Source organism: Chlamydotis macqueenii, chromosome 3, assembly GCF_036417535.1.
Source record: "Chlamydotis macqueenii isolate bChlMac1 chromosome 3, bChlMac1.mat, whole genome shotgun sequence".
NCBI lineage: Eukaryota > Metazoa > Chordata > Aves > Otidiformes > Otididae > Chlamydotis > Chlamydotis macqueenii.
In genome coordinates this window covers 11,781,390-11,853,478 of record NC_141558.1, presented here as the reverse complement: position 1 = coordinate 11,853,478, position 72,089 = coordinate 11,781,390, and positions in this window count along the sequence as shown.

Sequence of the window (72,089 nt, the reverse complement as noted above, 5' to 3'; positions counted from 1 at the left end):
CTGTAAGTATGGCTGGTAGTCTAAAAGCCTTTGCCAGTTTGAATCTGAATTAAATAATTATTTACTCCAGAAACTTCATGACTAATGTTACGAAGATGAATTAAAACACACTCAAACTGCAAAGGCATCTCAATGGCATGTCCCTGTGATGTTTTGGTTTGGATTTTTTTCTCTTTTGGAAAGAAAAGGAAAAGCTAGGTTTACTGTCACATCATTGCATAAGCATATGTGTCCCTTCAGTCCTTTAACTTAAGCTTAGCTAAGACTTAATCAGTAGCTGAAAGACCATACTATTCTGCAAAGTATTAATTCCATCTGTGATGAGTCAGATCTTTACAGAAGAGGAATATTTTTCCTCTCTTCTTATCTATGATGAATAGAATGCACCATTCCCATCACTTTGGTATCACGTGAGGCAAATATTTGATTATCTGAGTTGATTATTTGATATTTACTTTAGTAAAATGTGATAGTTCAATGTAGTACTGCTGTAGCATGAATAAGGAGAGATTCTTTTTGATTTCACAACTCAGGGATAATTAATAGAAGATACAAAAACAGGGGCTTATTTTTTTGAGTCATGAAAATAGTTTATTCATCAGTCATTGGAAGTTCATTCTAATGTTCAGCATTCCTGAAATGTCTCCAGACATACAAAAGGTATGGAGTCCAAATCTTCAGATTATTTTTTTCACATATAGTTACAGTTACAGCTTTGTTATACAGATTTCACCTATAAAGGGAACAATGGCACAGTTAACTGAAAGAATCAAAGACAGATGACATAACTCTAGAGCTGCTTACACATATGAGCAAGTGCCACCACTCAGGAAGTGGCCATGCATCATCTGACCTTTGGTAACTGTTAATGGACATGACCTTAACCTGAGGGTATACAGGCTAGTAGATTTTTATCAAAACCTCTTCAATTGTACACTAAGCTAAGCCTTGCAGATGTGAAGAATTAAGAATACATACATGAAAAGTTGCTACATGTCAGCTGGCATGACATAACTTATCAGAGTCATCTGTTAGGGTGTCTGGGCTGTTGGGTTTGTGAACTAATGGCTGCAAAGTCTTGGTATCCTAAGAAAAAATAATTATCTAAAGCAAAACTAAGATTGTGGACCAATTCCAGCTTCCAATTACATCACCCTACCAGAGATAAAAGCTGGAGTTATTTTGGCTTCTCAGAGTTTGATGAGTTCAAGAATTAGTCCTTACATGACTAGAATTTGTATTCTTGCTGAATAAATACATTAAAAGAAATGAGAACTGAGTGATTTAGACTCTTTTCAATTTACGTTTCTCAGCTGTCTTCATATATTCACACATGCTTCTTTCTTAATGCAGCTGCTCTTCTGACGATTGCAACTGTAAAATTTATAGTCTTTCCAGATATTATTGCAGTGGAATGGAAATTAAATTTTTCCCCTGTGCTCACACAAGAGTTTCATTTATGATGGAAATGAGTGAATCTTAAATTGCTAAAAGTGTTCTAAATAACTGACATATCTGATTCTACATCCAACTCATTAAACACAAGACTAACACAGCTACAGTATCGTTGCAGTAGTTTGGCAACGGGAAGTGAGATTTTTGATTTCAAGTTGCCTGGTGGAAATCCACATGTTCTTTAAATGCAACATTGAAATCGGCAGTAGTGCCATTAACAATTCATCAATGTTTCCCTCTTGTAGTATTACTGTGGGTTTCAGTGGGACTGTTCATGCAGTCACCTAATTTTTATTATGAATGGAGGGAAGAATCTAGATGTCAAATTAATTATCAGTTTGATTAAGTTTTTCATATCCTAACCTTGGGGGACTGTCAGCATCTTAGCAAAAAATAATCGTAACTAGGAAATTGCACAGGTTTTAAAAAGTAAAATGATAATTTGGAGGTTGTGGTTCAGCTTTGGAAATAAACTCAATTAATTTAGTCCCCCATCATCCCTAGCTGGTGATTCATGCCAGTTCCTTTGCATTTGAACAAGGAATGCATGGATTCAAGTTCAATAAAATTTCATTTAGCAAAATGTGTGATTCACAGTCAGAAACTGTCATGGCAAACTTAACTGAGCTATACCTGTTTCATCACCAGTGACTATGGCTTTCAATTTAATTTTAAATTCTCTCCCTTAATGTACGAAGCACTAGATGCCTGGAACTGAGAAAAAAGTTCATATTAAAAAAAGCAGGTGTAATGATAATTATATCTAAGAAAAAAATGCATGATAATAACAATAATAACAATATAAAAATAATGACTGGAAAAACTATTTGGTTTTTTTTTATGTGATGCAGTGCCAAAAACTCCATTCTGAACATGGGCTTGGGGATGGTCCTGGATACAGTTTGATTTCACTTGCTTATGTTCTTTGTTACAGTGAATCACATTAAAACTGCACGGTTCCCTTTGACAGTAGCAGTCAGAACTGCAACAGGAACAGCATCTGAATCTGCTGGAGCCGAGCAGATAAACATCAGCAGTCTTGCTCTGGCAGGAGCAGGAATTAACAGGAGATAGGCCCATCATCTGAGCAAAATTGCTCTCATTGACTGTCTAAGGGCCAGCGAGCGAGTACTTGCACATCTTAGAAGTAATGTTTACTCCGTATAATTGAGAGGAAGTTGCAAGAAAATTGCTCAACAAGAGAGTTAATCAGGGATCGGATTCTGCAGCAGTTAGATAGTTAAACAATTAATTGTTTATCAGGCTAAAGTCAGTAGGGATGAGAGAGAACAAGGCTCCAATTTAAAATGACTTGGTTTTCACGATACCGTAAGGGTTAATTTCATATATATGTTTATTTTTGTGGACCAATCTAGGCAATAAGCCATACTTTTTATAACAACAGGATAACATTTTCTGCACAATAATCAATCTGTAATTTTCAATGTAAGCAAGAAGACCTGGCCAGCTAAAATGTTACAATATCATATTCCAAGAGAAGACTAAAAGACCAGAAGTTTTAAAATTGCCTTAACTCTATGTTTTTCAGTGTTGATATAACTTTGAGAATGCAGCTACTGCTCTGTAAACGTTTAGTCTCCTGTATAACAAACATCCTTGCGCACACAGAGCTTCAATTTAAGGATTCTCAAAACAAGCAATTGTGATTTATGACAGGGTTTAGGCTGTCTCTAAAACTAAATTCTGCTCAGTACCAGAAGATCACATGGATTCCTGCACCACTTAAGCCCAATTTGTCCTTTCCTCTAAACTAGCCCTTAAAGTGGAGAAATATTCTGAAATAGAGCTGGGTATTATTTTTTGTTTGCATGCACGAGAAGTGCAGACAGGCAAAAGTATCTGGGAGTACTAACTTGGGTTAGTACTATGTCCCCAGCTCTAAATTGGCAACAGTTACAGATTCTACTTTAACATTCCTGAAACAGAACATTTTAATCTTTTGTTAGATTTATGTCCCAGTTTCGGCTGGGATGGAGGTAATTTTCTTCCCAGAAGCTGCTGTATTTTGGGTTTAGTACAGGATTTGCTAGATGAAAAATGTTGATAATACACTGATGTCATTAGTTGTTGCTAAGAGATCAAGGACTTTTTGCAGCTTCCCAGGTATGCTAACGTGCAGGTGCAAGAAGCTGGGAGGGATACAGCCACTTTCTTCCTGGTTCTCTCCCTCATCCCCTGGGGAAGGGGAGGATGAGTGAGCGACTGTGTGGTACTTGATTACTGACCGGGGTTAAACTGTGACAATTTATTAGGAGTTATAGGTGTTGTTCAGGGAAAAGAGATGATCAAATAGTGTCTTTTTTCCTCTAACACAATGACTAAGGAACATAATTTGCAAATTGCAAATTATCTAGTAAGAGCTACAAATCTTTTGAGAATTTAACTTTTCTGAATGTCAATATTTCCTCTACTCCAGTGAATAAAATAAATCCAACACTGCATCCTCCTTCTGTCAGAAATACGTTAATGAGCACTACAATTAAGCTAGGCCTAAGTTACGGATTTTCAACATGATGTTGATTATCAGTGTGATATTTTTATACTTTACTGGTTTTGACTGAAGTTAAATTTCTTCATAGTAGCCAGTATGGACTTATGTTTTGGATATGTGATGAAAACAGTGATGATAACATGGAGATTTTTTTTTTTTTTTAATTTATTGCTGAGCAGTGCTTAAGCAGCTCTTTGCTACTCTCCACACTGTCTCATCAGCGAGTATGCTGGAGATGCACAAGAAATTGGAAGGGGACACAGCTGGGACAACTGACCAAAAGGATATTCCATACCATAATGACATTGTGCTCAGCAATAAAAGCTGGAGGAAGAGGGTGACAATTGGAGTGATGGTGTTTGTCTTCCTAAGTAACCAATAGATGTGACGGAGCCCTGCTTTCCTGGAAACTGCTGAACACTTTCCTGTTGTGGAAAGCAGTGAATCAATTCATTATCTTATTTTGCTTGCACATGCAGCTTTTACCTTAGCTATTAAACTATCTTTATCTCAACGCAAAAGTTTTCTCACTTTTACCCTTCTTATTCTCTTCCCCATCCCACCGAGGGGGAGTGAGCCAGTGGCTGTGTGGGGCTGAGCTGCCTACTGGTGTTAAGTCATGCCAGACATCAAAGTAGATATTACAGTCGCTCAACTAGTCAAGAAATACATGGGGTCTTTATCATCTAGCCTTGCGTAGCAGAATTTTCTTAACTTTGACATATCTTTTTTAACTATTTTGTTCAAACTGTCTGCTGGATTCAAGAGCTCTAAGGGGATTAAAAGGCAAACAGGTGAATACAGATAACACACATACAAAAAAAAGAACTTACAAAAATCAGATTTAAGCAACTCAAATTATGGGACGTCAAGGTATGTGCTATTGCAGACGTCAGTTGAAAAGAAATAAATATTTTGGTTATATTTAATGCATTCCTACTTTAACTATAAGGGAACATGAAACCCTTCAGTTTCATCTCCCACCTCTTATATTAGAAAGTTTCCTTTTCTTTTTCTCCATAGTTTCTCACTTGCTTTAGTCTGACACTGACAGCGATATTTTTACTGAAGACCAAAAATGCTCCGGTGTAGTCCTGTTGGGCTTTGCAGAACTGCACTACAATCAGACCAAAGCGCACATTTTACTACTGTTCTGTGATCCTGCTGTACGTCTGGCCGAACAAAAAATTCTTAATTACTTTTGAGTGAACATGATCATAAAGGCAGATGCAAAATTGTAATTTTATTGTTTCATTTATGTAGCTTAGAAGAATTACTCATGAAGGTTAACTTTCTTTATGGCATCAAACTTTCTTTATGGCATCAGTTAAAGAAAATGTTCAGAAAGAGTTAAGCTAACAGAATGTAAGTATTTTTAAAATGGACCAGTCTTTTAAGAAAGTAATATAGCTTTCAGTATTCCTACGAGTACCAGCCACAACCATTTCATTTTTTCTTCAAAATTCCTGAAGAAATGTGAGTTTAAATACTCAGGATGGATACTTCTATTTCCTTCTATTCTATATCGTGAATATGATACTCAGAGTTTGATTATATCTTTATGGAAGAGGTATACAATCTGAGTGCTACTTGGTGATGTAAAGCAAACATTTTACAAAAGTTTATGGCTGATATACACTTGGATAAAAAACAAAATCCATTTGAACTTTCCTCAGAGGAAAACATGGAAGTACAGAAAATTATTCTTGCCTCCTGATAATCAAAAATACCAAAAAGAGTCCTAGGAAACCTATATAAATGTTTAGCATAATCCTGACAATATCCAGTAGTTCTATTTTTCAGTAATGCATTATACAGTATTGTTCTGGAGTTACCTTTTTTTTTGTCCAGATTTTGTGTTCAAAATGTTCTCTAATGCTCGTTTGAACAGTGTATCATAATGAAATCCTAAGGTAAACGCAATATTCGCAGTTCCAGTATTTTGTAACATTCCAAGTGAAAGTCAGTGATCTGTTCATCAAATCCTCCCTGAAATACTTGGAAAAGCAAAACCTCTAATGACAACACCCTTTTGCCCCTTTATACAGAAATGTCGAATTACTGGAGATCTTCTAGTCATTATCCCACACGTCATTCAAGAAAAAAAAGAAGACAACTGGATAAAACTAAGTATTTCAATGCCATTGTCTGTACTTACCTTTGTTTGTCATGCCATCATAATGTTAGCTTTTATAGCACACTTGTCCTCCACACAGTACTTTACATAAGAGGTGAATAGTATTACTCCACTTTTGCAGTAAGATGAGGGAAAGGACACAGAAGTGATTTGCTCAAGGACAGTTCTCACGTCACAAGAAGTGAAGAGATGTGCCCCTTTGCCTTCCAAATGCTAAACTTCAGCCAGTATTTTCCCACTGTAACACATGACTCACTGCACTGTTCTACTCCATCGTTCAGTTGTTCCCAGTGAAGTCAAATGTGAAACTCCTATTGCCTACAGGGAAAAACAAAAAAATCGCAAACAAAACCCCAGATTCTTTATCTTTAAGACATTTTCAAAGAGGATCCATCTGTCTTGCTTAGGTTGTTACTTTGCTCCATCTTTGAAATTTCTGAGTTGATGAGACTTTTTAAAAGAAATAAACTTTTTCTTCACACTTTACTGAGATAAAGTGCTGTAGCATAATTTTACAATGAAGAGCATTTCCTACAGAATTCAGTTGATTTGCTTATGATCTAAAAGGAAGGATTAGTAAGACTGAGAACTAGAGTAGAACTCACCAGTCCAAATCACTGAAACATTCTTTCTAATAAATTTTTCTTCATTTAGCAGAGCTCTTCACTTTTTTTTTTAAATGGAAGTTCAAACTTTGCATGGTGGGTCAAAGACTACTGGATTTAGTATTAGTATTTTAAAATGCCTGGAAGACATCCAAGAACTGTCAGAAATCTTGGGATTACAGGTTGAAACCACCGGCCTCACTTCATGACATTCTTGAACCATGACCTTCTCCAAAAGAAAAGTATTTTTTTCCCATGATGCAGATGGTTATAGATGGCATTGAAAAAAATGCAACTGGTAAATTGTATAGATATTGGTGAAAAAAAAATACTCTTCTTGGTAGTGGCCAATGTTATGACAAGTGCGAATGGCTCCAAACTGCAGTTAGGGACACTCAGGTTTGATATTAGGAAAAGCTTTTCCACTGGGAGAATTGTGCAGTCCTGGGACAGATTGGACTGTGTGGTCTTTATCTTTGGAAATTTTTCCAGATTTGTGTAAGCAAAGCCACAGCTGACCTGATCTAGTGTTAGCAATGGTCCTGCCTCAAGTGGAAGGCTGCTGTATATGACCTCTATTTCTATGGTTCCATGAAGATCAAGACAAATTTTTTATTTTTATATCATACTTGTCTTTGATTTCCTTTAAAATGTCTGAATGAATTTGTTCTATAAAGAGGCAATAATTGGGCACTTGCAGTTCAGCACGTTACAGTATATGCTAAATTAGTGTTCCAGAAAAAATGTGAGAAATTGATTCAGCATTCTTAAAAAAACAATGAGGAATATCAATGAAAATACGAACCATAAATATTCAATATTAACAGACTTTAATTTGGGAAGTAAGTCTACTCTCATTAAAGTCTACATTTTAGTTCTTACTTCGCTTCTGGCACTCAGTGTAACAACTGAAGACTTGCGCAGCCACCCTAGACGGCCACGCAGGTCATGGGATTTGCCCTCTGCGCATACTGAGGAAGCATATTTAATGATTTGCTGAGGATGCAGCTGCACTGTATGGTCAATGACTGACTGTGGGACATATGCAACAAAAGCCTTCCATGAAGCAGTGCTTCCAGAAGTGAGAGACTTACCTATGTGAGTGGCACTCAACGAGCAAGCCAGGGTAGACTGCAGCTTTGCTTGTGCCAAAAGCATAAAAATACTCATCCATTTGTTTTAAGAGGGTGTAATTGTATTTTTTTTTATCTTTGCATATGTTGAAACTCTAATTTTGGTAATGGGGAAATATCATGTAATTATATTAATTTTTTTTTTTTTGCATTTTATCAAATCCCACTGATGGCCCAATCGTACACTTCCAGATTCTATCAGCTACGTCTCTAAATTAACTCAGTTTACGTCCAGTTCCCATAAAGCTTTATCAGGATGGGTTTATTTATGGATACATGGCTAAATGGTAATATTTGCTGGTCAGTGGCACTGCAATAACTTTTCAAAATGTATTTGAAGCCGGTTTGGTTGATATTGGCCTGCACTTGCTAGGCCATTCTTCTTCAGCAGACACATAAACAGGGGTTTAACTTAACATTCTTAAGTAGCACTGCATAACATTTAAAAAGAAAAAAACAACAACCCTTTTGGTCCAGGCCAAATGATGATTTTACGTATTGCAGCATCTAACTTTAACTCCATGGCTTGCAGTTAAATGAATTGCAGAATTGCCTGCAGAACAGTGTTGAATCGCAGTTCAGCTCCTCACACAAGATGAAAATTGAGAGTCTGGAAGTCTCTCCTACAAAAAGGTAGGAATCATCTACTAGCTGTAGGTGGACACTGAGAACAAGGATGTACGTTCCTGTCTATCCTCAGGCCTAGGTGTCTGACATAAGCCCTAAGGTAATAAAAATGACAGAGTGTTATCAACATTATGGCAAAATAAATTCTCAGCTATTTCCTATTCGGAGAAAGCTTATTACCTCGGTTGCATAGATTATTTTGGCATGAAGCTCTCAATTAATTGTGCTATGTCCTCTTGGCAGCAGCACTGACATCAAAGAATTCAAATTTGTTTTCTTTGAAAACAAGTCACTGAAGTCGGAAACACAGCAGATAGATGGAGGTGTTCATGAGCAGAAACCCCTTGTTCATGTTCTCCAACAGATGACTGAGTTTTGGGGCTGCATGAAATCAATTGAACTTCATATTACAATACATTTAATCCTGATGTTTCTACTTCTATTATATGTTTAATATCAAGCAATCCCCCTCTCCTTTAACTAAATAACAGAAGGCAAAAATCTTCTGTACTGAGACTGATGGTGTTTGCTGAAAGATAGAAATTTCAGTGAGATTATGGTTGTGTAGTTTCATCAGTCTTGTCCATTGAGTTCAGGCAAAATATTAAAGAGGCTTTTCCAAGCCTCTTGCATCCTTTCAGGTCTCTGGTGCATCTCTTGGGCTGCCTGTAAACTTTGATTTTGTCATCTTTTTCTGCCAATTGAATGCCTTTATTGAAGGAAGAGCTTGAACTAATTATATGTAGGAACAGCTTAGGCGGTGATATCCTGACACTCATTTTCCATAGTACACTTATATAGCTGATCATGCTTACCTAGGTATTGAGTACCTCATCACTAAATAGTAACGGAATAAAAAGGAGGATCCTGGGAATATGGATAGGAAACCAGAACTCCCCGGGTCTCAACTGAGAAACCTAAGCACTGGTCCTGGACATTGATTTGATTTTCCTATTTCTCTTCCCACTCTTTGACATTTTGGGAAGATATGATGGAAGTTACTCTCCTGTCAGCTGCATGAGGTCTGGATTTCCTTCTCTCTCTGTTTCTCTTGCTAGGGAAATCTAGACTATTATGTAAACAACATATTACAAAAGACTTTTATAGACAAGACTTCTCCCTTTCATCTCTATCTTCTTTATTTCTATCTCTATATCTTTATAATATGTTTGTAGCTAATTATTGTAGTATGTTAGCTGTGGTAAAACCAGTGGTTCACAAAACTACTTTGAAAAGTTAAGGTCAGCTGTGGTAGTGATGAAAGTTTTTTTTTTTCTTTTTTTAATTTACTTCTAAATTTAGGCAACTTCTTTAGAAGATATGTTTTAGAGTACAGTTTTGGACTTGAGGTCCCTAAGCAATTCTTCAGACACTGAAATTGCTTTTATCTCTGAACCAAAGTGACCTATTCAAGGTGGTGCAAGAAAGCCCAGAGGAACAGCCACTGTGTACGCAGTACTGGTGCTGCAGAGCTGGTGGGTGAGTCGTGGCAGTGCAGGTAAAGCACAGATGCTCAGTGTGAGGCTGGTGTCTGACACTCGACAGGGTTCAGCAGCCTCCAAATACCGTTCATGATTGTGGTGGTTTAGCCTGGATCACCATACAGTTTCTCGCTCAACCTCCCCCTACCCAGTGGGATAGGGGAGAGAAATTGGGAAAAAAGGAAAACTTGCTGGTTGAGATAAAAACAGTTTACTAAAATAGCAAAGGAAAACTACAATAATAACAGAATATAAGGATATTAATTTATACAAAATATACAAAATGAACAATGTACAATTTCTCACCACCTGCTGTCCGAATGATTGACACAGTCTGTCCCGAGCATCACGAACATGACACCAAGCAGCAAGCAAAGAGGGGCAGAGAGTGAGCCAGCAAGGTAGAGGGAACCATGCCAGCAAGCAAGAGAAAAGAAGGTGGAATATGGATGCCAAGGATGCCCGAATGGAATGCCCCCTCCCATGGGCAGCCCCCACTTATATACTGAGCATGACGTTTATGGCATAGAATACTCTCTTTGGCCAGTTTGGGTCAATTATTCTGTCTGTCTTTTGCCCAGCTTCCTGCATCTGCATGTTAACGAGACTTTAACAAGACTTGGAAAGCCAGACAGTGTCCTTGGTCTCATTAACAGCAACTCGTATCATCAGAGTGTTTTTATCAACGTTCTTCACACAGGAAATCCAAAACACGCCAGCTACTGAGAGAAGAATTTACTCCATCCCTACTGAAACAAGGACAATTATTCAACTCTGAATAATTTTGGTTTTCTTAAAAAAAACAAAAGCTTTTATACCTTGTAGAGGCAATGCCAACTGCTCAATCACCTGGGCTGAGTCTCTTTTTCTATATCTTTAGATTAATCAACACTTTGTATGACAGATTATCTAGTGTTTCTTGTGGTAATGGAAAGCTGAAAGAAAGCAGGTAAATAAATAGTGAATCAATTGCACAGCTATGTCTGGAAATAATGAGGTTTTTTGCTATTAGCAAAGAGTTGCACCTAAGGGGTCCTGTTCAACTGTTTTCACTCACATTTGATATCTTTTTCTTATTCCAGCACTGGAATTCACAAAAGAATTTCCAGGACAAATTCAGGCATAAAGGTCTATCAAAAAGCATATCATAGAATCATAGAATCATAGAATGGTTAGGGTTGGAAGGGACCTTCAAAGGTCATCTAGTCCAACCCCCCTGCAAGGAGCAGGGACATCCCCAACTAGATCAGGTTGCTCAGAGCCTCATCCAGCCTGGCCTTGAACGTTTCCAGGGATGGGGCCTCCACCACCTTTCTGGGCAACCTCTTCCAGTGTTCTATAACTCACATCGTAAAAAAATTTTTTCCTAATTTCCAATCTAAATCTACCCCCTACTATTTTAAAACCATTACCCCTCGTCCTATCATAACAGGCCCTACTAAACAGCCTATCCCCATCTTTCTTGTAGGCCCCCTTGAGGTACTGGAAGACCGCTATCAGGTCTCCCCGGAGCCTCCTCTTCTCCAGGCTGAACAGCCCCAACTCTCTCAGCCTGTCCTCATAAGAGAGGTGCTCCAGCCCTCTTAGCATCTTTGTGGCCCTCCTCTGGACCTTCTCCAACTGGTCCATGTCCTTCTTGTGCTGGGGGCTCCAGAACTGGACACAGTACTCCAGGTGGGGTCTCACCAGGGCAGAGTAGAGGGGGAGAATCACCTCCCTCGACCTGCTGGCCACGCTTCTCTTGATGCAGCCCAGGATGCGGTTGGCCTTCTGGGCTGCAAGGGTGCATTGCCTGCTCATGTTGAGCTTCTCATCCACCAGCACTCCCAAGTCCTTCTCCTCAGGGCTGCTCTCAATCCATTCCCCGCCCAGCCTGTATTTGTGCCCGGGATTGCCATGACCCAGGTGCAGGACCTTGCACTTGGCCTGGTTGAACTTCATGAGGTTGGCATGGGCCCACCTCTCCAGCCTGTCAAGGTCCCTCTGGATGGCATCCCTCCCTTCCAGCGTGTCAATGGCACCACACAACTTGGTGTCATCGGCAAACTTGCTGAGGGTGCACTCTATCCCACTGTCCACGTCGCTGACAAAGATGTTGAACAGGGCTTGGCCCAGCATGGACCCCTGAGGGACGCCACATGGACATTGAGCCGTTGACCACCACTGTCTGAGTGCGGCCATCCAGCCAACTCCTTATCCACCGAGTGGTCCGTCCATCAAACCCATGTCTCTCTAGTTTAGAGAGAAGGATGTCGTGCGGGACAGTGTCAAAAGCTTTGCACAAGTCCAGGTAGATGATGTCAATTGCTCGTCCCTTGTCCACCGATGCCGTCACCCCATCATAGAAGGCCACCAAATTGGTCAGGCATGATCTGCCCTTGGTGAAGTCATGTTGGCTGTCACCAACCACCTCCTTGCTCTCCATGTGCCTTAGCATGCTTTCCAGGAGAATCTGCTCCATGACCTTGCCAGGCACAGAGGTGAGGCTGATCGGCCTGTAGTTACCTGCGTCTTCCTTATTCCCCTTTTTAAAAATTGGGGTTATGTTCCCTCTCTTCCAGTCATCGGGGACCTCACCAGACCGCCACGACTTCTCAAATACGATAGCCAGTGACTTGGCAACTTCATCCGCCAGTTCCCTCAGGACCCGCGGATGGATCTCATCAGGACCCATGGAGTTGTGCACCTTCAGGTTCCTCAGATGATCCCGAACCTGCTCTTCGAGTACAATGGGCAGTTCTTCATTCTCGCAGTCCCTGCTTCCACCTTCTACAGCTCGCGTGGTGGGACAGGAACTCTTGTCGGTGAAGACTGAGGCAAAAAAGTCATTGAGAACCTCAGCCTTCTCCATGTCCTGGGTAACCAGGACACCAGTTCCCTTCTGGAGGGAGCCTACATTTACCCTGGACTTTCTTTTGTCCCCTACGTACCTATAAAAGCTCTTCTTGTTGTATTTTGTATCCCTGGCCAGATTCAGTTCTGCCAGGGCTTTGGCCTTCCTTACCTTATCCCTGGCCACTTGTGCAGCCTCTTTGTAGTCCTCCCAGGCTACCTGTCCCCACTTCCACCCTCAATAGGCTTCCTTTTTCACTTTCAGTTGGTCCAGGAGCTCCTTGCTCATCCACGCCGGCCTCCTGGCCTTTTTGCCCGATTTGTTTTTCATTGGGATGCACCTCTGCTGAGCTTGGAGGAGGTGCTCCTTGAATATGGACCAACTTTCCTGGGCCCCTCTTCCCTCCAGGGCCTCCTCCCATGGCACTTGGCGCATCAGGTCCCTGAAGAGGCCGAAGTCCGCCTTCCTGAAGTTTAGGGCAGAGAGCTTGCCATGTATTTTCCTTGCTGCCCCGTGGATCTTGAACTCCACTATGTCATGGTCGCTGCAGCCAAGGCTGTCCTTTAGTTTCACAGGACAGGATGTTGAGGAGGCAAGATTTTGCTTTAACAAACTCATAAAGTAAATATGTAAGTAAACTTTCGTAATAAAGAACTATTTTTAAAGTGCCTAATAGCATCGTAAAAGTGGCTTAATAAAACTGCTCAGACAAACTTGACATTTATAGGGCTTTTCTGTGGAGTGATATATAAATAACTGTCTTATCTAAGATCATCAACAAGATACATTTGCACTTCTTTGCACCTGCAAGCTAGCCGTGTGAAAGAACATATAAAATTAGATGATCTCTTTCAATTTATTAAAAAAACAATCAGATACTCATTTTTTTTTTTCCCACAAACCTAGTGCTTAAATCCACACCAGGAAAACAAATAAGGATATTAATCTTTAACATACATCTTTAAATGTTGTCAGTATTCATCACATTTATATTGTAAAATGTGAGAAGTGCAAGGTTTATGGTGCTGAACTGGTATCTGGACATCCAGACTGTCTGGGTGCTCTTCAGCATCATTTCATGGGACTTTCCATCTGCAAAGACAGTAGAGCGCTTTCTAGAATGTGAAGCTGATGCAACTCCCATCCCGACACTCGTTCACCCCAACTTGACAGAGTGCGTAAGTGTGCAACATTACTGAACCTCAGCCATCTCTGAGGGTTTCAAGGAGGTAGCATTAACACGTTGGACATGATGGACATTTGGGAAGGGAAAAGGGCCAAGGACATAAAGACAGCACTTGCACTGCTAAAAGATCTCAAATCTCTTAGCAGACCATAACAAGCCTTGGTATGCTGAAGCCTTTTTGGGTAGCACCAGCCACTAAACCCAGTCAGGTATCCCATATATCTGCAAGATAAACCTGCCAGAAAGAGATCACTAATTTATTTGTCCCTATGCAAAAGACTCCAATCTTCCCGTGACATGAAGCGAGAACTGCACCAGGGTGTATCAATCAGTAAAGTACTTAAGTATACGCTTAATTCTGTATCATAGTGAAACTGCCTACAAAACCCCCATGTAATGTGCTGAATGGAAATGAACCATCCTAACCTCTTAAAGAGGTTGCTTTTAACCTTCTGTCCACAATATAAATTATCAGATAAGATATTTTATGCAGTTCCTAACTAGGTCAGCTATTTCTGGTTTTCAGTCTGTGTGGCTGGATCTATATTTTCCTTTGGCTTTATTCAAGTTGGTCACAAATTTTAGTAATGGAACTGCCTTTTTTCATTGAAACTGTCATAAGACAGTTATGGTCACATATCCTAGAGTCCCATGACCCAGAACATGGTCTGCTTTATATTAAATAATATGCAACTGTCCTAATTAAAAAAAAAATATGTTGGCTATTTTAAACCTATATTGTAATTTCTTAGCTGAGGAATTTGCTTATTTGGACCAAATACTACTTCAGGTTTTTTTTGTTTCGTCATTGTCCTTACACATTTAGAAAACCAGTAGATTGTAGAATTGTGAGCAAGTTCTTTATCTTTCTCTTTGGAGTTTGAAGTAGCATGCCATCAGGATTTGAGAACAATCTGTTAAGATTTGGTAATAGATGCTATATTCATGCACTTATACATTAAAGAGAGAGCAGTCACAAGGAAGTAAAGACATGGAAGCAGAAGCAGAGCTCAAGCTCCAGTATATATTTATTTATTCATTTATTGATAATCAAAGGTAATTGATAATAAAAGACATTTTTTCAGTATAGAGATAAATTAAGTACCTGATAACACGACCAGAGGAATTATTCTTCAAATGTTGCATTTAGCATGGGATTAAACATTGTAGAAGAATGTAAGTAGCATGACGTTGATGTGAGCCGAACTATATACTACTTGAAGTTCTTTGATTATTTATTGTTATTTAGTAGTTAGAATCAATGTTTTCCGGACAACAAGATTTATTACTCACTGTTTATAACTGTAATTTACAGTGACCTTTATTTATTGCAGACAACTTTAGTAGGATTATTATTGTTACTAGAGAAGATAACTGAGTTCACAAGGCTCATTGGTCCAGTTTCCTGGCTTTTGCAGTGATTTACTATGGGGAGATATGTGTGTATGCCACATATGGAAGCTGTGGAGCTCACAAGGCTTTTTTGACAGATAACAGCATAGGTCTTTTTGAACTCAAAAGGGAACAGCAAGAAAAGCCAAGGTCAGATTTTAAACTGTTACTGAATGTGACATGAACTCCTTAATAAATTCACTGAAGGTAGAGAAAGGAATTAAACAATTGTAATTTAGTGTTGCCATTCATATACAGATGATTTTATTACTGTGTGTCAGCTTTTTCAGAAAAAAATTGGTGAGGTTCTTGTATTGAAGGATAAAGGGCTGAAATTGATGTATAAAGGCTGGCTTTTACTTCCAACCTCAATTTTACACCAGGGTAATTCGCTTGGATGTAGATCCCCGTCCCTGTGAACAAAGCTGGAGTTTCCAGGCTTTGATGAAAGCTTCCTGTGCAAAGACTAGCAAGTTACCTTAAGTGTGAAACTCATCACATTGTAGGAGTGCAGACAGTTAAGCTCCTTATGTGTCATTGAAGTGTGGCTTAATTCTTATTTTGAGTAACCATTTTTTATGTTTTTAATTTCCAATATTAATTTGTTCTACAGAGCGGAATTTTTTTTTTTGTTTGGTTTGGGGGTTTGAAGGGGGCTTGGGCATTTTGTTTTAGGGATTTTTTGCCTTTAAAAAAAAAATGTGTCAATTCTGTTTTTATTTGTTCACTTACCTTCACCTGTTTCCAAAATAGCTCCATCTTTTTTCAGTGTTTCTCTTTCATATTCCTGCAGGAGTCATCAAAATACCATAGTTGTGTTACTGCTCAAGTCACACAGGTGGAAACATATTAAGTTTTTGGAAATCTACTAGTTCCTTCTAAGTGAGTTTTCATAGAATCGTAGAATGGTTTGGGTTGGAAGGGACCTTTAAAGTCCATCTAGTCCAACTCTCATGCAAGGAGCAGTGACATCTCCAACCTGATCAGGTTGCTCAGAGCCCCATCCAACCTGGCCTAAAAAGTTTCCAGGGATGGGGCACCTGCCACTTCTCCAGGCAACCTGCTCCAGTGTTCTACCACCTTCATTAGAAAAAGTTTCTCCCTTATATCTAGTCAAATCTGCCCTCATCATGCTTTACTGTCTGTTCAGAAGTCTAAAAAACATAAGATTCAAAGTCAGTCCTGATCTTTCATCAATATATGGCGATATTCTTTGTCCTGTATAATTTATTTTCTTGCCCTATACATTTACCTTTTTTATCCATTTAGATTTATGGTTCCTGTTTTACTAGTTAAATTAATATATTATTTAAATTGCTAAGTTTTTAGCTTACTATAAAACAGATGGGATGAAATTAAAGCATGTCTCTGACTGCCTATATAATATGTCCCTTATGCTAGATTTGAATAATACTATATTTCTACCAGTTGTTAATCTTTTTCAATAGCGGACAAGAAATTCTGCAAGTGACTGTTGATCTGCTTTATGGCATGCAATATGCGTTTGAAATCTATGTTCAGCTTTTTCTAATTTGAAACATGTCAAAGGAAAGATGCCATGATGTATGAAGGTGGTAATACAAGTTTCCCAATACACCTTATGCAACTTGTCCCCTCTTTGAAATTAATTTTTTTTTTTTTTTTTTTTTGCCAGAGTATAGATAGCCAGTGCAATACTGTTTTCAGGTAGACTTAATTTCCTTATATACTTTTCTGAAAGGAAACACAAAGTCTCCACAATTCAAATAAGTGCCTGGACAGAAAATGTGTCATGTGGACCCTCATCATGTGGTCTTAGAAACAAGTCAATAACCTGTCTGTGAGAAAACAGGACTGGGCTACATTTGCTTCATGGCATTTTTCTCCAGAAGCCTCCTTTTCCCACCTTCGCCACTTGCCAGCTTTACCCTCTCCATCCAGTCCTGAATGCCTGCTGACTTCTTTACATGCTGTAGGTCTTCCCGATCAGTTCTTTAGTTTGTAAGGTCTTTGGACCCAGGATGAGGTGGCAGCCTGTGTTCGCACAGCGCCTAGTGCATTTCTTAGTTGGGGCTTGTATTATTTTGTGATTTTAGGATTACATTACCAATAGTCACTGGGCAGCACAAAGAGCCTGTAGGAAAAAGGCAGGTGGCTGGAGAGGATGTATTGCATGTAATAATTATTTTCAACTGTAGAGGCGTATAATTCTTTATGTTCAAAGAACTGTCATAAGTGTGGTGAGAATCAGGCAGAAATGTACTGTGTATCTACGTGATCTTTATTTTCTGTTTTGTCATCACTAGTTACTGTTTTGGAAAATGTTGACGATAGGCACAGGAGGTGGTAAAAATAAAAATAAAAAAGAGGATGCGTTGTAAATGTAGTTGAAATTCAAAGCTTACATTTAAAGAGAATTAGGTTTTTCACAAATAATAGGAGCGGTTTTGCTAATATCTTGACATAAATAGCCCGTCTTCTTGTTTTGACGCCTTTCTGAGCTCTGTTAGGAAGAAAAAGTATGAAACTGAATTATTTATGATACTTCCTAGGTGTCTTTACTGAATTGTTTGTTTTTCTAAAATTTATCTTCAACCTTTGAAGAGCAATTGGGCTTGGGTAGGGGAAGAGCTTTAAGGATTTGGACAGCCCCGAGTAGTAGTATTAAAAGATTTTTTTTTCTTTTCCCCTGACACCAGTGTTCAGCAGTACAAAATACAAAATACATGAAAACAGACTTTCAAGAGTGTCAAAAAATACTTTTGCAAATAAAACCTATGAAAACCTTTGATATAACCCTGGTAAGCTAAAAGACACACAGTTATTTTCTTAAACATTGAAATATTACTTTGTATTTAGGTGATTAAGAGTGACACCAGGAAAACATGCTTTCATAGGCAATGACTGGACAGTAGAATTTCCTTCTGTCTCAAGTTAACGCAAGATAATTAGTGCTAATTAAATTGCACCTGACCCATTAGTTGCTATGAACTTGATCTACTGCAGATGTCTGAACATTTGGGATATCAAAATCAATATCTTGTTTAAAATGAGAATAAGGAGTAAGGGAAAAAAATTACATGAGTTTGAAATATTTTTGCACAACATTATTTTTGAAAAATCAACTAGCAAACACCATAGGGAGAAATCTTTTAATTAATGCTCTGCTGGAGATAATTAGTTATGATAAAGACACAGGGATGAGATCAGGTAATACATGTTTTTAATGTTATAATTGAATTTTCCATAGATTTCATTCCTAAAATGTTTATCTGTTTTGGTTATCATCCATGAGAAAGACTTATTTTGATTTAAAGTTCCTTCATCCTATTTCCTCAATAGTAGCAAGAAGATGAAAATTTTTTCTAGAGATATCAAGATATGTTAAAAAGATTTCACAAACTTTTAACTTCCCGGTTTTAGTCCATTACTCAGCCAGTGTGTCATGCTTTCATGTAAAATATAATGTAGCAGAAAATAAAAGGCAGCTTGAATTTTGCATCAATAGTGAGAAGCAAGCAAATTTATCAGGCAATTGCAATCCTTTAATCACCAAATGATTGTTATTTCACTGAAAAGTAGATGAGAGACTTTTCTTCAAGTTGCATGCAGTGTTTGTGAATTTCATAAGACATAGAAATGCATAGGGCTACAAATACACTGCTTTTACATGATTTACAGCCCTCTGTTATTTTTTTATTAATTAATATGGCTAAATTATGCTATTTACTTTTTGGTTCAATTAAAAAATAGTAATTATTACTATTGTTACTAAAAAAAAAATTTAAAAAATTGAGTTTGTCTGAACTATTCAAAAACTATGACTAGTTTCAACTAAAAAAAAAAAAAGAAAATAAAAGAAACATTGACCATTAATATTTTTTAAACAATTATTTTTTTGCTTTTAATTTTAGAAGGTGATTTTTTTCCCTTTAAAAGGATTTTTTTTTTTTTTATTAACAAGGAGAGTTGTATTTCAACTGAAATAAAATTAATGACTTTCACTTATGTGTTGACGTTGTTTGAACCTGAGTTTATCTCGACAACTTCTTTTTTCTTTTGATTCGGTCATTTTATTGCAAAAGCTGTTGTTCACTTCTCTCTTCTTTTTTTTTTTTAAACCCTGAATAAAAATTGTATTTACTGACTACTCTGAACTCTTCCTACAAGCATTCATGTTGTATCTTCAACTGCCGTGAAAAGTCCTGTAATGGTTAAGATAGATCACGGTGCACAAAACCTAAGCAGTCAGTCTCTGGATTGAAAGGAATGAACCTCATCTGCATGAGGTAAACCATGAGCTCTGTTAGGACAAAGGCATAATTCTTTGTGGAAGACCTAGCCCATAAAAGGTATCAAAGAGCCCCACTCGATTAGCTTACCTTAAAGTACACAGTAATTTATCTTAGCTCTGCAGTGACATGAGATAAAGTAATAGCAGAAAGGGGAGGCTCACAGCTCTGTAAATAGATTCTCTCCTGAGAGCCTGTTTACCCAAGGTGAACTTCTGGCCTCGTTGGAAGTGATGGTAGAATTCCCATCAACCTTATCTGTAGCAGGGAAAGGTTTGAAAAATGTTCACTTGTTGTTGAGTGCTGTGAAACTGCATTTATCCTAGGACAGATTCAGTACCAGTGCTTTCAGCATTACATTCATTAGAATTGGAACTTGTTTCAACACTGAAGCAGCCACACTTCGTTACGATTAAACTACGGCAGCTCCCTTATAATTTATTCAATTTAATAAAATTTAAGTAAGCGTAGCTTGTTTCTGTATCAGAAAAAGGGGCAAGGCACACTACAATAAGGCACCTTTACACTGATTTTGCACCTACATTTTATGTGTCTGTGCATCAAGACACGGGGAAAGTGGAACTGGAGCTGGAACTTGACTTTTTGATAGAAGATTGTATCTATTAGCAAAATATTTATATCAATATGAAAATTATGATGGACAGGCTAGATAAGAAACAGGAGCATTTAGACACACACTTAGCTAGTTGCTAAGCTTAGATCAAGGCTAAACTGCAAGCTGGCTGTAGTGCATTTGGAAAGAACTCTTCAGAGGTTTGGACGATGTGACTGGGACCTTTTCAAGGCAGCAAGTCTATACAGTCAGTCCTTTTCTCTCCTAGTGACTGGGTGGAAAACACACTCCAGAAGTGGTGGGAATTTTAAAGCCTTATAGCACTGGCACCAATAGAGCTCCAGACATTGTAAAGTCTAAGGACTGGATTCTCTGCTTCTTGTGTTTTGGCTGCTGGTGTATGCATGGTGCCATGTGTAAGCTGTCTGCCTTCCCAGGGAGGCGAGGAGCAGGAGAAAAGCTAAAGGTCAATGGAAGTTCAGTAGCAAGAGGAAAAATTCATCACAGTGCAGACAGCCTGTGCCACCCACTTCGGCCTCAAAACAAATCTCCAGTCGTGCATATGCTTGCAGCCAGGTGACTTTCAAGATAACTTCAGTCAACATCACAGCGACAAAAAAGGTGAAAGAAATTTTTTTTTAGTAAAATAATCAGAATATCCATAAATACTACAGGCAGGAAAAGAAAGAAACTTACAGAGGTCCTGTGAGCTGCTGAGACATCACCTAGGATCTAGTTAACAGGCCTTATAAATAGAAAATGATATAAACAAAATGGCAGTTTTACCTAATGGAAGCATCTTGTTAGGTGGAATTCTGGCTTTATGCAAACTATCAGAAATTATTTTACAAGTAGTGGTTTCAGTAATCATTTAACTCAGATCTTTGCACTGTAACTAATACATTAAAATAACCACAGATAGCACCATCGTTTGGTCAAACATTCCTTTTAAATCGTACTTGTCCCAAAGAGCATCTGAATCAAAAAAGAATAAGAATAAGAAAATATAAAGATTGAAACAAAAAAAGATTAACTTATAAGTAAAAAGTTTTGCAATACTCAGCTCATAGCTCTGAAATAGTGACTCAAAAATGGGTAAATTATGATTTTTTAATGGTGACTAATTAAAACCAGTGATGACCTTGTTCTTACATAAGACCAAGGCAGATGATTAAGATGATCAGTAATCATTTTGAAATCCTAGAGATAACATTTTAGCAAACACCGTATTTCCAGCACCAATGATATATTCTCATTAATACTTAAATCTAGGACTAGAAATTAGAAAGTGATATCTCAACATCTTCATTAAGACATCAAGGAGAAAGTCAACAGTTCCCAGACATTTTATACTGAGTGACTGCATACATGGTTAATTGCTTTAGTTTTCTACCTGCAAAATGAGAAATGATAAAGAAGATATTAATACCTCTTTGTCGTGTAGCTCATCTTTACTATTTGTCATAGACAGTTTACATAGGCATTGAGATTAGGCACATAGATGCTGAATTGACATATTAAAAGCTGGATTCTCTCCTTTATCTTAATGCAAGATAGCTTGTTGTATTTCAGAATTCCCTAAAGTACGTCTTTGTTGATACATTTATATTATGACATATTGGTGCTATTGATTTGTATATATTTTCAGCACAAATTTAATTAGTATTTTAAAATAGGCTGGATGAGGCTCTGAGCAACCTGATCTAGTCAGGGATGTCCCTGCTTCTTGCAGGGGGGTTGGACTAGACGACCTTTGAAGGTCCCTTCCCACCCTAACCATTCTATGATTCTATGATTCTATGATTCTTAAAAAAAAAATAATGCAACTCGACATCAGAAAAACTAGCTCAAGTTTACAATCATTTCTCAGTATTTGTCTATCAATCTCAGAGGTATAATTGTCACAAAAACTCAATGTGTATGTATAAAACCAACAACAAAACAGGAAGTTATAGTTCACATTGCTATGGAGACTTAGTAAGAAGGACTAAATCATAAACATGATTAATAGTATGACCTCACTTTTCACCTTGAGTGTCAAACTGACATATATTTCCCACTAATTCTGTTGAAAGTCAAAAGCAAAATACAGAAGGCACATTAAAAAAGATGTTTGAAAGACATATAACATAGCTGTTTTGAGCTCTGTGTCACACCAAAATATTGAACTGTATTATACCTAGGAAAAGGAAAATGTGTATTTTTTATAACAAAAAAATGACCATAGAAAAAGTACAAAGGAAGACAGTCTTGATTCATCCTATCTTTTTATGATTCTTAATTTATTATTTCAGCTTATGTTTGCATGTATGTGGCTTTTTATACGAATATGCAATTCAAACACGTATTTCTATACTTTCTTACAAAACCATATACATACCTGAGGAAAAGTAAAATTATGTAAATTTTAAGGGACTATACTTGTGACAGTTTTTTGACTAAAATTACACAAGGTTTATTGTTATTACTTACAAATTACAAATAATTTGTTGTTAGAATATGGAATCCCTGTCCCAAGAAACTTGTAATAGAAATAGATTTATAAAGAGAGCAATGTGCAATAGGAAATAATGGTAAATTTTGAACAACATAGCTCCTGTGAATCAGATTTATTTTTTTATTTTTTTTTAAAAAGACTATTATAGATACAGTAACTAGATAGGGTTCCCCACACTGAGCTAGTTCTCTCAAAACTCATTCTTCCATTAGGCTACTCAGTGAAAAAGATCATTTAGTTGCTTTTGTAGTGCAGGTAATTATACTACCAAAATGGACTACATTTAATTGTTTAACATAGATCTGTAGAAGCGAGAATTCCAAGAACATCTAAAAGTCTGAGGAACCGTCACAGTGAATTTTGCTAGTATTTGGTTGCAAATCATTGAAGAACTTCTCTAGGTATATCCACGGTAAACTTATGTTAACAATTATAAGACAATATAAGATCAGATTTTTTTAATAGTATAGATTTATTATAGGAATTAGTTCCTCAAAATTTGTTTTTCACTTAGTGCATTCTGAATAGTTCAAGTAAATATTTTTTCTTTAGTAAAGATAAAATCAGTTATAGTTGGTACTATTCAGGGTGACTATTCAGGATATGAACATGCATTTTTTTATTTGAGGGACATAGAATTTTAGTGATGGTTAAGATTTTCTTAATAATGGCTGGGCAACTTGGCAGAAACTCATGTTGCAAAATAGAACAGATTTGGTAGATATGCTAAAATATTGGCCCATATATTGGAAAGATAAAAAAGTAAGAAGTGCTGAGTGATTCTATCTTTATTCTTATAATGATGACTATCTGGTAATAGCTGTTGATTAATCTATACCATACAATGAAATCAAGGTCATGATGAGTTATGGTTAAACATTAATTTAATTCTTAGCATTATGAATGCAACTATGTTTATCTTGTTCTAAAAATACTACCCTTATCTAACTTTCTTCATAACTTTCTATAGCTATCCCTTGAGATTTATATTAGTTGAAAAATTAGCCATACATCAAGGAAAACATTCTACAGCAGGGAGAAATGTAGTCATTTTTGATATCCCATCATGAGAAAGCAGAAGAAAAACATTAATGAGGAACTTCAGCAAAATTTTCCTAAACAAGCTATCAGCATGTAAACCTGGCCGACTGCACACTACAGAGTGTATAAGGCACTAAATCGACAGTTTCAGTAACTGTTCTCTAATTTCAGTACTTTTACTACTTGATTAAGTCACATAAATGTATTCTTCATCTAAATGACTGAAAGTTACCTTTCTGGCCAATAGTTACGCTTAGTCTTGATTACAGATATATGTATTATCTAGAAAGAGCATCTGCTGTGGAGTAATGGATGCACCCAGATATCAGTGAACCAAAAGACTGGGCAAATGTTTTGTTTTTCAAGAGAGAAGACCTCTGCAGTAATTTCACAGTAAAAAAAAACAGCTTAAAAAAAAAAAAGAAATCTTCTGAAAACCATTAACGCTACACACATTTTTTTTATTTATGAAGCCATCTGCACTTGCTCTTAAAATCTAAGTTAATAATTTCAAAGCAGTAAAGAGTAGAAAAATGCAATCATGCTTTATAGTCTTTTTCTAAGCAACTCTTAATTTTATTGCTTCATTACTTTAAGTAAATTCTGAACACTTTCTATGGCTAATACAAAGACACCATTTTTTTTCCCTGTAAAACTCTAAACTAAAACTAATTCAATTCATGTTGGAAAGCAAAGACCATAAAACTAAGTAATTGGATGAAAAATCAGAGACTGATGAGTGATGAATTCCTGCTTGCATTAGTGTCCATTTTGTGGCTTCTAAACTCTTTGCTCTTTCAATATTGTGATTTTATTGCAATGTTTGGTTTGGTAATAAGTTTTTTTAATATTACTTCATATATTGGTCTTAAATGCCAAATAGATGTTTTGTATAAGTTAGCTACTCAGTGTGATCTTTGAGTGAATTTTGGATACCAGGATTTTGAAAAACCTGCCACTTCAGCACCTGGAAGCATTGTCTCTAAATGCTGTTAGCTTGGGCAGCTTTATTTATCCTCGTCCATTCAGTGAAGCATAAAAGTAGATTTGTGAATTTTGCCAATCATAAAAATTCATTGAAATATTACAAATGAAAGCCTGTGTCTGAGACAGAAATTGACTTTTCATAATCTCGATATTCTATTTTCCCAAGTTTTCTTAGTACCCTCTCATGAGATAGGGCATCTGGAGGAGGGTTGAGAGAGGGGGATTCAAAGATTTAAGTATACAGTTAAATGTAGCTCTCAATGTGGATACATTTTAGAATAGCATGTAAGTCTGTCCACCACACATTTTATAAGTACAGAACACAGTTTCTGTAAAAGTTGAATTTCATTGCTGCATGTTGAGAAGGAAGTTGACACACTGAGCTCCTGAATCATCTGTGCCGTCGTCTCTCTTCCGTAAATTCATTTTGCATATCTTCATGAGGAAAACCCCTCTAACTAATGTTAGTTTGTTTCAAAGGCTTCTTACAAAGCTTGGACTATTTCACAGATACTTCAGTAAATAAAGTAATTTAATTCTCTCTCATCTTTGTTGTGATTGGTTTTGTACTTCCTTCACCATTTCTGAGTTTGTCATAAGAGAGTGTGTCTTTTTATTCTAGGAGATAAAATGCAATGGAGAGCAATATTAATCAGAAACAGAGAGGTTGTGCTGCTTCTTGGCACAGGGCAATCTTTTATTGATACAGTGATGAAATAATCAGTAAGCTTCCACGTCAAAATTGATTATTGACTCCCTTTTTTTTTGTTCTTGGGTTTTTTGTTTTATTTTAGTTTTTGGTTTTTTGTTGTTGTTGTTGTTGTTTGGTTTGGTTGGTTGTTTCTGCCCCACTTGGAGACCTATTTTGTCTACTGAACATTGTATTGTATCTCTATTACAGAATCTCCAGATTTTTCGTAGGCATACACAACAGACAGTAGAATATTTAGTCACTCGAATGCAAAAATAACTATTGTCTTGATCAGAGACTTTGCAGTCTTTTTCGTACTCCTCTTGTGATGGTGGACGTAACATAGTCTTCTCTCTTTGTGATGAACAGATGGCATTCTTGCTTTCTATCTAACATACTTCTGAATATCTCAAGGCAGGCCTTAAACCAGCTAAATCTAGCAGGTTTTGGAAGGTGCTGGTAAATGACTGAATTTCTGTGGCAGAGACTATGAAGAACACTTCTCTAAGATCATCCAAACTCTGAAGATCAGCAACTAGGAGCTAACCATTTCACCACCTGAAAGCCAACCACAGTGTCTGGCTGCTCAGAATAAAAATCCCAAGAGGCAGATGTTAACCCCACAGTATTCATGTCCTTGGAAGTCAGAAGACGTATCAGTTTGTGCCTGAGGATGTGTTCCCTGAGTATTACTGAAAATCAAGCAACAGAGAGTGTATTTCAATGGATTTGAGTCCTACAGGTGTTTTTTTCTGTCATATGCACTGAATTATAGAGCATCTGGTCACAGTTGTGTATCGGGTCCTCACAGGAAGGAAATTTCCTGACTTTTTAATTAGAACCTGTAGAGGCTATAAGTACTGTCATTTAAAGAGTGCTCTGCATTGCAAGAATGGTGTTTTGTGGCTTTTGTTTAAATAAGAATAATAGTCATGAGTTCATTGTATGCAATTGTTACTGAAGTTATAGCTTCTAGTTCCGAAACTGTCCAGATCCTGGAAACTGAAATGGATAAGAGGGAAAAGAATCAGCTAGTCCTTTGGCTGTCTTGAGGCAGAGTTAACTACTTCTGAACATTTTCTAACAGAGGTCTTATTCATTAAAAATTGCAAGGGATAGAAATACCATATCCCATATCTGAGCTGTTTATCCAGCAGATGATTATCATTAGTGTTTGAAAGGTTTTACTCATAACTCACTTAAATCTCTTTAGCTGCAATTTAAATTACATAATGCATGTCCAAAAAAAAGCAGTTAATTTCCATCTTCTTTGAGATGATATTTCACATAGCAAAACATGGAAGAAAAACATGATAACACATCTTCTGTCTTTTCTATATGCTTTACTCATCCCTGCATCTCCCATTTGTTTTATCTCTTTCCTGAAATATTCTATCTGAAGCCTTTCTGTCTCTAATAGAAGTGGCTGTTCACGTAAAAAAGTGGACCATTGCAAACTTACAATCAGATTGTGATTCCCTAATGCACCTATGGACTTTATATACAAGCACAGTAGTTGTTCTTTGTCTTATACTCAGTAGAAATTACATGTATACACATTGGAATTCCTCTGCTTTCCTCCTTGCTTATTTGTATCCAAGGATTTTTATAAGATGTTTCTCTGTTTTTTTAAGAACTTTAGAAAGTTTTCACTGTCCTCCAAAATGTGTTTATGTATGATCATCTGAAAACTTAAACATATGTGTTACTTGTTTCATCTACAAAACCATAGATTAAATGTATGCTACAAACCTAGTAAAGGCCACTGAAGGATTTCCACTCAGTAGTTAATCCAGTTTAGCAATGAAATATTGAAGGATAGTCTCTGAGCAAGAAAGTCATCCTTACAAGAATATTGTCGAAAATTTTACCCAGCACAGAATAAATATAATCTACAGCCTCTCTTGTATCTCAAAGGTCTATTTTTGATATAGAGACAATAGTTGTGTCACTGTTTTAACTGATATGATTTGTTCCCTACAAATCCATCTTATTACTTATCAATTTCTTTTAACTGATTTCTAATATATTGTTAATTTTTTTCATGTATTTCTTCAGGATAAGAAGTTATACTGTATTATCTCTAATCTCCTTGATTATTCTTTTAAAATCAGGCACTGTATTCACTATTTTCTAGGCTTCTCAAACCTCATTTATTATCTTAGAACTTTGAAAACAACCATTAGGATCCCAGAGATCCATTCATTGTGTTCTATTAATGTTTACACAGTTTAACCAGGAAGGGAATCAAACCTCAATTGTTAGAGCACACTTAGCAAGGACTTCAGTGGGATTGTACAAGACAAGATATAAATGACTAACACCCAAGAAAGAAGAGTAGGTATCCTTGCTTTCTTCTCTGTCTCCGTTCTTCAATATTGTAAATCTAAATCAAAGTAGTAAAACCTTGTATTTCCCCATGAAGTCTGCAGGTGTTCTAGGCATGGCGTTTTAAAGTCACTTTTCAGGCTGACATCACAGTGGAAGTTAAAAATATACCTTTCATATAGGGAAATTGTTATAAAGAATTCTCTCTCTTGCCAGAACTTAATAAGGAATGTTGATGTTTTAAGAGGTTGGTAAGGTTATTGAATATCATGGAATTATTCCATTTTAAATCAGATTAGATCAGGTGTTGTAAAAGATATATATAGGACATAACAGATGAATTAATGAGAGCAAAACAGCAACAAGAAGGCACATTACTAGCCTTAAGGAGAAAATCTGTCATAAATTGTATTAACCATTTAATTCTGATTCCAGGCTACTAGAGAAAATGATCTGTTCCAGTAATGTATATAATGGAAAAAGAGTTGATGTGTGGATTGTGCTTGCCGTTAGCCTTTTTTTTTTTGTTTCACCACTGTAAGCTTTTTATGGTGCCTTATTATTGGCCAGGATTTCAGAATATTACTTATGTAAGTAAGAAATAACATGTTATATGATTTTTTTTTTCAGTATTCTATTTGGAAAATAGAACAAAAGGCAGAGATTATTTCACGTCTATATTTAAAGGCAAATTTTTGACTGGTCAGCTTTATAGAGCAGTTACAGATAGGCCTGACAGGTGCATATCTTCCATTAAAATTCCACTGGGCACTGAGACTGGGATTTTCCAGACACCACAGAAAGCTCTGTGGCATTCACAGTGTAATGAAATGAAGTGACCTTTGCTATTTACATTCTAGACATGGACTGCACCTGGGACTTATATGATTGAGCAGACACTGCTGAGGAACGATTTTTGCTGTTACAGGACTGAGTAACAATGTTTAGTGTTGTTTAGTAACAGTAGTAGTGTTTGTGAGGACTGTAAAGCTGCTTTGTAACTTCAGCAAAAAGTGTGAGGTGATCTCTACTCCTTCCTTCAAACCCTGCTGAAAATCCTGTTGCCCAGGTGAGTCTTGTATCTTGCCGTCTTCTCATTACTTAATGCTTCATTAAGTAATTGAAAGATCTTATTTTTTTTTTCCTTCTGGAGCCCTTCCAAGACTCTACAGGGGTTTTTTTTTGTCAACACTTTGCAGCAGATGCTGTCAGCCATACCTTTGACAGGAGTCCATACTCTTCAGTGTGGCAATGTATGCTCTTCAATGACAATACCAGGAATAAATATGAAAAATAAAGAAAATAAAAGAAGATCCAGCAAAGAAATAACAACAAAATAATCTGAGGATTGAATTTTTAGGGATCAGAAGAATAGAAACTAGGAAAAGGAGTACTTTTGTCAGCTAGTAAGTTGCTTCTCTCTAAATATTTCCGGGCTGGCCTAATCCTTTCCTTACACCATAAGTTATTCTTCAGCATTTGGATGTATTCTGTGGTCTGTTTCAATGGGATTACAGTGGTTTACTTGGAAAAAGCTTCTCTATGAATAAGAAAAGATAGTGGAAGGTTATCACAGAACAAGTGATCTGAAAGAGTCCTCAGTTCTACTGGGACCCCACTGGGCCAATGACAATGCAAATGCATGGAAGAAGACAGCCCAGGCATTTTAATGCCTAACATCAGTATATAGAATATTGCCTTATATTATCTTTTTTTTTAATTCTGTATATTCCAAGGAATTAACTTGCAAACACAATTGTCCTGGTTCTGGCCAGGATAGAGTTAATATTTACCTGAGCTGGGTGGAGAACTGAAGCTGGTAGCCCCTATGGCTGGGATAGTTAACTAATTAGCTAACAGCTGGGGTTAATTTACCCAAATTAGCCAAAAGGCTTCTTATGTAGTACTGCAGGCTTTACACAAGATGCTGTTTCTGTTACTGCTATCTTCCATAAAGCAGAGCAGCTCCAAAGACCAGTACCTTGAAGTGTAGAATCCAATTAAATGATAGAAAATACACTTGGTGCGTAACACAAACTAAAAGCAATGCAGGAAGAAGACAGGAAGTATGTTGAGGAGGAAATACATAACTAAGTAAGTAAGACAATAGCAAAATTGCTAATATTTGTAAGAAAAGTAATCTTCAAAGAAATAACATGAATCATTTGTGAAAAAGGTAGATTTATTTCAGAAATTAGTATAACTGATTCTTTCTTCTTTCAGAGTGTTTGAGTGCTTGTTGTCACAAATAAAAGTACTTTTAAATCTAATAATGTCAAATAATATCTCTGCATTTTCTCTGTAGTGGTTTTTTATTGACTAAGTGTGTTGTCATGGATTTTTAAATTTACTTTCCCTTCTCTTCTCTTCATAGCTTAGAGATAAATAAAGTTGAAGAAGTTTCATTGCTCCTGTTCACCCCCCCCCCGCCCCCCCCATTTTAACAGAAATAAACACAATGTCTTGATCAGTTCTTGGTTAGATCTCTCCATATTCAAACAAGGCTCAGTCAGTGGATTAAGGAAGTCCCCAGTGGAATAAACACGATTTATGTCCAATAAGCATAAGAAGGAGTGAGATGCCCCATCCCTGGAAACATTCAAGGCCAGGTTGGATGAGGCTCTGAGCAACCTGATCTAGTCAGGGGGGATTGGACTAGATGACCTTTAAAGGTCCCTTCCAACTCCAACCATTTTATGATTCTATGCAGTGGCTACTTGTGGCTCCAAACACTATATTCATGTTTTCATGCGTGCTGTAGAGTATATTTCGTTAGCCATAGCACCTGAAGACCAATAAGCCAACCAAGCATTTCTTATTCACTGACTTTTCAGGTACCCAGCCTTTCTTGGAAGTCCTGGCTGTGCTGTTTTCCCCAGTACACAGAGAGGAGTTAATTGTGTCACATTAGTTCAACACTGCAGGGAATACTCCCAGGCTAGAGAGAACAAATATCTTTCCTTCTCCATGGTGGTAGCGTCAGAACTGGGCTCTGGACTGAACACTGGGAATTGACTGAGGTATCTGAAAGAGCCAGGCCTTAAATTTTCGGTCTTGAAGCCAAGATGATGATGACCTTAGTATCCTTATTACTCTGGAATACCTTCTGGAATAGCTCATGTAGGAGAGTCATAGACATCTCAGACCTCAAGACTTCCTTTCTAAGGATATGAAAAAAAATAAGTTTACCGTGTTTGGAACAAAGATGTGGGTTTAGTCCATTGCTATTGACCACTGGTGTTGGAAAGTTACCAAGATACTCTGGAAAGCAACACCAATCACGCATAGAGGGAGAGACAGAAAGTAGGCGACAGAAGACTAACAAAATATTTTTAAGTGTCTTAGAAAAATTTACACAGTGATATTTCACATATTTCACACATTACTCCACTTTCCAAATTTGGTTCATTTCACATACGAATGAAAGGGCAATCACACATCTGTGGTTTTAGGAGAAACATTTCTCATGTCCTGAAACTCTGGAGTGCAACAGCCTTCTCCATTTGGGATGGGTAATATCCCAACACTGCAATGACAGATGTTTTCTCATTTGCTCGCTGTTTTGAGGAGTCCTGAAATTCTTAATTAGTATATGGTACTTTCCTGGAATCCGAAATGAGAAAAACTGGGTTACTTCTGAGATTATTCCCACCATGGGAAAATAACTTGCTACTGAGTTTCTGAAATGTTTAGAGGCATCAGTGGTGAATGCTAATGATGATAATCACTTAAAGAAATAGATGAAGAGCTCTTTGCTAACACCTGAAAGGGCAATGTGTCTCTGTCTGTGTGTGTGAGACAGAGAGAGAATTGCCACTGCCTTAATAGATACTTTATTTGATATCATTGTGTGATGTTCTGCATTGCCTCAAGGTATGTTTGATTTCATGGATGTTGGTCTGGTTACAAGTCCTAATGTTGCAGAAATTAAGATTGTTACTGTATCAACTGCTAAACAAATAGCTCATGAACTGCAAGACAAACGAGGAGGTGATAGCAACAGGTTTGGCATTCTGAAACCCCCAGACTGTCTCCATTGATGTAAGAACAGGAAAAACAAAATCCTATAAATCTGGCAGGAGTTGTATTACTTACAAAGTCTGAGAGAAAGAATGAGGCAATGACTACTGTTCTTTCTACTAAATTTGGTGGAAATTAATGGGAATATGAAATAGAGACACCATAGACTAATTTTACAGTTTTGTGAAAAGGTAGACAAGAACTTGCTTTTTGAATGAAAGTGACAACCATTTAAAATATCAGTAACACTTTTTCTTCTGACTAGCTTTCATTTGGATCACATCTTCCAAAACAGGCTTTTCTCATATGTCATTAGATATATGAGAATCATATAATTAGTCACTCAGATTTACTACCATCATTCTTAGAATAAGAAAAATGGAGAAAACATAAATTAATACTGTGCATTAGCATTGCAGATAGTATTGCACTGCATATTTGCATGGTGGCAAATTTTAGCATTAATCTCAACTGTTCCTATTGGCAGTATTGCCTCAGTGTTCCTAGTAGTACCTACAGCCAGCTACAAAAGCTCAAAGTAGTTACCTCTCTACTTCGATATCTCTCTCACTTCAGAGTCACTGCTTTCGAGGGTGTAGTACTGCATCGGAAAGATACGGCTGCATTGTTTTCCTACATATATCCCCTTCAATTTTTGTACATAAAAATACATTTTGACTGATTGGACCCAGTTTACTGAATAATCCAGACTGCAGTGTCTGGTTCTCTTTTGTCAGGTTTTTAGTCTTTCATTAGCTTTCCTTTGATTTATGATCTACGGTTTTATGAATATTTGCTGAGCATATGGAATGCCCCTAGAGTCAGAAATGGTCTCCCCAGGATCCCAGAGGAAATATTTTTATTTTGTAACATTTCTTTTTCATTAATAACTCCTCTTTGGGATCTCTTAATCATTTTTAATCTTTTCACTGGAGATTTCAGTCACATTAAACATTGATTTCTACTTATGCAGCTGTAGATGAATCATCTCAGCAAAGTCTCAATACCAGGAAGTGTTCCTTATTTGGGAATAATTTTAGTTACCTTTTATTACTTCTCCACTATCAAATGGCGTGTAGAGGTTACAGCTCTGAGGACATCTCATCTTCACTACATGCATTTCAGTGGTTTTACTTAACGTCAGTTTTAATGTGGACTGAACCCCCGACATGGCTGGTACATACAGGTATGGTAGGTGCGCAGTACGAACCAGTCCCAGGCATCCTCTTGTTTAATCAGTCCAGAAGGAATCCAGTTTGTGCACCGATGTGAGAAGAAAACCATGAAATGAGGCTGGATGTTGACTTGCTTCAAAGTTGTAATCCTGACCCTATTAAAAAGTGTTAAGAGAGACACTCCTTTCTTAACAAAACTAGCAAAACCATCTGAAAATGAGCCTATTTGACACCACACCACAGTCTCTATAAAATCCTTCCAGCAACCTTTTATTCTTCATCATCTAAACTCCTTTTCCATTTTCCTCATGTTTAATGTTAAGTTTATAAGTAACTAGGTCATCCTGCTTGATACTTTTAAGTAATTGCAAAACATCAACACACTTTGAGTCTTTTGTTATACTCCCAAAATTGTGGGGATTATAAAAATGAAATATTAAAGACCAGAGATTCCCAAGTAGTCTCAGTTAGAACTTCTGAATATTAATTTATATTAGGTACAATAATTTGAAACTAGTTCAAATGTAGCAGATGCTGGCTAATAGGTTATATCCTGGAAATATTTGTGAGCATTACAAAGTTATAAAAATGTACAACTTTGTAATGTTTTTTCTATTTGTATCTTTATTTCTCTAAACCAGAAGATCATTGTAGTACCTTTTTGTAGCCCTAGAAACTATACCATTTTTACCTAATAAAAAGTTGTGACTATTAGAATTTTTCTCTCACTTTTCAATTCCTTATGTATTTCAATTCCTTCTCCTTTCTTTTTTTTTAAGACACAGCAGTATGGATTTCCCTGGATTTTTCACTGATGCCTTCAGTTTGTCATTTCTTTTGTTCATTCTGACTGTCTTTTCCCAGCTCTTTTCAATGTAACTAAATACTTTCAAATCCTTTTTATAAGGATACTTGTATTTCCTGTATACTTTCTTCATTTTTGGAACTTTGACACTTTTTACTTCCTAAATTAACTTCCCCTAATAAATCTCACTTTTGATTGACATTTAATCTCCATTCTTTCCCATTTGTTGAATTTTACTTCTAATACTCGTTAGCTTTTAAGTTTTTTTTGACAAGTGGGTTCATTAACTTTTGGAGATGCCTCTGTTTCCAAGAAAAAAATAGTGATTACTTTTTGTATGAGATTATATTTTGTATTTCCACTGCCTTCCATATAGTAATTGGACTAAAACTCCTTCTTGGCCTTGACATTTATTGGCTTGCGGAAGAGGTCTTTTAAAGAGAATGCCTAACCTGGGCTGGATTAAAGCTACTGTTTTAGGGCTAACATGCATACTATCTAACTGATAATCTTCAAACGTGGTTCATTGTTTAGTTTACTCGACTTTGAATAACAAAGGAACCAGATGGTGCCTGAGGGGAGATACACATTGCATGCATTTAACACCAGGTTTTCCACATATATGCTTAGATGTATTATTGTCTTAATAATCACCGTAAGAGCTCTTTTGCAGGCTGTGTTAAACACTAATGTTTACTGAATATATATCTATGTCCTGAGAATAACATTGGTGTCACCTCACCCATCTGCAGAACTCGTACTATAAACTGGGTATACAAGTGAAAACAAGTAGATAAAATCAACTTCATATTTTAGCATGGGGCCCGTATCCTTGGTTAATGTCTCTTGATGTAGGTCTGCTAGTTTTGGGAGAACTGTAATTACCTAGGCACACCATCCCAGAGATTTTCCTCTGCTCATGATATGCTTCCTCTTTACTGGATTATTTGTAAATGCAAACTTGACTAAGTCATTTGCAATGCAGAGACATTCAAATACCTTCTGACTTGCATGAATTTTTTGGATAGTGCAGTTCTTGCCTCCCTGATATCACCTGTGTTATTTATCTCATTGAAAAGTGAAGAATCTACCCCAGACCGGGTGCTTATGCTACACTTACAACTACCAGTATACACAAGGGGAAAATTTTCTTGCATTTTTGTGTTCACCTTCTCTTTCCAGTATGAGTTTGTTTTATGCAGTTTTCTGTAGCTGGACAGCTGTTAGGTGCTTAGGAAAAAAACCCAGACAAAGCCAAACACAAAACCACTCACAAAACCCCACCAACAGATAAAACAAAAAAAAATCCTTAGTTTTTGGCCAGTTCAGCTCTCTCTTTGGGCAATATGGTTGAGTCAGAATGAATAACGAATAAATTTACCACATCACAAGTTCTTGAGTCAAAATTAATTGTCATTTAATGTACCAAATCTTCAAAGTTAGTTTACAGTTATACCTTCCTCTGAAGCAGAAAGCTCAGAACTCATTATTTGGCAGATTCCAGGGCCAAGTATAGGTGCAATTTGGCCTAAAAAGCCTTTGGCTGGCAAACTGAGCAAGAAAGTAAACAAATATACTGGTTTTGGCTTTGGGAGTTATAGGCACATTTTAAACAGAATTGCCTCTAATCACAGCTGCAGAACTGAATCTCTGATGTAATAAAGCTGTCTGGTTTATGGCAGACATACATCAGCACTGCTCTGATGGTTCAATCCATTAGAATCACAGAATGACAATAACTTCTTTGTGTATTACAAATAAATCATTGCAATCACTCAATATGTTTAGATAAATTGTAAATCATCTGGTGTAAGTTGTGCTTGAGAAATATAAAGCTGTTGGAGTTCAAAAGTATGTAGAATTAACAGAGAAAAATGTTGAAGATTTTATCTGTTTCCTCCATCAACTTGTTTATTTCACTCCAGGGACTTAACCACACGCATTTGGAAATTTCAAGTCAGAAAAGTAGCACTTCAATTATTTTCTCCTCCTACATTCAGACTCATCAACAGGCCAATGAACTGTAAGTATATGCGGAAGCCTTTTAAAAGGAGAAAAAAAAGTCATTTAAAAAGTCTCAGCAAGATCCTTCTATTGGTGTTTGAATCCAAACAATCTCACTCTAGGATAGAGTCATAAACATGAGATTTTCAAGGCAAGTGTTTATCTTGTTTTTAATTACCTTTATATTTTTGCACATATAAAAGAGGGGAATCTTTTACCCCAATTTGTCCATGTAATTTTATTTATTTAAGTGACTGTGTCCATAGTTATTCTCCGAAACCACCAAAGTGGAGTTGACAAAAGTACCTCTACTTCTAAGTGCAGAACTGCACTTGGACTCACAATCTTCAGTTCACTCACCCTTGATAAATATCTTCCTGTGTGGTAAAGACATGACAGGAAGTTAAATAAGTGAGATACATATATAAAATATGTATACATATGTATATGCATATGCATGTACAGGTACATAGACATAAAGTTGATCTTGTGTCAACTTGCTGACACATAAGAATGAGGGGGTGTACGCCATTTTTCAGTAGAAATGTAAATTCTCCTGCATATTAAAACAAATTTAGAGTTTTTATTTTATCAATAGGGCATTCTGTATCTCCGTGCATGCTACTGAAGCAAAGTTTAAACTGAATGAGATGACTGGAAAGACTTCTCTCCCTGATCTCAAAGCATTTGATGTTCAACACAAATCCGATAATATCTTTGGAGGTCTTTGTTTGAACTTTTTTTTCTCTTGGTAACATACCTATGCCAATTAGCTGTTATTTTTATGTGATGTGACTTTCTTAAATTGATATTAAAGTAACAAATAAAACTAAATTCAAGGAAGTTCAGTAAGAATAGTTTTTCTTTAAATTCCAAAGTTTGGACGAGATTACCTGTTACGCTGTGCTAGATTGCTGTATGTTGCAATTCTGTTACTTTTACCACTGTTTTCAGCCAAAATGGTGTTTTTGTCAACCTGGCATAGTTTACAGCAGACTAGGACGTCAGCATGGGTCTATTCACAAGTTCATAAGAGCAGCCAGGAAACAGTTTTGATTATCTTTGCACAATCTGAAAGTTGTCACATCCAAGCAACGCTCACAGCTGGGTAGGTATGGCTGGCTTCCAGGTTATTTCACTCTGCTTCTCTCAGAGAGTCTGGGATGAGACTACAGAATAAGTTTGCTATTGTCAGCATGTTCTAAATGACTTGAACAAGTTGAAAAACTAGCTTAAGCCATTAAAACTAGACTAGCCCCCAAAAATGCTCACTAGCATCCTGTTGTGATTCTAGTTGAAAATCAGCTCCTGTTTCCCAAAACAGGCAATTACAGTTTGACAAGAACCAAATTCTCAGCAGTTTCACTGAGTGGGAAATAAAAACAGCAAAAAAAAAAAAAAAAGTTATCTTCTCTTATAGTGACAGTATCTTATTCATCCTTAATTATTGCAAAGGCTGATTTTAATTTGTTAGGTTACTGGAGACAGTGAGCCCAAACCTGCAACATTCTGATCTTGGAAGACCCTGGAGCTTCAAGCTGAGCTACAGCTGCTGCTTTTTTTTTCCCAGCAGACACCAGTCTGAGCTGAGCGCGTCAGTCAGAACACGTGGCACCACAGCTGCAGCATGGCAAGATGCTATGCAAAGTGGACACCATGCACTTATAAATGAAACACAGCTCACATTACTAAGTAAGATCATTACACGTACTTCATGCGTTTTAGGTTGTAGTTGCTTTTTTGTGCCTAAAGTCATGAAAAGGCATCAACTGATTCTTTGTTTGTTGGTTAGCTGATTGAGCACCATTGCTGCTTGATTGAATTATGTTATGTGTCTTTTATACGCTCAATTCTAGAAAAAGAAGCCCAAGCCTGCAAGGAACAAAGACAAACTATTAATCCTAATTTACGATACTGATAAATAGTTGGACATTTTTCTTTGTTACCATATGCCTCCCACTCCCTACTGCTATGTCTCATCCTCTTTATTTTTCACCGTGTTTCTTTTGCTAAATTATGGTTCCGATCTCTACTACCAAGGATGGCTATTTGTAACAATCTTCTCTATGAAAACAATAACATAAAAGCTGTGAGCTCAAAGCAAAACAATGCCATCTCTGAACATTTTCAATGTTTCTGATGGTACAGAGTAGCTTTTGCCAGAGAAAAGGAAGTTGCAGCAGCTGCTGTGTTATGAGGAGAGGTCTCATGTGAATTCAGAGTAAAGACCTTATTTTTGAGTTTTGTCATGGAATAATGTACTTGGTTTTGACATGGATTTAAAGGAAGAATCAAGAGGATTGAGAAGAGAGGATGATGAAAGAAGTATTGAGCGCTGCAGTTCAGACATGTTAATCTTCATATTCAGAGGTGGTTTCAAAAAGACTGGAGGAAGATTGGTTTGGACAGGAGAAAATTCAGGAACGGTGGAGAATAGCTTGTGTTGTTCCGTCTTTTTAATCTTAGAATCTTCTAAGTTGGAAAAGACCTTAGGATAATAGAGTCTAAATCTTCTCCATAGGCAGAAATGTCTGTGCAGGACAGGGTCCCCTTCTGGCAGGATTCTGTTTTATTTCATATGACATTTGTCACTGGGTGTGTGCAGTGAAAAAGACAAATGCTTTCCTCAAAGCACTAACAGAAACAGCAATGAAGTTTCTGATTGTGACTTGTTCAGAAATAACTGAAAGGAACAATCTGGTCTTGGTGGATTTTACCTGATAAAGTTTAGCATTGGATACGGACATAATCAATAAATTAGTGATCATTGTGCAAGGAAAGATGGATCAAACAGACATTTTTTTGCACGCTTTTCCCCCAAAGACTTCCAGCAAAAGAGAATTAACAGGCTCAACTAACACATACACAGACAATGCCCCTCCATCTCATTTTGTTTAAATGTATAAAAAAATTCTTATCTGAAAGAACCAATACCCTTCTTAGATCCATAGGTGTTTAACCTGAATGACCGTCAGTAGTTCATATCTGTATGCACTTTTTCACCGTTTTGTTTGCCCCAGGACATGACTTAGCATTACTGAGACTCTGCCTTCTGAAACCAGGGCTGAGTTTTAATGCTTTAAAGCTTTTAGATAGATAAAGCTTTGATGATCGATTAGCATCTGTGAAATAACAGCAATAAAATGAAATTAACACTTTCTAGACTACATCTTCTGTACTGATCTCGTGCTTTTGGAAAAGCAACTGTAGTGCCATCTGCTGTCCTCCTAATGGGTAAAATATTTCCCAAGAGATTTTCCTCTAGGGCAATGTATGAAATATAAGTTATTAAAGCTCACAGAGAACTCTATACTGGTGTAATACAAAAGCTGAAGAGATTAAGGTAAGCACAAAGTACATTTTTTTTTTCTGTGAGTATTACATTAATCTGAAAATCACAGTAGGATCTTGAAACTGATATTCACACTGAACATGTCTATTTATGTGATCCTGCCCACTTTTGGCCCCACCTTGAGTATCTGTGTCTGTGAACCTCTTCCATTTGTCCTCAAGTGCTGTGTTGAGAGGAAATGGAAAATAAAATCAAAGTAGTCTTGGAGTTTTATGAAGAAATCTAGATGGGAGAAAGAATCACCAGGAAAGGCAGTTTGAGGAAGGAAAGACAGAATATTTATGAGAGGAAGAATAGCTACAAATATAAAGTTTAACAATTTGCATTTCATTAACAGAAAGAAAAATCAAAGTGTTTGCCATTATTGTATTGATGAATATTTTTTATTCATCAGAATAAGAGGAGTAAAACCTGAAAGCTGAATTTGGGCCATGAAATTAAAGGTGAAGATCCAAGACTCCTACTTATATTTGCAACAGAAAATAAACTTGGGCCAAGATATGAGTTCCAGATTTGGCCCTCAACTGTAGACACTAGTGAGTTGTCAGGACACACACTTACATAGATCTGGCCTGTGCCAGCTAGTGCTTTTCCAGGCAGTGGCTAGGCATGCTTAGGATAGCATGGGACAGGGTTCATCTCAAGAAAAGCAATTTTGACATGATTTCATAGAACAAGAGTTAATCCATGCAGACGTGAATACTGCTATACCAGTTTTCCCTGAGTGATGAATGATCTCTAGATCATATTCTAAACAAGATCAGGATATAGGCTGCTCCTCTTTCTTCTTATTTACTAAAACTGGCATTGTAGAAATTCCTGAAAACACCGAGGAACACCTATCTGTGGCATAAACATATTGAAAGACAAATGGAAAGAATTCTGTCATTTTTTATACAGCTTCCTGAGTATACCTTTTCAGTCTCTTTTGATTATCTCATAATGACTGTATTTGAAAAAAAAAAGCTGATATTTTTATGATATCGAACACATATGATGCAAAGATAATTCAATAACAGAAAAGAGGAATAAGGATATGGAAAATATATAGCCAAAATACTAGCTATCTTGATTTTGCTGCTAAAGCAATTGGGTTACTCACTGCAATTTAAGATAAGCTAATAATCAGGGAATGAAAGAACAGCCTTTCCAAATCCATATCTACAGTTAAGTTACAGAAACTCAAAGGTTTTGCTACATTCAGTTTAGTTTATTCTTTCCATGCCATAGTTTTATGAACTCTAGTATTGTCTACTCTAATCACTCACATCAAGGGTGATTAGATAAGCAATCAGTGCCGGGCTCTCACGCTAGTGTAGGATGCGTGTACAATATCCAGGACTTCTCTGTAGCAGAAACATGAATATCTGCTAACATTAAACAAACATAAATAAAAGTAAAAATCTTTTCTCTGCTATTACTCTCTCTTTAGGGATTCAGGCCTACATCATACACATACACAGACTCTGTGCTCTCTTCTGCTGATCCCCAGCCTGTCTCACTTTGAAAAGACCACCCTTTCAGAAGTTTACATTTTAAAAGTGTCTGATAGACCTGAAATAATCAGGATAGAGAGCAAAATGAATGCAGTGTGCTAACTTTTCCAATACTAGAGGCCAACATTCCAGTTTAGCTATAGGTCTCATTTTTCTGTAGTCTTGGTTGAGGCTACAAGTCGCACTTGATTTTGGAGTGGGTAGAAAGGTACCTCTGGTTAGACAATGCTACAATGGCAGCAATGGAGTAGAGGTGTCTAGGCTAGGCTATTTGCAACTAGCTGGAGGGTAGGATCTTGTTGTCTTGACCTTTTTTAAGGAGTAACACAAGCTTAAGTTCTCCCTTTTGGTATTTCTTGAAGGTACCATGTAATCCCTGCCAGAGCATGACTTTGTGTCCACACAATGTAAATAAGAGATGACTGTGCCCATATAAACAACCTCTTTTTATAATGTACACTTCTTTATCCATAACCAGACTTCTATCTGGTTTATTAATGCTATATTTTTGGAGGTTTCCATTAGTGTTTATTTATTGAATTTTAATGGTCTTGCCAAAGTTATGAGTGCCTTGGCAGGGGGACTTGATAAATTCTCTTCTTGCTATAGCTGGCTTAGTCAGATTAATTTAATCGTGATGGTGACATCTGGCAATTTTGCAAAATAGAGCCCATTAGAAGTCACTTCTTTTTAAACTTACTGTTCATTAAGTATGAACAATTACGCCTCTTTAGATCTTTTTAGCATATTTAATAACTGAGATTTGCAATATCATTGTAATAATTTATCATAAAGTCAAGTTGTATATACCTGAATATGTATAGAAGATGCAGATATCTTGGTGCATTAATAATTTTTTTTTGAGAAGTTAAGGTACTTTATGTTCTATTTATGCTGAAAATATTATATATTATTTCTTGCATTCTATTTGTCAAGATTGCTAAGATCAGTGTTCTATATTATTCGAATAGTTTAATATTTCAAACATCTTTCATCTAGTTCCATATTAAACAAGACATTCTCAATTCTGTCATAAGTTACAAATAATGGTTGTATTACACTAAGAAAAAAAAAGCAGTTGCACAGCTGGTGACATTTATGTACCATAAACTATGAACTAATGTGTTATAAAAGGAAATTAGTAAGATAATTAATTAGTAAGATGTTACTTCCATTTACTTTTATAGATGAATGGTTTTAAAATAGAGGGGGGTAGATTTAGATTAGATATTAGGCAAAAATTTTTTACAATGAGGGTTGTAGAACACTGGAACAGGTTGCCCAGAGAGGTCGTGGAATCCCCATCCCTGGAAACATTCAAGGCCAGGCTGGATGAGGCTCTGGGCAACCTGATCTAGTCAGGGATGTCCCTGCTCCTTGCAGGGGGGTTGGACTATATGACCTTTGAAGGTCCCTTCTAACCCTAACCATTCTATGATTCTATGATTCTATGAAGTACTTTTTTTTTTTTTGACATACTGAAATCAATTGTCAGATTTGCCTGTCCCTGGCAATCAGCAGAACTTCTACCTTCCCAGAATTTGGTGTGTAGTCACTTATCAATATCTTTTGAATATTCTTGTAGTTTCTTGAATGTGCTCTATCATCCAGCATGAAAGAGGTTTGCACATTAGCACAGAAAAGCTTCTTTTTTCAAATAAATGGATAATAGAAGAAGAATATTCAGTTCCCACCCAGAGTTAAGTTCCTTGACAATTCTTACACAGGATCTACAACTTCAGGTAAGTAAAGGTTATTCTACATCCAACAAGGATAGTTTCTTCTAAACCCGAACAAGGTGGGTTTAGAAGAAACTATCTGGAGATCAAATTTTTTATCTTGTTACTGGTATATTGGGCTAAGATATCTGTTTAGATAGATTTGGACTTCTTTGTGGCTTTTGCTATGAGAATGACACAATGTGACTTAGTTTGTCGTGAAGAACGAACCCTAGAAAAGCAGGATGTTTGAATCACTGAATCACACTGAATCACACAAACATTCAATTTGGGACCTCCAGAGGTCTCTAGCTCAATCTTCTCCTTAAAGCAGGGGCAACACTAAATTCACACCGGGTTACTCAGGGCTTTGTTCAGTTGGATCTTGAAAAACTCCAAGGATGATGGAGACTGCACATCCTCCCTGGGTAGCCTACTTCACTGCCTGACTGCTCTCATGGGGAAAAAGTTATTCCTTATTTATAGTCAGAATCTGCCTTAGTTCAATTTATGCCTGTTTTTCATTCTTCCACTGTGGACCATGTACATACATACATATCCACTTTCAGCTTATAACCACTGCCTCTTATTTTCCTGCTATGTCCCTTCATGTAAAGCCCGACTCCATCTTCTTGGTAAATGCCTCTTAGGTACTGGAATGCTGCTATTGGTCCTTCTCAAGCCTTTTCTCAAGGTTAAAAAAGCCCTAGTCATCTGACCATCTTCTATACTTGCTTAACTTCACCAACATCCTTCTTGTGCTAGAGGATCCAAAACTGGATACACTACTCCAAGTGTGGTTTAGTAAGCACAAAAGGGAGTAATCACTCCCCTCAATCTACTGCTTATGCTCCTGTTATTGCTGCCAAGGGTGCTGTAGCCTTCACCACTGCCAGGTGGCTCATGTTTAGCCAACTGTACAGCAGGATGCCCAGGTCCTGTTCAGCAAAGCTGCTCTATAGCTAAATGGTCTCCAATCCTGTACCAGCACACAGAGGTACAGGACTTGCATTTGCTGAATTTTATTAAGTTCCTGTCAGATGACCCCTGTAGCCTACCTACCTCCCTTCAAGTGGTAGTCACTCCCTCAGGTGTATTGACTACATCCCTACCCCTTGGTGGCAGGTGAGAGTGCATGAAAAATTGCATTTCCAGAACCACCGCTGTTAAATGGCAAATTACTCTTCCTGTCGTTTTCAGCCTTTAAGGCAAACACTGCAAAGAAAATCATCAGAGGAAAATGGTAATTAGCGGTAAATGGCACACAGATCCCCAGAAAATATCCCCTGAACATTATGACTGGATAGCCCAGTACTTCGATGACTGAAAGATACTTACAGAAGCTGAATCCAGCAACAGCGGAAGTCACACCAGTGATGGGGAAACTGAAACAACTCTGATACTTTGATACCACTGGGCTATGCACTGTGTGCAGGAAAGCATCTGCGTTTCTTGCTGGCACCAAGCTACAACCCAGCCATACTGCACTCTTGTGCCAGCGGTGAGACAGAGAACCCCATTTCACTCCCTCTTGGCCTTAAGAATTCACGTTTTCATTGCCTCTCAGCCTTGTGACGTACCTGAACATAAAACAAGGAGATGGATACTATCTGGGTTCTGGCATACAAGGTTACTCAGCTCATCTCTCACGTTCTCTGTACTCAATGGCATGAAATATGCAACTCTAAAAAAGAGCAGGAGATCAGCAGAGACAGTCTGAAGGACCTTTTCAGGAAGCTGTTTCTTGCCATTGACTTCAGGAGGAGCTCATTAGGTATTTTAACTATTAACTGGAGGTGTCTAAATTTGCATAGCATTATATATCCTTGAGGTCTTTTGCTTTCAGAGTATTCCTGTGAAGGAAGAATATGTATCTCCCTAGCCAAAGGGAAGTCATTACCAGGTCCGAAGAGCTATAGTTTACATTAAAGTCATGTATTTAAAAATTGTCCTACACTTGTTATGGATGACACTTTGTATGATTTCATCTGGTCTATTTTTTCCTACTGCTTAGCCAAATCCTCATTGTTTTTCACTCTGTGTCCTAAATCCCTCAGTCCACGATTTTCCCCAAGAGAGCAACCAGAAAATGTTCAAGGCAATGGTTTTTGCTTTGTTTGCTTCTTTGTTTTTTTTTTTTTGGGGGGGGGGAGTGGTTTTTTCTGTTTGGTTGTATTTTTTGCTTCTCAACTGTACTCTAGTAGAAGCCAAAACTTTGCAGGATCAAATCAGGTTGACCACATTTTTTTCAAGAAGGAACCTCACATCTCAATTAGGAAGGCTGAATTTCTTTTCAGTAGTGAGAGGTACCCTCTGCTAGCAGGCACCGCAGGAAAACGTCCTACACAGAGGACCACAGGTCTGATTTGAGCTTTACAGCAATAAATGAAGTCTTTACAATGATAAATGAAGTCCAGGTCTTAAACCTGGAGCATTCTCATGCCAGACAAGTGTCTTTTTCAGATGTCTTTACTTCAGTCACACATGAAAACCAGTTCCTGTTTCATTTCAAAGCAGGGAAATAATGATGCTTCAAAGGCTGAGAGAATTGGGGCTGTTCAGCCTGGAGAAGAGGAGGCTCTGGGGAGACTTTCCAGTATCTCAAGGGGGCCTACAGGAAAGATGGGGAGAGACTTTTCAGTAGGGCCTGTTGTGATAGGACTAGGGGTAACAGTTTCAAAATAGAGGGAGGTAGATTTAGATTAGATATTAGGAAATTTTTTTTTTTTTTACAATGAGGGTGGTGAAACACTGGAACAGGTTGCCCAGAGAGGTGGTGGATGCCCCATTCCTGGAAACATTCAAGGCCAGGTTGGATGAGGCTCTGAGCAACCTGATCTAGTTGGAGGTGTCCCTGCTTCTTGCAGGGGGTTTGGACTAGATGGCCTTTAAAGGTCCTTTCCAACTCTAACCATTCTATGATTCTATGAAAGAATGGGAAAGTTACTTTCTTAAAGATCTGCTTTAATAAAGGCTTGATTCTTAATGACTTTTTAATAAGTTTTGGACCAAGTCTTCAAATTCTGTGAAAATATAAATGCGGATATTGTCCTTTTATATAATTTAGTTACAACATTCCTTCAGTTAACTTATATGAATATATAGACGCACGCATTCTTCTGGGTTAGATCATGAGTGCACAGACCTTCCAAATTCGTTGTAAACTGGATAATGAAAGAATGTAAATTTAGCTGTTTTCATTACTGAGATTAACAAAAGAGAATTCTGAAGAGAAATTTTCTAGCTTTTTATTAACCAAGCTATCAACTCACTGCCTAACAGTCTGTTTGGGAAATTATCTCTATAGTTTGCCAGCCAGAATCATCCAAAGAACAGAAATGAAGGGAGAGTGACAGAAAGCTGTTTTAAGGAGAAATCCAAAGAGGAAAAACTGGAGGTCTCTCTATTCTGGGAAGCAAATTGAAGCAACAGTAATTGTGAGGGCAACTACAGAGTAAAATTATTTTGACACTTATTTCTGTGAAATAATGCAACTGTATGCTTAACCATGTATGCTATTGAGTTCAGAAACAATGAAGAGGTTTTTAAAAATTCATACTTTGCCTTCAAAGAATATTTTAATATGTTCTAGAAATCTCCTTTTTCCCCTTCAATTAACCTTATCACAAAAATTCTGATGTGATAGTCATCACCTCTCTTGTGTGAACCTTGAATTAATGATTTCTTTTAATTTTAGAAAGAGACAGGGGAAACATTAAAGCAGGAGTTATGTCACTTTACAATACTGGTTAAATTCATAACAAGGCTTTGTAAACGAAGCATGTCTATCCAAAGATTGAGGTTAACAGGTAGCTAAGTAGTTGCGGTAACAGGCATTTACATTTCCCATAACCATCTTTTTCAGAGCTACTTTCAGGCATTTAAAAACAGTTCAGCTGAAACTGTTAACTTCTTATACATGATTTATCATTTTCTAATTTTATTAATATTTCAGTTATCAGATTTATACAAATATGCCTGATCAATAGCAGAGGAAATTGTAAGCTGAAATTATGGCAGAATCCATCCCTTAATGTTTCATAATGCTCTGGTTCATATCTCGGTGTTCTGTCGTTGTTCAATACCAGGGAGTCAGATTAATAGACAGGGGAAGGGAAAGAAACTGCAGGATGGTAAGCACTTTTGAAACTCCCATCTCCACATTAAATTAATTGTCCATGCAATTGATAAAAGATGCCATGTGCCAAACTTTTAATACCTGAGTGCAAATCATCCCTCTCTCCATACCGTTAGAAATATTGTCACAGGCAAAATAGAGTTGACCTGAGGAATTTAAATTAATTTATTGTCAATTAACATAAACATTTGATTAGCCCCTTGTCATCGCCACAAGCTACACTCAGGCCCATTGGTGAGGCAAAAGGAGACGCAGGAGGTTGTGGTCAGGGCGTAGAGGTTTCTTTCTGCTGCTCTTGTTTCTCACCCTTTTATTACCCTCTTACTTCCTTCTTCCTTGTTTCCCCTTCTCTGACATCAATCCTCTGTGGGTCACAGTCCCTTCAGTGATGTCACCAGCTCCGCCATGCAGACCCTCCTGCTGCTCCCACTTTGTTATTCCTTTCTTTTGGCATTTAGCTCCATTTCTCAAACATTCTTTGAAGGCCATCTCTGCAGCTCTATCTACTGCTCCTGCCAAAACCTGTCCAATTTATACCTCATCAAAATACTTACTGTAACCTTAGAATTGTGCTTCTAGAGCAGTCCTTTGACCAGTCTAAGCCCAGAGTTAAGTAGAAGAATATTTAAAGATGCTGAAGGCACTCTTCAATCAAAATATGTGGATTTCAATCCTCGTCAAGGACAAAATACTTTCCCTGAGTTTAATGTCCAGTGTTGGTAAGAATGTAAGTTCTTAAGACCTGAAATAAATAAATAGCAATCTTCCGATTAACAATGTTATGAGAATATTTTTATGACAGACATATTTTATGGATGTTAGTGTTAGACCACCATCAAAGTTTTATCTGATGAGTAAAGCTTCCAAGACTATAACACCTCTTGCCTAGGAAAAGAATAAAGATTATCTGTTTTTCTTTCCTTCTGATTTCTAAGAGAAACTCCTTAAAAGGGGGAAAATGGGAGAAATTGTTGATAACTAAGTTGATAACTAACTCTACAGGCTACTTTCAATATTGTTTCTCATTTAATCACAGACCAACTGCAAATGAGACATTAGAAGTTACTACCTTTTGCATGATTTGGAGACCAATCATATGAAGTGAAATGCAGATTTCGTAGTCTACTTCCAGTTAAGCTGCTACTTCTAACCAATACCTTTTGCTGTTGACTGAAAGCATTTAATTTATAGTGAGTAGGAAAATAAATTATTTTAATGAACTACAAAGAAAATAACTTGAAGTTACAATTTAGTCATACCAGGGTGGGAAATACTAATAATAGACACCACTGTCTATACTGAAGATACTTCATACAGGTAAAGAGTTATCTTGAGGTTCCTCTACTGTTAATTTGACATAAAAAATAATGCATCAAAAACATAAAAATTCAAATTCTGTTACAGTTTTGTCTTTCAAGAAACATTAAAAGAAGAAGCAAAGCCATCAGGATAAGTCATTGTGAATCTGAAGATCTGATCATTCTGTTTTGTTACGTTGATTAGTTTAACACAAAAAATCAATTTTCCCCACTGAGACCTCTAAATGCTCAGCTACTGCATCTTCATGACCAATGAAATAAATTCTCAAATGACTGAATTGTCAAAGACTGGATGTATGTTTTAGATAAGAATAGATAAAATTTCTATAACAAATGTGAAATTTTCCAGTTGTGAAGCAAAAGCTGCCAAGTTCTTGTGCTTTTAATTAATGGACAGTTAAATAATCTTCAGTGTTTGTACAGAAAATTCTGAAATGACAGAAAGCATTAGAAATAAAGCATTCTTTAGTCAAACAGTTTACTCTCCCTGTGGGCCTTGTTCTGACATAGTATAAACAGGGCTTGCTTCAGTGTAAGCGGTCAAATTTCTCATTTGTGGAACTGCAACAGGAGCTGTGGATGGCTACTCATCACAAGGGCAGGGCAGGCAACGGGAGGGGTTGAGATTTTCTTTGCATAACACCAAAATGAAGAACCTTCAGCCACATCAACCCGCTTTTATTGCCTGGTTTTGAGACAATTTATAATAGGATGCCCTCTAAGCACGGACTGGATTATTTTCACCCTCAGAAGGGTCCCCCTGTGCACAGAGAGCATTGGTAAATGGGAGAGTTCTGCTGAGGAAAGTCATCTTGTAAAGATTTCCATGAAGACACTTAAGCTGGTGTCTTCATGTGAAAAAAAAAAAAGGACATCAGTCATATTCAGTATTTCTTTTATTTAGTTTAAATTTTTCACAGAAAGATTATTCACACACATATTTCAGTATTTTCCATCATCAACATAACATTGTAGCATCTTTTATATGGATTGCTTGACTTTATTCTCCTTTGAGAAGCATTTAAGCTTATGAATGTTGTTTTATTTTATGATGATCATCATAAAAAGGTAAGAAAGTACATGGAATAAAGACATCAAGCAGTTAGAAAAGAAAATTAGAGATAAAAAGTAAGAATATACAGCAAGGTATAATTCAGGATCATTGCTCAAGCTGATGATGCTTATGATAAGGTATAATGTGATAGCTCTGTAGGCTAAATACAATAATATAGTAATTCAGAAGATCTAAGCATGGAGATCATAAACTCTTAACCTAACAGTTTAATAAAATTAACTGTATTCATAGTGCTGTCCACTATGTTAATGACTGCATCCTGAACAGCACTGATAAACATCTGAACAGCTGTCCAGATGTCCTCACTTAAAGTGTGTCTCTATTGCAGGATCCTATCTTGAACATCAGCCATATGCTGATGGCTAAGGAAGAGTAAGAACAGAGTAAGCAGACATAGTGTTTCCTCTTAAGACTCTTCCAGACACCAATAATTTTCAGCTCAGGTCAGTTATGAATTTAGGACACGATACAAAGACCATCAAGACAAAAAAATTTACACTAATTACAGTATTACTGCTGAGGTCTATAGAGAATTTTATTCTCCACTTAATTTTCAGATTTTATTAAAGGTGATTTAGTGAGAAATTGTTCATTTCTGACTAGTTCTAGATAACTGGTTTTGTTCCTGTAGGTCATGATCCTATAAGTCATTTGAAGGTCAGCTTGTGTTTAAAAGGCTACTTTACAGCCCTTTACTTTGAGAAAGGTATCATTTAAAGAGTGACTCAACCTTTTAGCTAAGCTTAGAGAACAAATTAATTGGATTCTCTTGCAGAGCAGTCCTAGAAATATAAGCCTTAAAATGAAATGCATTTTTAAAAATTGTTAAAATTATTATTTTTGTAGAATACATCCTATAAATAAATATAATTTCAGTGTCTCTGCCATATCATGAGGAAAAATACTTTCAAAACCAGCCACATCTAAACCAAAGGTTTTAAAAACTCCATACACAGTCTCTCGCTAGCAAATGGTGTCTTAGATATCTTTAAGACACAGGAACACATACTTTTAAAAACTCCCAGGAGGACAAGCAGATATTAGACACAATGATATGTAAGACACGCTGCTATCTTTGCAGAGCGAATGGCTGTGGCTGGGTTCTGGTAAGGAGGAATCCCTCCCTTCCCACAGTGGAGCCCTGGTTGTGAAAATGGCTCTTGTTCTCAGCCCCCAGGAGTGTGCATTAATCAGTATAGATCCAATAAACAAGAGCCAAGGATCGTCACAGATCTGGATTTACAGCCCAGGGACTTTAATAACATGCTTTGCAGGTCACCCTGGTGTTGTGAAGAATGGATGTAGCTAGAAGCTTCAGACATGTTTCCATTCATTTCTGTGAAATGCGTTGAGCTGCTTACTGCGGTCGCCTCAGCATTACATGCCTTACGCCTCAGAAAATAGATTCTTCATTCAGAAATGTACTTTTAGACACTGTATCTGCAGCTGATAGGAACCAGAAATTGAGCTGTGTAAATCAACAGTGCTTGTCTTCTCTGAGTTTTGGCACATGTGACATTTACTCCTCTGCACACATCTGCATGCAGCGAGCAGTCATCCAGTAAGTGAAGAGTAAGCACTGTTTGAAAGAGAAGGATGGAGCACTACACGATGTGGTGGAAGTTTAGAAGTATAGTATTTAGTATTCTATATCTATAAAACATTGGTAGTGCATTCAGTGCTGGTTGTAAGCTGTATGAGAGTTTTTGGTTGAGAATTAAAACTTTGTTTTTACTTCTGCAAATGCAAGGAAAATTTAAACCATCCAAAATATAAAGTATTTCCCTGTACACAATTTATGATCCTATGAAACCTATTAGATTCAGAGAAAGTCTGGTATCTTGACATGAACTGAAGTGGTTGCAATGATCCATTGACAGTGGAAACATAAATGTCATGTCATTGCGCTGGTACAAAACACAGATGAAACAGAAGTATCTGTCTTCCTCAGTCAGCCATGTAGGAGTGTAACCAATACAACTATATAGACCTTGATATGAGACACTGGATTTTTTTCCTTCATTTTCTGCTCTTCCACTTTGGTAGCCGCATTTCCTGCATTAGCATTCCAAGTTTCTGGTTCTCTTTTGTGTGAGACACAGCAGCATGGGCCTCTGACCCACATGGTATAAAGCAGTTGAGAAAGTTTCCAGTCGTGGGAAGAAGTAGTAATCAATGCCATCCCTTCTGATACATTATCATGGGGTTTTTTTTCCACTATCTTGTTAGTAAAAAACTTCTCAGATTATATTTCTTCAGTTTTGTGAACACTGCCTTGCAATAAAAGCAATTAAACAGCAGTCTTGTTTGGATCCACTTGCATCTTGATGCATTTTCTTCTTAAGTACCAATGAAAGGCAAAGACCAGCTGTTATCTTTGTTCTGCAATAGCTACCAGCCAGCACTGCCATGTCCCCTATAATAGGAAAACTTATCTGCCTTTGGGCACTTTTTCCTAATGAGAAAAATTCAATTGCAGACTCTGTGCGGTATTTAACTTGGTAAGGCTGCAACCTTAGATGGAAATTGAAGGTGCTATTACAATTAAATAACAAATATCATCTTACATCCCTGGTGCACATTTTTCCAAGAGCAACTCAACTATATTAGATAATGGGGCCATAGACCCTCTCCTGAAGATTTCTCTGTCTAAAGATATAAAGCAATCACAGATAAGAGAGGTGACAGAAAACTTGAGCAGAAAAAGGAAGTGTTGTTGCAATATGCTTTCTTTGTTTTTTTTTTTTAACTTTGATATTTAAATATGACTACCTTATGTTTAGTCTCTCTAATATAATTGAGCTGAATAAAATTTCTGAAGTGTACTGGTTCTGGTGCTAATAGTCACATGGGATAAATTACTTCCCCCTTATAGGCAATTTTCTTAGACATTTCTAAGAATTGTGCTTTCTATAGTTACAGCATTAATGAAGAAGACAGAACAAGCACATAGAAGGATCTTTATTACTAATTCCATAGGGTTGGGATGACTTTAAGGGTTATACAGTAGGATCATGGTTTAATTCAAGAATAACTATGATGTACCATAGTGCCACTAAAATTCACATGTGTAATAGAACTTTAGAAGGAATCAAAATACCAATAAATACCTCCTCCATTGCTGCACTACACATAAGTTGAATTCTCATGCTGCATTGCCAGATGCATAATAACAAAATTCTGATAGCTAAATGCGTGATGATTTTGTTTAGCCAGCTAATGCTTTCTAGTTTGTAAATCAAGTGACAGCAGGAGGCAACAACACATTCCAGAGGAAATAAAATTGCCATAGTAAAACATTCTCCTGAATAGCTACCCTTTACCTATAATGCCAAGACTCTGTCTATAAATAGTGACAGCTTAATTAAAAAAGGCTGAAGTTGAAGCTCATTGCAAACCTGCCTTCTTCCTGTTAACTCAGTGGTGTTTTTCATAGGAGTTAATTCACATTTTACATATAAAAAGTTTTACAGAACATGAAATCAAGTCTCAAAGAACACCACAGAAGCTCAGCTTTGTCCATTGCCTCCACCTACAGAGTGCTTTCTGCTCTGCCCCTCCAGGCCCAGATGTGATCCCTTACTACTTATGCCCTTTCTCTGAAGCAAGCCTGCAACACAGCAACTATAACCTGGTCTGTATGGCTAGTTTTAGACTTCTTTTTGCCTTAGCAGTGATATATACTATTAAGCAACAGGAATAAAAATTAAATCTTCAAGTATCAGGAAAAAGACATACTTTTCCCATGAAACGACTTTTTTTTTTTTTTGTCCAAAGGAACTGTGGATGTTGAGGACCAGATTTTCTCATCTTGAGCTGTTTTAAATTTTCCTATCTTCTGATCAGGTGCTGGCAAAATCTATACAAGTTTCTGCTTAAAGCAGAATTGCTCAATTTTTCCCTTAAAGGATTTTTCCATTCTCTAGAAATCTTTATTTTTCCTTTTTTTGAGTGGCTTGGCAATGTGGCCTTCAGCTTTCACAAAGGCTTTTAAAATAATCTGTAAATAAACTGTGGGGAGACCAGAAAAATGAGTCTCAAAAAGATAAAGCAATATTAGCTTCAAATCTCTCACAAATTCTTAATGACCGGGGAAATCCTCGGGAGGGAAAACATTCCACAAATGTTTTGGTTTCTTTAGATCTGTAAAACCATAGAATAAATTGGATTTGAAAGGAGCCTTTGGAGACAATCTTGTTCAACCTCCATGCTCAAACTAGGACAAAAAAATTAAAAGAGGTTGCTGAGTGTCTTGTCCAGTCAAGCTTTGAACATCTCCAGGGATGGAGCTTGCACATTGTCTCTAAGCCTCTGATTCAGTGGCATAAATTGCTGCAGTTCGCGTCCACTGCCTCTTGTGTTTTCACTGAATCTGGCTTCATCTTCTTCCACCTGTCCTGTAGGTAGTTGTACACAGCCATAAGATTTCCCCTCAGCTTTCTCTTCTTAAGGCTAAACAAGTTTGTCTCTCTCAGCTTCTCCCCATACATTTTGCTTAGACCTTGGGCTGTATTGATGGACTCTTTTGGACTCACTGCAGTATGCTGATAACTTTTTTTGCACTTGGGAGCCCAAAATGGGACACAGTACTTCAGTTATGGTCACCTAAGTGCCAAACACAGAGGAACAATTACTTCCCCTGAACTCCTGGCTACTCTCCTGAGTAAGTTCCCTCATGTACTGTTGGCCTTGATCACTGTGAGGGCCCACTGCTGACTCATGTTCAACTTGTAGTCTGCCATGATCTCCTTCTGCAAAGCTGCTTTCTCTTCACCTGGCCTCACGCCTATGTTGTTGCATGAAGTTATTCCACTCTGGATGCAAGCTTTTGCTTTTTGCTTTCATCAGTCTTCATGAGATTCTTGACAATCCATTTCTCCAGCCTGCCCAGGTTCTTCTAAATGGCAGTCACTTCTCTTAAGTTTACTGACTGTTCTCCCAGTTTAGTGGCAGCCACAAAGTTCTGGAAAGTGCTCTTCCTTCTGGCATCCAAGTTATCAATGAAAACACTGAGCAACATTGGTTCCATCATTGGCCCCTCAGGAATACTGCCAGTAGCCATCCTTCACTTAGAGTTTTAACTGTTGACCACTGCTTTTTGAGTTTGAAACTCCAGCCACTTTTACGTACATTTTACTGTCCACCCATCCAACCCATGTTTCTCAATTTTTCCTAAAGGGATACTTGATACATGAAGCCATGCTGTTTTTTCCTAACCACCTTCTTATCCTTCATGGAAATAGCTTTTAAGAATATTTGTTCCATAATCCTCCCAGGAACTGTTATGAGGCAGACATGTAGCTAGTACTCTGAATCTTCCTTCTTGCCTGCCAGGAAGGTGAGTGTGATGGCTTTTACCAGTCGTTAGGAACCTCTCCACTTATAGAATCACAGAATCATAGAATGGTTGGGTTGGAAGGGACCTTCAAAGGTCATCTAGTCCAACCCCCCTTCATCATGGTCTTTCCAAACTGATGACAGCAGCCTCACAAAGACACTGATTGTTCTTTTAGTACTCTTGTGTGCACCTCTCTGATCCCATGGCACTGTCTTTGTGCCATTTCCTCTGTTCAGTCTTCTACTGTGGATTACAGCTCACCTGCCCAGACTGTGCTGCCCATGTACTTGGGCAACATGAGGGCAGACTTTGGTAAAGACCAAGGCAACGAAGGTACTGAGTACATACGTCTTTTTGATGGCCTTTGTCACTGAGTCCCCCACACCATTCAGCAGTGTACCCACTCCTAAGTGAAAACCTCACTCAGCAGATGTGAATCCTCCCTGCACAGATTCCTTAAGTAGTAGCATGAGCCTATCCAGTATCCATGTCTGGAGTCTTGGCCCAACTTGCCAACTCCCATCTCATCTCTGCACAGAGCTGAAAGAAAGGCCACGCAGACAACAACAATGACGTGGGGCTATTCCCAGCAGGCAGTCTGACACCTCTACCCTGGTTCAAATATTAGGAGTGTAAGATAATGCAGACATACTCAGACAATGCTCCAGGGCCAGAGAATGGGGCCAGGCACTGCTTGGACTCTATGACAGATGCAGACAGACAGAACCTGGCCCCAAGTATTGGGCTTTTTTGTTTTATGTATTTCAGTCACACATTCATATAGAAGTAACTATATTATCTCTTGTCCATTAAAAAGCTTTTTTTTTTTGCAAAGTGATAGCACTTGCCTTACAAATGAGGATTTGTTTGAGTGTGCATACTCCAGCTGTTGAAAACCTTTGTATTTGATGATGTTTTGGAAACTGCACAGATATCCAGGGCAAGAAAAAGCACAACTGTATCATTTTGGCTTTGCAATTAGAAAAATGATACATTGACTATTTAACAATAAATGGTTTGTAATCTAATTCTGAAATATGAGCTAAATTATCAATGGATATGATCTAGTGTAAGTACCAAAAAAATATGGAGAAAAATTGAGAAATTCTGCTTTGCAGAATAAGTATCACCAATTAACTATTTATTGTTAAATTTCTCTGTTACATCATAATTATCATGTTCCCTTCCATTGCAGAAATTCTTTCACCAACTTTATACTTACAGTGGATTGTCTTTTCTCTTTCATGCTGAGTATTACTTTTTTCATATTGCTTTGCCTGCAACTAGTAGAAATTATCTCTCAAATCATAACTAGCATGACAGTGTTTGCTTGTCCTTTGCCCGTGTAGATGGACATGCAGAGTGTTGAATGTAAAAACTTATTTTGCATTTATCATCAAAGTTTGGAACAGTTCCTTAATGCTTCAATTGAACTGATGAATGATCTAATTACTCACAGTAAGGCACAGTTAGTTCATTAGGAAGTTATTCTATAGCCCATTACAAGTTGTCTTTGGAAATTGTTTTTATGATAATAAATCAAATAATTAGCCGTTGTGAGCTGCTTTCTCTGCTGATGTATCTGTTATGAAGCCTTTCAATCATATTTATTCTACACAGTATAATTAGTTCAGAAAGCAATGGAAAAGTTGTTTTTCTGACTGCTTTGAAAGAGTTTGTCATCTTCACAATCATATCCACATGTATCCACAGTTACAGGCAACATAATTTACATACAAAAGCAGTGGTTGGGTGCTCTACAGCGGGTCTAAAATCATGAAATCCAAGCAAAATCAAGATACAGGAAATAAAGGTCAATTTTGGCTCCTATTTACCCAGTGTACTATCCTTCTAAGAAACTTTTTCTGAAATTGTATATCTAATAGTGACTGCGCTTTTACATGTCTAAGCTTCCTTCAGTATTTAGTGGACTTCTCAGTAGAGGATCACACTCAGCTCTAGCCTAAAGCCATTTATCCATGTGGTTCTGTTTTTGTGGAATCCAATTTGATTCTACTCACTGACAGATCCAAGAGCTCAGAGAAGATCAGTGCGGTCATGTTTATTTGTCTTCCAGAAGTCTGTAGAAGTGGCATACAACAGTTTTTAAAAACTTTCCCAATTTTGTTGGATTTTCTGAGCATTAAAAAGAATTTATTTTTCTTTCTCTCTTCCTTCCTTTTTTAAAAATTCTGAAGCTTCAGGAGCACAATGTTGTCTAAAATACAACATCTGACACTTCATTTCTTTCATATAACTTTAATTTTAAAACACAAGCACTGCTGATTCATTCTGAACATTACCTATCTCTGTTTACTGCTTTTAATTAAAAAAGAAAGACAAATGCAGAGGTAATTTTGTCTTGGTCTCTAATCTATGCATCAGAAGTACGTAATAAATTACTTCGATCTTCTACTATAAAAAATTTATATTGGCTGTCAAAGTATATCACCCAAGCAGCATATTCACAGGGAGAGTGTTAATTATTGTGAAATAATCCCTATGCATAGGAGAGAAATATTCTGTCATTAGTTTTTCCCTCACCATTTAGACTACATCATAGTAGAAAGCTGAAGTATTTGTTCTACATTGATATCAGAATTCAAAAAAAACAACACTGCTAGTGAAGTAGACAGACAGGTAGCTTGACTTAATTTGTAGAATGTATTTTGTAGATAGATCACAATAGATGCCAAATTCCTACATGTCTTATAAATCATTCGAGGAATACTCTTACAGAGATCCAATTACTTTCTATAAAATAGAAGAAACATCGCTTTTATAAATGCAAATTAGTAATGTTCTTGTAAACAGAGATCAAATAAAATCTTCCCAGTGTAGGAGGCTTCATAAGAAAATTCCACCTAGCAACTGCAGTAAATGTTATGAATAAAGTACTGGAGAAATATGGGAAATGAGCAGCCCTGCCAGTGAGCCCTCCTTTCATCACAGGTGCAACATACAACTCCTACAATATCTTACTTGTAAAGAGATAGTTCAAAATTTATAGCGAAAAAACATATATTTAAGTCTATGGGACCTGACGAGATGCATCTCAGAGTTCTGAGGGAGCTAGCTGATGTAGTTGCCAAGTCACTTTCCATAATATTTGAAAAGTCATGGCAGTCAGGTGAAGTCCCTGCTAACTGGAAAAAAAAAGAAACATTGAGCCCATTTTTAAAAAGGGTAAAAAGGAGGATCCTGGGAACTACCCACCTGTCAGCCTGAGCTCTGTCTGAGAAGATCATGGAACAGTTCCTTCTAGGACCTATGCTGAGGCACATGGAGGACATGGAGGTGGTTCAAGACAGCCAGCATAGCTTCATCAAGGGCAAGTCCTGCCTGACCAAAGTGGTGGCCTTCTATGATGGAGTGACTACATCAGTGGATAAGGGAAGAGCTACGGATGTCATCTGTCTGGACTTCTCTAAGGCCTTTGACCAAGTCCCGTACAACATTCTTCTCTCTAAATTAGAGAGATATGAATTTGATGGGTGGACTGTTCAGTGGATGAGGAATTGATTGGATGGTTGCATCCAGAGGGTAGTGGTCAAGAGCTCAATGTCCAGATGGTGGTCAGCGACAAGTGGTGTCCCTTAAGGGTCCGTACTGGGACCAGTACTGTTTAACATCTTCATTAGTGATGTAGACAGTGGGATCGAGTGCACTCTCAGCAAGTTTGCAGATGACACCAAGCTGAGTGGTGTGGTCTTGCCTGAGGGACGAGATGCCATCCAGAGGGACCTGGACAAGCTGAAGAAGTGGGCCCATGTGAAACTCCTGAGGTTCAATAAGACCAAGTGCAAGGTCCTGCACTCGGGTCAGGACAACCACCAATATCAATACAAGGTAGGAGATGAAGGGATTGAGTGCAGCCCTGCTGAGAAAGACTTGAGGGTACTAGTGGATGAAAAGCTGGACATGAGACATCAATGTGTGCTTGCAGTCCAGAAGGCCAATTATATCCTGAGCTCCAACAAAATAAATGTGGCCAGCAGGTCAAGGGAGGTAATTCTGCCCCTCTACTCTGCTCTCTGGTGAGACCCCAGCTGGAGTACTGTGTTCAGATCTGGAGCACTGTGGTCAGCTCTGGAGCCCTCAGCACAGGAAAGATGTGGACCTGTTGGAGAGAGTCCAGAGGAGGGTCACGAAGATGATCAGAGGGCTGGAGCACCTATCCTATGAAGACAGACTGAGAGAGTTGTGGCTGTTCAGCCTGGAGAAGAGAAGGCTCTGGGGAGACCTTACAGTGGCCTTTCAGTACTTAAAGGGGGCCTACAAGAAAGATGGAGACAAACTTTTTAGTAGAGCCTGCTGTGGTAGGATAAGGGGTAATCGTTTTAAACTAAAAGAGGGTAGATGCAGGAAAAAAAAAAAAATTACAGTCAAGGTGGGGAAGCACTGGCACAGGTTGCCCAGAGAGCTGGTGGATGCCCCATCCCTGGAAACATTCAAGGTGGGATTGGACAGGGCTCTGAACAACCTGATCTAGTTGGAGATGTCCCTGCTTCTTGCAGGGGGGTTGGACTAGATGACCTTTAAAGATCCCTTTCAACCTAAACCATTCTACTATTTTATGACTCTACGATTTTAATGCCGTATCAGCTAGAAGTCAAATATTCTGCTTCTTGCAAAAGGCACAGTTGTGTCCGATGTCAGATATGTTATCATTTCAAGTTACTTAGAAATGTGGATGCATCTTATGATCCTGCTTTACAGATGAAGTGGATGAAGAACTACCTTCCTCATTAGCCTCAATCCAAATGATTTTCATGTCCCAGGGTACTAGTAATTCAGATAGTCCCACTTGCAACATTTTGCCCATAGATCATTTATGTAAATCTTTGTTTTAAAGATCTTTGCTTCAAAATACAAAACACCGTCTAAAGCTACAATAAAAAATGCACAACCCTGCACACAATGGCATTCAATTCATTCCAATATAGCGAGCCCAGATCTGGAGGCTTTCATACCTATGGTGCTAAGTAAAATGCACTCTGAAAACTGAAAATTTTTGTAACTCCGATTGGTCAACTCACTAGCTGCTTACAGTATTTTGCTGTCACTAAAAGATTTTCTTTATTTATAGTCAGTGGCAGAACTACTGTCATTAATGTCTTTTGGAATTTCTCTGTGCTATTTTGTTTATGATATCTGCCTCAGAAAGCTTCCTTCAGAATACTCACTGCTTTTTTTACCTTTTCAGCCATTTCTGAAACCCTACAGCAGTCACTATGATTTTACAATATTTTACCACAAAATTCTCATACTTTCCAGAACTTCTTTTTCCCTTCTTTTTCAGTAGGAGCTAGGATTTCAGAATGACTAGACTTAACGCATGACTTATCCAGCACAGTGCTGCAGACTTTCTGCTTCTAGAGGAAATAATTAATCAAATCAAAACCACCATTAAATTGTGCTGCTGGACCTACTCTTGCTAGTGTTGAACTAAATTACTTTGATTATGGCTTGTAGCTAATGGTCTCTTCTACACTTTTTTACTCTCAGTCTCACTTTCATTACTAATGATGTGGGCAAGGGTCATGGAGAAAAAAGAAGCAAACAGGTCCTCTGGAAGGGCTGCAGCTGAGGAGAGGGGAATGAGGTATTAGAAAGAGGGAGGGAGAGAAGGACCCAAGAGAAAGATGAACATTTGAAACAAAGCTTAGAGGCTGAAGGCAGAACTGAGGTTATACACTGGAGCTCAGCTCCATTGTTCTGAAGTCTAGGTTTACTCTGGATTGCTTGTCTTCGTTTGCAACCTCTATATGTCTTTTCCAATGAGAGATTTAAACTATACATTGAGAATTCAGTCAGAAGTGGCTGAAATATTCAAGAAACCATGCAGTAGACTGATATTCGGCCGCCAGGATGTTACCTTAATGGTTTTCCATCCTTCTTTGCTGGAAGAAGATACTAATAGTGGAAGAAGAATCATATTTACTGCTATATTGTTCCTTCTACTGCTTGTTCTTGTTATAAATGCCTCATCTGTCTCTCCCTCAGACAGTGAAATTACCTCAGTGACATCCAGGATATCAAGACTGTTGTTCAAAGGCTGTTGAACATGTACATGCTGTTCATAAATGTCAGCCAGTAGCCAAGTTCCACTTTTACCTTAAGCATTTCCTTTTCTAAATGTACATGGAACAAATGTGTACTGCTAGCAGTAGGAAACTGAAGTGCTGATAGGATGGTTTACATCTCAACATGTCTTGTCTGACAAACTCGACCAAAATTCATCCTCAGCAAGACTTCTAGTGGGGATACATAAAAGAGTCTTTTGCTTTCTGTATTACAGACACCGAACAGTATTCCACATTATTCTGAATATCCACACTCTTTCCTTCCGATACTGGTAATTTGTGACCACCTCAGAACACACTGTCATTGATCCAACACTGAAGATTTGGTTCTTCAGGTACAACAAACTACTACAAGAGAGATTCTTCACAATCTAAGGAGGTCAGTGCTGCAGTCCTAGCAAAGGAAAAAAAAAAAGATAGAAAAAAACCCAGAAAAAATGTATTCATCTTTCCTTAATTGAACTTTCTCAGCCAAACCCACATAAAATTCACAGTCTCCATTAATATTACACTGGGTTTTTTTTTTACTGATTCCACTTAAGGGCCTCATTTTATTTTACTTTCACTTCAGTTACTGCTTTTTTCCCCACTGTGAAATCAACTTTCTGCTTTCAATTTCTTCTATAATTTCTCACTAGAAACCACACTTTATTCCTACTCCTAAAGCATGCTGTCTAATGCTACCACTACAGAATGAAAAGTCACTGAAGTTGTTCTGGGCTTTCTGTATCAGAGTGATTCAGAATGGACTTGGACCTATAATCTCCACTGGACTGTGTCTTCAAGCACCTTGCTAATGTCTTAGCTAAGAAGTGAGAACATGAGGTAAAAAGTTATTAAATCTCTACCTTGTATTACCTAACTGATCTTAGATATCTGTGACCTGAGAGGAATATTTCTCAGCAGATTATTTACATAACTCTTCTCTACTTATGGCTGGCCATAAGAAATTGTCATCTGTTTCACAATAAACTGTGAGATTTGGGCAGGGAAGGAGAGGGCATGCTGGTTTGCACTGGAAGGAAATAAAGGGTTTTTTTGAAACTGCTTCGTAATAATGATGATCGTAAACCATGATTTTACCTCAGAGTAGTCAACATGAGCTTTCATCTCCCATATTATATAAGCTTAATATGAGCTTATATCTCCCATATCTCTGGGGCCCCCAACATAAGGAGGACGTGGACCAGTCCATTGATAACCGACAGGCAAGATCCAAATGTTATATCACAATATATTCTGTAAATTAGTTTTTTTTAATTGAGCTAAAATGGTACATTATTATTTTTCCCTAAAGAATGTTTAATATTTCATTCATAATATGACAAATTATTTATGAAACATAGGAAGACTTTTCCTGTCATGCTCTAAGCTGTCCAGACATTTGTCTATAACTCTGCTTTACATTATATTTTATCCAATTCAATCACAAAAGTCAGAACAACAATTCACAACAGGATTTGCTAAAAGTCCTTCAATACAACTTCAAATAGGTATTAGACACTATTTTTCACTTTTTGTAGAAAAATATTTAAGCTAAGTAGTCTGTCGTGATACAGTACATTCAAAGCATACGACATTCTACTGTTAGGGTTTCATCTACCCTAGTTAAACTCTGTGTTTTACAGTCAACACCATCCAAATTTCTGTTGCTCTCTTTTTCCAGTGCCATTTTTTTTTTTCAAACTAAGGTTATTTTGAGCAGCAAATGAGCATTCTCAGTTGTGAAGAAGACACCTTGTGTATTCTGGATGCTGTCAAAAGTTTGATGATAAATTATTGTTTTATTCACTGCATCTCAGATTAGCTTTCTGGTGCACTCTTAATTATATGAAGATTTCTGTTCAACTTGCCTCTGTCTTCCACTGCTGATTCCCTGCTCGACCTGGAGTTTGAATTGCCAATTCCAACCATTTCCCTAAGAACATCTCCCCATCCCAGGAGATCCCTACTCTATTCCTTGGGTTTTTGCTATTTTTTCACTTGGGGCCTCAGAAGAGGACCCAGGTTATCTCATTACTTTGCTTTCTTCTCTGGGAACATGGCAAAAAGTAATGGAGCCAATAGTCTTCCATTTTTCCATTGCTTGCCTTGGATTTTTTTTACTGTATTTTAAAAGTTAAGCCTACTTATTATGGTAACATAAGACGTCAAAACAGAAAGGAACTTTTCTAAAGACAATTGCAAGTCAGATTTGTCAACAAGGCAAGTAGGTTTTTATCCCGTTTGCTTTAAAAATGGCAATCATCAATTCTAGTTATAATAAAATTATATTGCTGAAAATTAAAGTCAAATAATTCTTTAATTTGAAACATAAAGCATCCTCACAAACCTCAGAGAAAATAAAATTGCAATCATTCATTTCCTTCTCTCTGAAACATTATATTGCAATTTAGCAGATCATCTTTGGCTAGAACAATGGTTAATTTGAATGCTGTTAAATCAAGGAGACTTTGCGTAGTTAATATTTTACAAAAGCAAAATCTACTCTAGCGAAGTCATTTACCTCAGATCAAAGTATATAATCTCAAAGACTTTGTAGCTAATTGCAATATGACTGCTCGATAGTTGAGAGAGTGCTATTCTAGATGTGACTCCTAGCTGAGGTAAACACACTGCCTGGTTTGGGTTTTTTTGTCTTCCTGATAAGCCAACTCCTACTGAGCAACCAAGAATTAATATAATGAATATATCTGATTTTTTCTTTTCTTTCCCTGTTATTTCAGCACATGCACAATACCGTAATCTGTAGATTAATGCCTAAATCACAATGGAATCTGTAACTTCAACCATCTGTTGAAAAAGCCACCAACAATCATCTGACAGAGCTATTATCAGAGTTTAATTCTCCACAGAGGATGCATAGGAGGGGAGGAAAAAGCATGACTAAACATAACTCCCTCTGTCATACAGGTGAACAGAGGCTTCACATTACACTGTACTGCACACCCTCTGTTCTCCATCCTTCAGCTAGGACACTGTGATGCTCCTTTTCCCAGAGATTTATAGGTTTGTAGAGCTTCATGGAACAACACATGCCTCCTCACTGCAGCAACACCCATCACTCCAGTGGGTCACACATAGCCATCCAGTGTAACATGGTTAAATGTTGGCTTTACAAATATATAGAATAAGTTAAAGGGCAAATTTTTCTTTCTGTCATTCTTTTTTTTTTTTCTGAGGATACCAGGAACAAGTCTGAATCTTTGCCTGTGTCCTTAGATTGATGATGAGCTGTGAGCCACACAAAGCAACAGACACTTAAAAGATGGTTTACAAAGATAAGAATATCGCCATTTCTCTCAGGTACCTCTGATTTTACGTTCCAGCCTCTCTGCTGTCTCAAGTTCCACGTTCCTCTTTAAGCTAATCAATTAAAACACTCTGGCCTCAAACCAATAATTTATAATAGTTGTCTGTGCTTATACATAGCACTTGGGTGTCTGAAATGTATTTGAAGATCCATAAACAGCAGAAAAGTAGTTTCACAAGTACAAAATAGATTTTACTTAACAGTCAAACAGCTAATGCTAGAAAGCCTGAGTTATTGAAAGAAAAAAAAAATAAGCCAGTGTCAATATTTTTTGATTTTGCCATGTATTTCTCTATGCTAAACAAACATCAATCTGGAAAAGGCAGTGATGTCTAACTGTCAAATTGATGCCGGTCTTTGGCTTAATCATTACAGTAACGCTGTACAGGGACTTGGTATTATATCTCTAGAGGTGAGTTATCTTCTACAGAAAGATTACCTTTCACTAAACTAGGCTCAACAGCTACTTCTAAATAAGTTATACAGTACAAGGCACCATGGCAACAATCTGGCTTTCAGTAATTTTTAGCATTTACACAATTCTGTTGCTTTTTAGTAAGCTAGGGCTTTTCTTTTAGAAGCATGTGAGCTTTTAAAATTTGTTTCTTGCTGTTGGCATTGCTAGAGAAATGACTCTTCTAACTAGAAACTCTGAAACTGAGAACTGCTGCAAAAAAAACTTACCAGCATTGCTGCTGCCCATGTCATTAAAATTCTGGTAGCAAGTTCAGCTGTATGTCAGTCAGCACCAAAGGCATAGGTCATTCATCAGGCTGCATCCTGCAGTGGTTATAAGAAGTGAAAGCATAACGTAAATGTCTGAAAACATAGAAAGAGACTGGGAAAAGTGTCTGCTTTCATATTCCAGAGACATTGACAGGGTAAGTGTGGTAGGATGATTATGCCTGCCACTGACAGATGAGTTATACCCTAAAGACCTCCATGAATTCCACTTCTTCTTCTTCTAAAGCTTTGGGAATAGACTAGTCACCTGCCTGTTTAAACAATGTAAAGGCTGGAGGGGCCAGTTACCAGCCTGCTGAGCTCATGTTGCCTTGGCTTCGTTGGAGCAGGGAACCGAGAGCCCACACCCATAGACTGCCCAGTCCAAGGCTTTGTTCCTTTATAAATTCTTCTGTCAAATACCACAAAGAATTATTTGGAGAGAGGAGCACCTCTCCTATAAGGACAGGTTAAAAAATTTGGAGTTCTTCAGCCTGGAGAGGAGAAGGCTGCTGGGAGACGCAGTATAGCAGTCTTCCAGTACATAAAGGGGGCCCGCAAGAAAGGTAGGGAGAAACTCTTCAGCAGGGCCTGTTGTAATAGGACAAGGGGTAATGGTTTTCAAATTTAAGAAGGTAGATTTAGACTAGACATAAGAAGGAAATTTTTTACAATGAGGGTGGTGAAACACTGGAACATGTTGCCTAGAGAAGTGGTAAAAACCTATCCTGGTTCTGGCTAGGATAGTTTATTTCCACCTGAGCTGAGAGGGGAACTGGAGCTGGCGGCACCTGTGGCTGGGGGACACTGCTGGGATAGGTTACTAATTAGCCAACAGCTGGCATATTTTACCCAAATTAGCCAAAGGGCTGTTCCATCCCATGTGACATCACGCTCAGTATAAAAGTGAGGAGGGTGCTGAGAGGTGTCTCTTGCTACTTGGGAGGAAATTCAGCATTGGGGTCTGTTGTGAGCTATTGTACTGTAAATTATATCCAGTAATATTTTCTGTTGTTGAGTTTTGTTTGTTTTTCCATCTCTATTTTGTTATCTTCTGTTATTCCCTTAATTTTTTTTTTTTTTTTTTTTTTTTTTTTTTTTATCTCAACCCGTGAGTTTTGCCTTCTTTTCTTTCCAATTCTCCTCCCTGTGCCACTGGAGGATGGGGGGAGTGAGTGAGAGACCATGTAGCTTGGTCCTGAGCGGGGCTAAACTACAACAAAGCCCCATCCGTGGAAACATTCAAGGCCAGGTTGGACAGGGCTCTGAGCAACCCAATCTAGTTGAAGATGTCCCTGCTTACTGCAGGGGGGTGACTTTGATGACCTTTAAAGGTCCCTTCCAATCTAAATTATTCATGATTCTATTGTATTCTATGATTTTTGGCATTATGGAATCTACTGAGGCTGAGTAAGTTAGTATTTAGACTGTACCTGAGGAAAAATGCACAGCCTACTCAACTGGGTAGATAATCCATCTCAAGTGACCAATACTAGCAGCTAGTAAGGGTGTCGCTTTCTCTCTGACAAGGTAGATGTGAAAATATTTACTGCTAAAAGCACATATTTAGGTAAAGAGAAGACTCAAGCTATTCTCTTACTGATCACACTTGACTAACCCTTGTGGGGTAAAATCCTCATCCCTTCACTCTTTCTACATCTCTCTCACTTTATGTGAGTCTTTAAACTCTTACCCATAGTATCATACCTTCTCTTACAAAGTAAGTACAAGACTAAGCTCTCTCTTCCTCAGTGAGGTGGGATGAAGTTGGTCTGTACTGATTTTATGCTTGAAAAATAGAGGTGTTTTCTATGTCTCTGTAGTACGTTTCTATACAGCTGAGATCTGTGCTGGAAACAGAAGCAGGATTTCTACTTCAGCCTCTTCAAAGTCAGTCAGAGATAAGGAGGAATTGTATTATGGCACCAGTGAGGCTTCTCTTCCACAGGGCTTTCACAGGACTTCCTCCATCTACTGGCTGGTAGCTTTGTTATTGCAGGAGAACACAGCTTTGATTCTTGTGTGAGTGTGACTGGTGTCAGCCCATAGAGCTTCAACACTCTCAAAATCCTGCTCAGCAGAGTCAATGGAAATTCACTGCTGCAAATCAAAGCAATTTGGCCTCAGGGAATCGAGTAATGTGCTGGTGGATCTTGCCTTTTGAGGTAATTAAAAATCACACTTCTGAGAATCCATTAATGACACGTCAGAGATCCCAAAGGACAGAAGTCATTATGTGTATGAATAATGCTCTGTTATCCTTAGTTTTAGCTATCATTAATAAGAATTCTTGGATCTTCAGAAGATTCAGTCCACAATGTGAATCTCTTTAGTCACGAACTGCTTCCTCATTGTGTCTCAGGGAAGGACTTTCATGCATTGACCCAAACACTGAGCAAACTGTCAAATGATGGTTTTGTACCTTGAGAAGAAGTCAAAGACTGTTTTGATATACATCTTGTTGACACAAACTGGCTTCTCTCTGGTTTTGGCTTACTGGCAAGACATCCTTATAGTAGTAGTTGCTGCACACACATAGTTAGGAAATAAAAAGGAGATTAAAGGAAATCTTCTAAAATAAAGTGGAAATTTTTGCTGGGAAGAAAAAAAAGAAGAGGAAAAAAGCCATCTGCCTTAGTAAACAGGACCTGGTTCTGAAAAAGTAGATGAAGTCTAGATCAGTGATTAGGAGAGGAGTACAAGATCAGAGTCCACAAGTCTGTTCTGCACACTTAGCCAAAATGACTGCTCAGCTTAATATTTAGAGGTAAATGATGACCTGATGAAGTACTGATTGTTTGACAGGGTGCAAGTAACAACACCTATATTAACTATTTGTAGCATGTTTCTTCTTTCCTTGTCCCTCCTCGAAGAAACTTATATCTCGTAGACAGAAAACCCAAGTATGTATGCTTATTATGGTTTATTTAACGGTTTTGTGAACTTCAATGGAAACTTGGACAAGTTTATGGAACAGAAATCCACTTAAGTTACTATGTATATAGAAACCACATTTGGCTCAGAAAGACCCTAAGCTGTAAATGCTGGGAGACTGGGAGAGTATAGGGAAAATATCTATGCTTTTTCTGTTCTCTTACTTTTCCCTAGACAGCCACTTCAGTCGTTAACACTGAGCAAACTTTTGAATGGATGGGTTTCTGTCGTGATCTAGTAGCACTGTTCTGTGATAACACTGAATCCAGACTCCCTTTATTAACAAAGCTGTGAATGTCTAATTATTGGTGGTGACAGATAGCCTTTAACAGACCTTGCGAAGGCTATCAGCTCACTTCAGCTCCCTTTGAAAGTTGTCTTTCACCTCACTGCTCAGTCAGGTCATGTCTGAACACAGCCAGAAAAAAAACCTGTTCCAGGAACACAGAGCGAGAAAAATATGTACCTTAAACCAGCGTACACTTAACAGCAATCTTTAAATCCAAATACAGAAATATAACTTGAAAAGATTTTTAAGTAAGCATGCAGCCTACAATGTAAAAAAAAAACCCAGCTTGATATAGCTTCAGTCAACCTGTGTCAGAGGCCTTTGCATTAATAGTCAGTCCAAAGGATATCTCTCAGTACATGTACAACATTTGGATTTATTCTCTTGGCAGTAGCAGCCTCCTGTGTCAGGTATCACTACAAGGAAAAGCCTGTTTTATTACTACTGTTGCACTTAGTTAGACTGAAAAGACACTCACATTTGCTCACACCTGTGTCTATAGATCATATGTTTGATTACAAATACAGTGCTGGTTTTATAAGCCTGATCCAAGGGCCAAAGTAGTCTGCAACATTTCTGGAAATGGATGGTTTCACTTCATCTTCGCTGATTTTCCTCATCCTATCCTGACTATATGGGCCCAGTGGTTAATAATCAGGATATGCTGTGGTTTGCTTAATTGCAGCTGTGAATTTTGAGCAAAATAAGGCAGGAAAGTTAAGTTTGCTGTGCAAGCACTAGCTTCACCTAGCAGCACCATGACAAGCAAAATGGGAGGTGATCACTTTATCAGTGAAGTCAAGAGTTTAATGGATGGTAAAGATGCCCTTTCTGCCCTCACCATGGTCCATGAGGCTCATGGAATATGAAACCATGCTCTCACAGCTGCTGCTACTGCTGTGGTTGTTCTGAGAATGTGCAGAGAATCTCCATATCCAGACTCTTCCAACTGGCACTAAAATTTGGGACTGAGGTAGACAAATTTGTGCTGTAGTGTGGTCTCCAAGCATACAGACTGAGCAAGTTAAATTTGTTAGAGAACCTGGACAAAGACTGGGCAGCTATTATGGATTTGGGCTTTTAGGTGGATTCAGATGGCAGAAGTCTCAGTTAAAATGAAACACGAGCAGACTAGAAAGAGCAATTTATTGTTTTGCTGACTTGAGAACTTGCAATATAAATGCAAACATCCAGTACGGTAAGTCACCCGCTCATCAGTTTAATATATCCGGAACAACACAGATACCAGAGTTTACAGTGGAAATTTATTGGCCATTTCTATGCAATAGATATATCAGTGGCACAACGGTGACAGTTATAAAGAGTCAGATTTGTCTCAAATAGTAATGATACTGCCCCCACTGAGCATGGCACACATCACTCCTGTAGCTGGACCTGACCTCACGTCACCACGCAGGAGTACTGCAGAGGCCTTGCTATTGCCTCCCTTCTGCACAAGCGGTGAGCAAAAGTGCATACCAATGAATTTTAGGATGAGCACGCAGGGGTTTTGCTTGGTATGGAGAGGATGCATGGAACTACAATGTTCTCTCATGAACAGGATATGGCTTTTAGAATAAAGTCCAAAAGATGTACTTCAATAGAAGTCTTAAAATATTCTTCCAAGGTAAACCAAGATGCATTCTCCTCAGAATAGGGATTTAGTATCTCTTATGTAAGCCTGAGCTCGTTTCTTTTTTAATTAAGTGAAACAAAGGACAAATGTAATGTCAGTAGAATTTTCTTACCACAGTTTGAATTTGGATTACTCCACCAAGGTTAGTACCTTCCGTGGCTTTCTACTCAAAACTTAATGAGTACAATTAAGCACATTCTTCAGTCACACATCTAAGCTGAACCAGAACGAAACAGAATACTGAAATGCCATCAAACATGCAAACAGCGCGTTTGGAAAGTGTTAGATATGCGGTAGCTCTGGGATCATCACTATATTCTGCTGCCCTCTCCTGCCAACGTCACGTCATTACAAAAGTACAGGCTAAGGGCTAAATAGGAGATTATGAAAATTCACATCCAAAGTCCTAAGAGTAAACCATTCCTCTAAAATGTTTATAGAGCCATGCAGCTTGTTTAAAAAAAAAACCTTTTAAATCTCCCCTTCCTCACTGCTATATTGTTTTGCATAGTAGATTAATTTAGGTCTCTGTGTATGGCTCTATGGTTTTGTTGGTTTTTTTGGTTGTTTTTTTTTTTTTTTGTATTTTGAGAAAAAAGAAGGTTTACATTATAACGTCTAGGAGATACTTCAGGATAAAAGCTTCTAGACCAAAGCTTGAATCCATAGAAACAAGAGGAAGTTCTCTTGATTACTCCAAGGGGTTCAAGGTTTTACTTTCTGGCACCAAGGGAAGATTCCTGCCAGCAACAGAACCCCACTTGAAATAACTTCTTGGCAAGTGGTTGTACTTTGTTTAACTTTGCCCAGGGTGGATTACACAGTCAGGCAGTTTAGTGTCTCCAGTTTGCACGAGCAAGTAAACGCGAATTGGTCGAGCTTATTAAATTTGGTGTGCTGCTCCAGAAGCACAAAACGTAATGACTCAGTTTACTAATGGAATTCAGATTTTGTATCCCAAAAGGTCTGTGCTCAGACCATTGGATCAAATTGACTAATGCAATTATTTCGCAGGCACAATTTGGGTAAGAAAATTCCTTCCTTCATCTTAAAAATTGCTATTTATGCGTTTTATTAAAGACGTTAAAAGAGAAGATATCTAAATTACTGCATGGAATTCAACACATTCAGGAAAATAATTTCAATTAGCATAGAGTGCATTATTTATCTTTAATGAAATTATATGGAAAACATGCACACTTTAGAGCCATGAAGTTAATGCATTGAAGGTCTAACTGTGTAGAAATGCTCATCCTGAAAGAAGAACACATCATAAAGGCTGTATGTTTAATGAAAGAGCACATGAATAATGAACTCAGCAAGGTTAACAGAAACAAGGAAAGAATGAATTTATCTAGGTTTTATTCTTTCTTAATCCTGCAAAGAGATCTAGGAAAAATAAAGACTGAAAATATGTTTAAGAAATGAAATCGGGGTAAGAGAGGTTACACAGTCACACAGCGCAAGACCACCTTTGTCTCCTCATGTCTTTCTAGACCCTGATTTGTGCTGTGTGTAAGTAATGTTCCACTCTGTATTTTACATCTTGGTTTCTGAATTGCATTAGTGCTCTCCCACTGTGGAATGGAGACAGCTTTGTGACTTGCTTGGTTTTCTCCAATAGCTGTGTCTGTTGCTTTCTACGAGACTTCACCACAGTTTATGAAATAGGTGGTTTACATTGGAAATCGGTAGTTCTTTCTCACTGCATGTGCAGAGGTCTGCAGTGTCTGCATGATCCAGCTCTTTAGAGGTTAATCTCTCAGAATAACTTCTAATACCAAAGGACATATTTTGGTCCCACTCACACTGCGGAAAAATCCATTAATTTCCTTGGGTTCACTGGAATGACTCTCATCTTGTTTTCCACCTACAAAGCTACCTGTAAAGAAAAACAGAGAACCATTCCCCCTGCTCCTGTTTACTTCCCATTGTAGAAATTAGCTAGTGAATTGCCTTCTCTGGGATCACTGTGATTGGATGATTCAAGGAAAGCAAGCAGTGTCAGGACCCATCCTTCTGCCCTGAGTCTGAATGCACTATATCGTCCTTTAATTCTTTTTGTATTTGTAATTTGTGTCTTTTTAAGTAAGACAATCTACAACTGATTCTGATTGAACCTGGCATCTTATTAACCAGATATTCTTTTGAGTTCCTACTGATTATTACCAGTGTAAGTGAGAGAGGAGAAAGGCCGATTTCCTACATGGTGATATCAGAAATTTTGAGGAAATTGGACTGAAATCAGGATTAAGTCTGTTGAAGCCAATCAAAATAGAACCATAGAATCATAGAATGGTTAGAGTTGGAAGGGACCACTAAAGGTCATCTAGTCCAAGCCCCTGCAAGGAGCAGGGACATCCCTGACTAGGTCAGGTTGCTCAGAGCCTCATCCAGCCTGGCCTTGAATGCTTCCAGGGATGGGGCTTCCACCACCTCTCTGGGCAACCTGTTCCAGTGTTCTACCACCCTCATTGTAAAAAATTTTTTCCTAATATCTAATCTAAATCTACCTGCCTCTATTTTAAAATACTTCAATAGGACAGCAGTAAGACACAAGTATTAGGTTTATAAAATTTTCACAGTTTCTTCAGTGACTCTGAACAGCACCTGGAGGGGCACGTAGAATCATAGAACAGTTGGGTTGGAAGGGACCTTCAAATGTCATCTAGTCCAACTTCCCTGCAAGAAGCAGGGACATCTCCACCTACCTCTCTGGGCAGCCTGTTCCAGTGTTTCATCCCCCTCACTGTAAAAAAAATTGTAATGGACAATTTTATCTTGGGAGTTTTCCATTAACTAAAATGAATTTTGTTTACATAAGAAAGTCTTACTGGTTATACCAGCACAGTTACGCTGGTGCTACCAATCATCGTGTTATTGATACGGTATTAATGAATTTCCCAGCGATACAAGAA